Source organism: Macrosteles quadrilineatus, unplaced genomic scaffold (assembly GCF_028750875.1).
Source record: "Macrosteles quadrilineatus isolate MER2022 unplaced genomic scaffold, UCM_ALF_1.0 Scaffold_7__1_contigs__length_78375512, whole genome shotgun sequence".
Taxonomy (NCBI): domain Eukaryota; kingdom Metazoa; phylum Arthropoda; class Insecta; order Hemiptera; family Cicadellidae; genus Macrosteles; species Macrosteles quadrilineatus.
In genome coordinates this window covers 19,050,077-19,119,922 of record NW_026542600.1, presented here as the reverse complement: position 1 = coordinate 19,119,922, position 69,846 = coordinate 19,050,077, and the positions used below count along the sequence as shown (strand labels likewise).

The following is a 69,846-nucleotide window of genomic DNA, read 5'->3' as shown; positions in this document are numbered from 1 at the left end:
ATTTTAAGATCGACATCTCAAAACTGTACGATCAGATGAACGAACTTCAACAATACTCGAGATCAAATAATCTTATAATCATGGGAGTGCCGTATAGTAATGCGGAAAATGTGTACAACATCCTAGCGAGCATCGCCGGCGCCCTCGGCTTCAGGTACCATCCTGCAGAGAGTGACGTCGCGCACCGACTGGCTCCCCGCCGTGGTGACAGCCGACCTCCACCGATAGTTGTCAAGTTCGTTTCTCGTACAGTCAAGTGGGGCTGGATGGACGCCACGAGGAAGAGGAGGACTCTGTCAGCCCGAGATCTTCACGTCGGTTTTCCCGACCAACAGATTTACCTCAACGACCACCTGACACCGATAACCAGAGACATCTTCAACAAGGCTCGTGACATGGTGACGAAGAAGAACTTGGCCGCGGCATGGGTGACGGACGGCCGTGTACTTGTCAAGGGTAAGGAGAAGGACCGACCAGTCATGGTGAGGAGCCTCGCAGCTCTCAAGGGACAGTGGCAGCCGACGCCTCCGCAGACCGACACCGCCGACTCCGATCAGCAGCAGCAACAACAATCCCCACCACCAGAACATCAACGGGACTCAACATCACCGGTATCTGAATTAAATCATACCTAAGACTGTAGTAGTAAATCATTCCAGGTACATTATTATTGTTCGGTTAGTACACATTCTGAATCAGAGCTAAAGACAATTTTATTCTTAGGAGGTTATTTTTTTATCTTTTTTTTATTTTTTATCTTTTGTTTTTATTGAGCGAATATTTAATTTTACACATAGGTTCTATAACGCAGATACGAAGATAATTACATCATATTTAATATTTTAGACTGTGTTTTTTTTTTTTAGATATAACTTTTCTTCCTTTTTATCACTATTTTACATTGAGTCATTACATGAGATACCTTTTGCTTAGCTTAAGTAGCTTATTTAGTTAGCTTAACTTAATTATTTTAGCTGTATAGATTGCGATATCCCATTCTCTTTGTCCAAGTATAATCATCACTTTGTATCAATTCGTTTTATTCTAAGTACACACAGTTAATGCATTCATTCTTTCTACTTGATAGTTCAATACCACATAAGTATGTCGAGCTACATATAATTTTTTTCACATTCTAATCATCCATCAATGCATCGAGTAATTATAGAATTAACTATTGTTAGCCCACAATAGCTTTTCTTGTCGCATATAATAACATACATTCTACATTTTCTCTTTTTCAACCACTATTAGTATCATCATTCATCAAATTAAATATATTCTATAAACATACAAATATTGACTGAGCAATTGTTTATTTATCTTTGGTTTTATAATTTTTTTGATAATTTTACCTGTTGAAAATATAAATTCAAGGGGTAAAGTTGTTGTAATTCATTAATGTTTTAACTTTTTCCTAATTTTTTTTTTACAAATGGATGTTTTTAAGTTAATGTTATGTCTCCTTAATGGTTTCTACAGAATCATATGTACTAATTGAACATAATTTTACGCTACTTTAACCTCACTCAAAGCATATTTGTCACAAACGATATGAATTGTGTGATAGCTAGTTTATGTATCCACTCATAGCCATTAAAAAGTAATAAAACTGTCACATTACATAATGAAATTTTTATCTCTGAAATAGGTAGTGTCAGTAGTACAAAGTTGATTCTAGCTGAAGAAATTAAAAATCTTTTGTTTTATGCCTAATGTAAAACAGTTTATTAAGATATATAAAATATTGTGTAGGGACATATATTAAAATTATTACATATTAAAATTTGTTTTCCGGGTTGTGTTCTCAGACTAACATTTCAGTTTCTTATCTCTTAGTTAGGCCGTTTCTATGTTAGTATGGATAACGATATAGATAACAATGCTAATGAATTTACCGTTGAATGTAACTTAGTTAACGATTATGATGATATATAAAGGACATTTGCAAAGTATCAAATAATTATTTCAATTTCAATGTAATGCATCAAAACATCCGAAGTTATTCGAAAAATATTGACCAATTGGTAGTAGTGTTAAATAGTATTCCTGTAAAAGTCCATTGTATAGTATTGAGTGAGGCATGGCTGAATGACGATTCCCAGTTGGTACACATAGATGGTTATGATGTACATAAATCAGAAAATCCCTTGAACAGAAACGATGGGTTAGTGGTGTACATGGACAGTGCGTTCTCGGTGACTTGCTGTCAGCTGTGTCTGGGAGGCGTGGCCAGCTGTTTGTCGCTCTCGTTTCAGTGGGCCGGTCACCCGTGCGAGCTGCTCTGCGTATACCGCAGCCCAAGTTCAAATCTAATATCTTTTGTAAATGGCCTTAAAAACTACATTAACGGTAATCAATGCAATCGTATGACAAGAATTTTAGTAGGGGATATAAACATTAATATAATAAATGTAAATCATAATTCAGTTGAAGATCAATATTTAGATGTTCTCCATGACGCAGGATATGTATCCTGCATCGATAAGGTAACCCGACCTGAGAGTCAATCATGTATAGACCAATTTTTTGTACGATTGTTAAAGTCATTCAATGCCCATTCAGCAGTTTTAAATTCTTCAATTACAGATCACAGACTAATTTTTTTGTTTTTAAATTCAAAATTTAGCTTAACTAGTGAACATACATCAATTGTTAAGGAAAAAATTGATTGGGTAAAAGTTCAAAATTTATTATCATGTGTTAATTGGCAATCTGTGCAAGATGATTCTATGGACCTAGACACCTGAGCTACAAAAATGGTAGATATTGTCACACGTGCTATGACTAGCTCAACGTCCCCAGCCAAATTAAACTGTAAGACTAAGAAAATTAAGCCATGGATAACAGTAGGTTTAATTAATTCAATTAGGGAACGTGACAAATTATTCAGGAAGATAAAAAAAAAACAACCATTTAATTTACGATTACGTCATCGTTATATAACTTACAGGAATACCGTTCATTCACTTATAAAGCGCGCCAAGTATGACTATTACAGGGACCAAATTGAACAGGCTAATGGTGACGCAAAGCGTTTTTGGGGAATTGTGAATGAGGCTGCCGGCCGCCCACTTAGAAAACAACCTTTCCCTGTGCAGGAGTTTGCAGATTCAAACGACGCTGTCAAGATTCAAGATTCAAGATTCAAGATTCAAAGAGTCTTTATTCACACAGTACAAATTTTCGTACATGAATAGTGTCTATTGTCTATTGTTACTTACTACCTAAATTAGCAATAAGAAACATTTAAACAAAATACTATAGGCTACATTATTTTAAATTGAAATTACTAAAATCTTCTATTTTGTAAGGTGCAAGGTCAAGTAAGAATGCCTTCAGATTTTTCATAAATTTAGATTTGTCTTTTTCTTTTTTTAAAAAGCTAGGAAGTTTTCTAAAAAAATAGTTTCCAATATAAGAAGGTTTATTTTTAAAAAGTTCAAGTCTTGGTTTTTCTTTAGCTAAAAATAATTTTTACCCCTTGTATTATAATTATGCACAGGCAATTCTTGAGTCTCAGCAATATTTAAAAAATATTTAATTGTTTCAAAAATATATAAGGCGTGAACTGTAAAAATGCCCATCCCTTTAAAATAAGATTTGACGGACTGGTTGTATTTTAATTTATGTATTATCCTGATAGCTTTTTTTTGTATTTTCAAAATCTTTTTTAAATTCTTTTTCTTTGTCCCACCATAAATACTAATTCCATAGTTAATATGTGATTCAATATGAGCATGATATATCATTTTAAGTACTGATCCTTCACAGAGATATGACATTGTTCTTAGGACGAATATACCAGAATTTAGTTTTTTTATTAAATACTCGACATGTTTATTCCAGCTTAAATCCTCATCTATTATCAAACCCAATAGTTTTGAGGTTTTAACTTGAGCAATGGAATTTGTATCTATATCTAACTTAATACTTTGATCATTTTTGTCTCTTTTTGTTTTGAAAAGAATGAAATTAGTTTTACTAGTATTAAGTACTAAATTATGGTCTTTTAAAAACTGATTCAGACTTTTTAATTCTGATTTAGCAGACATTTCTAAATCAGTTAGGGATTTCCCAGTTGTGTTAAGATTAATATCATCTGCATATATACTTATCTTACTACCTGGGTCTTTTAGAGAATTTGGAAGATTTTTAAGGTAACATATGAATAAAAGAGGACCAAGAATCGATCCCTGTGGGACACCAGATGATATCTTTGATAAATTAGATCTTGTTTTTTGGATGATGTTATTTTTGACAAAGTTGATATTTCCACAAATTGGTAACGTTCCTCTAAGTATGATTTAAACCATTTGAGAGTGACTCCTTTAATTCCCAAATTATCAAGTTTAGCTATTAATTGATGGTGGTCTACATTATCAAATGTCTGGGACATGTCCATGAAGATGCCAGCTGAATTTAAACCCTTATCTAGTGAATTTATCACGGCTTCAACAAAATTAACCGCTGATGTAACTGTCGATCTACCAGCACGGAAACCATGTTGTTCATTATCAACTAGATCATATTGGTTCAAGAAACTGTTCAACCTGTTGTACACTGCCTTCTCATATACCTTTGATATTGCCGGGAGAATTGACACTGGCCTGTAGTTTGAAATATCTTTCTTAGAGTTTTTTTTATAAACAGGTACCACTCTAGCAATTTTAAGCTCATTTGGAAAAATTCCTGTTACAAATGATGAGTTAATTAGGTGCATTAAAATTAATTTAATCTCATCTTTCACCTCTTTTAACATTTTTACTGATAAATTGTCATAGCCAGATGTTGTTTTATTTTTTAAAGATTGTATAATAGTTATTATTTCGGTATCAGTTACTGGTTCGAAATACAATTTTGTATGCCATATATTTTTTGAAGAGGTGTCTGATGTAGTATTACAAAATTTTGTATGTAACGTAGAGGATTTTGTAAAAAATGAGTTAAAATTATTTGTTATTTCTTTTGGATTGTTAACTATCTTATTGTTAACTTTTAATGACATATTTTCCTGTTCTTTTTGTTTTTTGCCGTTAAAGACTTCCTTGTTAATAATTGACCATGTTGTTTTTGAAATGTTTGATGAATGTTTAATTTTTTTGTTATAATATTCTTTTTTTGTTTTGAAAAGATCGAATTTAAATTTTCTTTGACGAATTTTAAGCTCTTTGCACTCTTTGTCTTGATTTCTTGCACACTTACTTAGCCTAACAATAGTTTCCCTCTCTTCTCTTAACCTAGTATTCATCCAGCAATTCTTTTTGGAGCCTGTTCTAACAGTAATTTGTGGAAAACACTCATTAAAATAATAAAAAAATTTCTGATGGAACTTAGAGTACTTATATTCAATAGGAGACATGTAAATTTCCATCCAATTCTCATCTTTCAGTTTTGATTTAAACAAATTGATGTTTTCTTGGCCAAGATTTCTACAAGTTTTTACTATGGATTTTTTTTGTTGTTATGATCAAGGGTAATAGTACAGATGTATGTAATTAAACCATATACATACATCTGTACATCAGTAATGTTAGTTAAAAAATTATCAATAGAGGATTTGGAATTTTTAACAACTCTTGTGGGAAAGTCCACCAAATATCTCATGCTGTGGCTTTTTAGCATGTTTGAAAACTGTTTATATGTGTGATTTTTATCCAGTACATTTATATTAATGTCCCCAGCTACAATTATATTTTTACAAATTCCTAAGAGCCTGTCAATCACAAAACTAAGTTTATCTAAAAATAGTTTACTGCTTGCGCTTGGGGAACGATAAACTCCTAATAGTACAAACTGATAATTGTTGGTACAGCACTTCACCGCACAACACTCAAAAACCTTCTCCTCACATGTTTCCTGTATTATAGAGGTTGAAATTTTCTTAATTTTTAGATTATTTAAATTATTTTTAGCCATCAATGCCACACTATTGTCACTATTGTCATCTATTGTCACTCCCGACCATGTCAAATCTATTTCTAATTCTTTCAACAACTACTTTGCATCGGTTGGAGTAGAGCTCGCTACAGCTTTACACCCTGATGGCCCTCCTCCAGTGTTGGTGGAGGCCGATCCCAGCCAGGAGTCTGCCTTCTGATTCCAGCCGGTCATCAGGGAGCAGATCACTGAGGTCGTCAGGAGTATTAGAGGAGGTTCTGCACCAGGCCTTGACAATATTTCAGCAAAATTTGTAAAGGAATCTATTACCTGTATTATTGAAACACTTTACTATATCAATCATAGTTTAAAAACTGGGGAGTTTCCGAATATATTCAAAATAGCTAAAGTCATTCCCCTATATAAATCTGGACCAAAGTCTGATAAATCTAACTATAGACCTATTCCCCTTCTAACAGTGTTTTCCAAAATACTTGAGAAATGTGTGAAAATCCAATTGTCAAATTACTTAAATCAAGAAAATTTAGTTTCCAGTTCACAGTATGGTTTTCGAAACGACAGAAATACTTCAGACGCTCTATTCGATCTTACAAAATTTATCTTTGAAAAATTCAGTGAAAATAAGAAAATTCTTATAACTTTTTTGGATCTTACCAAAGCCTTTGATTCAATTGACAGAAACATGCTAATAAGTAAATTAGAATGTATAGGTATCGAAGGGCCAACTCTAAGATGGTTTGCGAACTATTTTAAGTCTCGGGAACAAGTAGTTTTCATAAATGGAGTTGTGAGTGATGTAACACCGGTAGAATATGGTGTGGTTCAAGGCAGTACTCTCGGACCTCTATTATTCTCTATTTACATAAATGACATATCTAAAGTTAAATTAAATAGCAAGGTGATACTGTTCGCTGATGACACGGCGGTTGTGACCACCGGCAGTACGTGGGACGAGGTGTACGGTTCTGCATCGACAGATCTCCACAATTTAAAATCTTGGTTTGATTATAATACACTTACAGTCAATGTTGGAAAAACTAAATGTCTTCCTATTTTTCTTAGAAATAACTTTGGACTAGGTGAGAGATCTTTGAAGCTGCACTGCTGTGGGGATGCACTCGCGATTGGCTGTGCATGTGGAGTGATTGAGCGTGTGGAGCAGTATAAGTATTTAGGGGTTGTGATCGATAGTAAATTGACTTGGGCTCCGCATGTTCAATACGCCAAAAACAAAGTACCTAAGCTCATTTACGCATTCACGCAGCTTCGGGAGGTGCTTTCGGGGCAGCAGTTGCGGACCGTGTACTTTGCCTACGTGCAGTCGGTGTTGCAGTATGGTATCCTGGCTTGGGGTGGTGCCCTTCCTACTGTTCTGGAACCACTTTCTGTCGTTCAACGATCTGTTATCAAAACTATTTAAAATAAAAACTCTAGATTTTCTTCCTTGCAACTGTTTTGCGACTTTCCAGTTTTAAACCTTCGACAATTGTTCATAAAAAATCTTCTTATTTTCATAAAACTTAATAAATGTTCGGTTTTTTCTCCTGTTCAACATCGTTATTTGACTAGAAGTAACATTAACTACGGCTTTTCTTTTCCCAGACTCTCCCATTCAACCCTTAAAACTATACCTTATTACGTTTGTCATAGATTGTATAGAAACTTGCCTTCACATATTCGAGAGGCGGAGAGTGACAGCGTCGCTGTGTTTAAGCGTAGAGTCATGAGCTGGCTTTTAAATATCGGCAGGGAGCAATCAGAAGGATTACTCAAATCGTTGTACTCATAAATTTCTACAGTTTCATGCGTCACCAAATCACTTTTTTTCCTTCATTGCTAAACACCACTTACAATCACAAAATTTGAGTTTTGGATGTTTCGATGCAATTAGGTTATTTTCTCTCTTATTTTTTTTGATATTTACTATCATCATTAAGTGTCTAAGTACTCCTGAATGTTTATGGACCTGTGTATAGCTGTATTAGCAACTCATTCCCAAACACAGACGGATAGTCTACTTGGGAATTATTTTTTTCCTGTACACACACAATTTTTAACAAACATGTAACATTAATTCAGGAATAAAGAGATTTGATTTGATTTGATTTGCTAGTCGACAATATTTGTTCTTGCATGTTTTAGTCCATACAGAGAACGCTAGTTAACTAAAGGTGTTATTTTTACTTATTTAAAATTTCCTGTGTTAAGTTCATTTTGCAGAATGGAACGCCTATGGTGACAAGAAGTTTAAATTAAAATATATAAATAGTTGATAATTTTAACATTTAACCAATATTGGGATAGGATATGTTCAAGGTAGACATGAATACGTTGAAACACCCCTTTACAAACAATCAGAAACTCTTAATAATCTCAAACATGATACGCTATCATGTCAAGAAGGTAGGTGTATAGTTTATTACTATGCTTGAAGGTTGAATTAAATCGTCAAATTAGAAAAAAAAGATGGAGTAAGATAATTAATCCAGGTCGTGGATAATTAAGGCTCTTCAAAAATGATTATTGCATTAGCCACTGGCACAGTAAGTCTTAACGAATAAGAAACTCTCCAAAAAGATAGCTTCCTGATAAAAAAAATGTAGTAATGCTCAAATATTTACACGATTTGAGAAATTCTTCGTGTTTTCATTATAAAAAATATCCCTGCTGCAGCAAACCTGCAGACTAAGTGAATGTTCATTTATCTCATTGGATTTTTACAAAATATTTCCTTAGACTTGTCAGATTCATTCATCATTTGAATTTTAAATTTAATCTATTTAGGCTATGTTTCCAAGTTTGCTGCTACATGGAAATTGGGTAATTGTTGTTTTTAGTAAAATATTACCTAATAGCTTAGTATAAAATAAAAAAAAATACCAGGTTTGGTCGAAATATAATGAACAAGCAAACTGCAACAGTCTACTTATTCTCAATAAGAATAAAAATGGAAATTAAAAATGTATAACTTAATTGTTTGAACTTTCTCTGTATGGTAAACATTAATCGTAAAAATCACTTCAATATACTAAATTAATGTTTTTAAGCTCTTTAAAATGGTTTTTGAAGAAAAATTGGGAAATTTTAAGTTATTAGGGTCAAAAATTCTTAAACATAAGTTAGATTTGCGGCAAAAGCTGAACAAAATTATTCTATTCAGAAATGTTTATGTGTAATATGTTTTCGTTTAATGATGAGTTCGACATTACAACTATTGTATTTTCTACCCTTTTTGTACCATTACACTCATTATTTTGCCATGTATAATTTGGAACCGAACTACATTAGCAATATCAGTTGTCTAAAAACATTTAAACTAAAATGTAGTGAATGTGTAGTTTAAAGAGTTCATACAACTTATGTGTTATTTTCTGCAAGAAACCAAACAGACATAAAGTTTGGAATAAGTTAGTAAAAAGAGTTTGACATGCTTTAAGTTTAGCAATATTTTATCTCTCTCTATATATTTTACTAGAGCAGTGATATGGGCGTCCTTCTGAAATTTCAATAGGAGTGAGCAGGGGGTTTGGGGGCACCATTAAAAATTTTGTCTTAAGAGTTACTCTTACTTTGCTCTTATGTACGGTACATGAGAAAAATGATGTTCTAAGTTAAAATGTACCGGTAACTTATGCTTTTACACTTTTTAAACCTGAAATTGCTTTGTCAATTTATATTATGTCGTTGTATTATGTTGTTATGTCGTTAAAAATATCAATACCTACTAATGTGGCCCAAGAAGCTCCCCGTGATCATAGGTGATGGAAATATTCTGTAATATTTGAATATAGGCCTATAAACAAAAGCCTACAATAATACACGTTTGTCTAAGAAAAGAACGGAATTTCAAAGATGAATTTCAATACACTCAAACATAGGCCTACATAACTAATTTCTTTATTTAAACTTGTTTTCAAGGCTGCTTTGTATTAACCTTAAAATTTCAGCTAATGATAATGGTATGTAGGTATGTAATGAAAGTATTACAAACAAAATGATAATTTTCAATAAAATAAGGACTAGAACCCCAAATAAGCTAGCCATACACTTGGGAACATTGGCTGTACCGATACTTAACCTAAAAACCTATAGTACTTAATGAGCTTAATATTAATTAACCAGATATGTAGGGCATACCTTTAATGGAACAGGATGTGAAATGTAATTAAAGTAAACAGTGTTAGTATTACTCATACCACGAACGGTATGCCAACATCACTTTTCACTAAATCAAACAGAACAACAAAACATTAAACAAAGCAAACGAAACATTGTTATCGAGGTTAGTTTAGTTCAGTCACTAGTCATAGTCAATTGTTTTTGTTTTCAGGTTTTGAAAATCAGATGGTTTTATTTACGATTTATGAAAATCAGGTGCACCAATAGAACTGATAGGAGCATCATAACAGGAGCGTGTCATGCAGATTGCAGAATATCCAGATTGTGGTGGTTGTCCTGATAAATATGCGCGCGCAACTAGGCATTGGAATGACCCAAATGACGTCATGGCACTCTCAGCACTGTTCGGGTGTTCTGGTGTTCTGTCATACATGAGACTACATGTATTGGAAATTTGGAATTGGAACGGGGGATGGTCTGGCCGCCGTCCTTCCTTACTTGCAAGCACCCAACGATAAAAATAAGTCATTAACGAAATAAATTATCTGATTTTTTTAAAATTTTGTACTGTTTTAAGTAGTTACTCGTTAGAGTAATATTAATGAAATTTAACCACAGAATAATAAAATTAAATGTATATGCCCTAAGTATTGTTGGGAGGGTGGCATCCGCGAGTCCTTATAGGCTAGCCGCCACTACTGTGGCCCCTGGCATGCGAATCGTTTAACTGTTAAGTTTTACTACACAATCAGGAAAAGATCGGTTGTTTGGGGCAGAACACTTAATTAAAATTCACAACTTTTTCCAGATTTTCCAACAGAAACCCCTGGTTTTACCGGCCTTGATTCCTAGTTACCAGATGTACCTTAAACTAGGGGTCCGGGAACGCCATATTTTCGGGTCTAGTTGGAGCAACGGCTGGCACGACAGTTCCGTGGGGACAGATAATAGCGGGGACGAAGATGCGTGCTCGAAAATTGTCGATTTTACCGTGATCGTGGGAGACATTGATGTCACGCAACCACGGAAGATGGCCAAAAATTTTTTAAGCCTCGGAGGATACTCATGGTTTCGCCGAGAACTTTTTGTCCTAGGATGCTAGGCAGGAGCCCGGAATTGTTTTTCACGTTACTTCAGGCTAGACCTAGAGGGTTGGAGCATTATCATATAGATAAAATCCATTGGCGATTTAGCGGGATTTGAACCCGGGACCTCTGGAACCGAAGTCTCGCAATCTAACCACTGGACCAGCCGCTCCCCATTTTCGCCGTGAATACTGAAGATGTTCTCAATTATGCCATGACTACGGAATATGTTCTCGATCTTGCCGTGACTACTGAAGGTATTCTCAATTTTTCCGTACCGCGGAAGACGTTACGGGATTTCACCGTGTCACCGGAAGATGCCATCTACTTTTTCGTGGCCGCATAAGTTCTCAATACGGCCGTAACCGCGGAAGACGTTTTAGATCTTTCCGTGACCGCGGAAGATGTTCTCGATCTTGCCATGACCGTGGAAGACTTTCTTGATTTTGCCACGACCTCGGAATGTTTTTTTTCGATTTTCCGTGTCCACTGATGACGATCACAATTTCACAGTGGCTGCAGATTAAAGCAGGTTTCCCAGTGCAAGTTAAAAAATCCTTCATAGTTCCTCGTTTAATAAATTTACGCAAACTTCCCGGAAAATTCTCAGTCTCTATGATCACCCTGGCAGGGTCTCAAAGGGAGGGGGGGGCTTAAGTACCCTCTTGCCCGTTAGGATGAACTCCCATGAAAGCACCAACTAAAAAGGTGCGTTTTATAATTAGTGAGCGTATGGGCTGCGACGGCTTCTTCCAGTCGGGAGCGGGGGAGCTAGACCGAAAACAGCACCCGCACTGCTAGTGAGTGGCAATCCAGTAGTTCTGTACATCGTTGTGCCAGACTACCACTAGGCTGCGACTTTAGGGCCACAAAAGAAAGGGAGCCAAAGTGTTTTGTAGAAAAACTACTTTTTGGAAACAACAAAATGTTTTCTAAAACTAATTATTTCGTTACGCTAGCAAGTAATGTGAGAGGTTTAGGATTTTCCGCGTTCGCAGATGACGATAACGATTTTACCGCGATAGTGAGTGTGAGTGACGTCAATCATGTCAACATGATAGCGGGAGATGTTTTCAGTTTTGCCACGATTGCAGACAATTATATTTTGCCAAAAAGGGGCATCCACGCGACCCCTGGCGGCTGGAATCGCCCCTGGTCATTAGATAAGACGATCAAAGCCTGAACATTTATTAGCAAGTAGCATCTCAATTAAACATGAAAAAAGTGTAAAAAGTTTAATTTTCTGGCATAGTTGTGAGTTTTTTTTTTAATCAAGAAAATACAATTGTAACAACTTTTAAACTCATGAGGGACTTTATGTATGGATATATGGTTGTTGTATGTCCTGCAATTAAATAAAAAAATATTAAAGAATTAGACTTATTTGTTTTTTTTTAATTGTACTTAGGTTTAAGGGTTTCATAACAATAAACCAATTTTAATAATAATTCATTTTCAATAACTTTATACAAAAATATCGTCTAATGTTTGGGCCATTTCCTTTTAAAAGCTGGCGTGCTTCGTGTTTAGATTGACTGGAAAATGCCATTGGCACTTATAAAAATTCCACAGTTGAGTGGTGAAGGGGCGGCAAATTTAGGACTTGCCCCTCCTAGAAAATTGTATAGCTGCGGCTCTGTGTGTAACGATCGAATAAAATTTTGACTTGGGGCTAGGCCGCGGCCAACGATGTACTGTATATAGTGTAACACGACCACCTTTAACTCTAAACTTTTATGTTAAAGGTGGCCGTGGCCGTGGACTAAACACTAAACAGTCCAATTCCCAAGGAATAGGAAAGTGTTAATCCGCCGGTGCGGTGTAATATAATTTTAATATACCGATGAAGCAATTGCAATAACTTTTTTATATTTGTGTTTCGCTGTTTGGGAGCTAGAACTATACCGTTTATAAATTATTTTAATTATTGGAATAAAACATTGTACCAAAAATCCCTATTAAATTCGATAGGAACGCTGAAAAAACGCAGGAACTACTTTTCATGAGCCCAAAATAAATTCCTAAAAGGCTCATCGGCGCCACTTTCCTGTTTGAATTTGGTTTGGAGTAGTGTAAACTGTTCGGTTCACCTGACGACACCTATAAGTGTCTTGACAAATCTAAATCTTCTTGATAAGGTAAAATACTACGCTTAATATTTCATTCATCAGTAATTAAATTCAATCATATTCTTTACTGTAGCATAATTAGTTAACTTAAAATGTGTATACCTAGAATACTTTGTTCTAGTAGTGCATACAGTAGGCCTAGGTTTAGCCAATGCAGCCTTTACCATTAGGCTGGCTAAGGAAAAGAGACATATTTATTTGCACGGAAGAAACTCGATAGTAATAATTATTTGTAGGCCTATTATTACTGACAAGTTTATCAACAATATAGCATAGCCTAATCTCATAGGCCTATGGTAGGCTATCATTAAGTTAGCTTTTCCATGACTTTTTAAGGCCAAAGATTTATGGCTTAGGCCTAGGCCTAAGTTTCAACTAGGCCTGTCTCCAACAGCCAATTGATCTAAGATCTAAGTACCAACCAATGGTTAGTGGTGGCTCCAGGGGGGTGATCTACAACCAACTTTAGAATAGTGATCATTCGAACATCCACACCGGCAACGTAGTTTTCATTTCCTGCAATAGTGGTTTTCTCCTCTCGGTAAGGAATGGACACTAGGCAACTTAGTCATAAGCTATTGCCAGTGATTCTTTCAAAATTAAAATTTCCCGACAGGGCCGTCCCTAGGGTTAGCGGCGCCCAGAGCAAATGTGGTCGTGGCGCCCCCTCCCCCCCAATAAAAGTCGCATTCGCATATTTTAACACTATATGTTACTACAAAGCTTGCCCCGGTTGCCCCCTCCCCCCTTCGGACGGCCCTGTTTCCAGGTCCTACACAACATTTTGGGCCTATGTTGTCTAAGTTACTAAAAGTTACTTGATTTTTAGTTGTTCGGTCTTTAAAATTTCTCGTAGGTTTTAGCGAATTTCTCTCTAGGGAAGTAGCTATTATTGTAGGTGGCACAGTAAAACCTAGGCCCTGGACCAATTTATTTTTCTCATTTTTGTGTCCCCAAAGGCTAAAAACACTATTCGTTTGAATTTATTAGATGTAGGCCTACCATATATAGACCTAAGTTTATATATACAGTCTGCAATAATTCGAGTAATTTTGGTGCGATTTCATGAAATTTAGGTTGAAGGTGCAGGGCGGGATAAACATGAAGGAGTTCGCGAACCAGCATGATCGGACCATGGGAATAGGGTTTAAACTTAATGGGGTGGAAATTGGTTTTTCCCATTTTTGACCCTCAAAACATAAAATTTCCACAATTCTCTCTAAACCATTTTAAAGATCATAAAAAAACAAATAATTTTGTAGGCCTACATTGAAGTGTTTTTGTGCTTTTGTTGATTAGACCCACAGAGACAATTCTAAAAATTATAAACTTAAGTTATAATTCCCATGTTATTCTCAACCCTTTCAGTGCTATGCAACGATATATCGTTGTTCGCGTTTCATCCAAAAAGAACTAAGCAACGGTATATTGTGCCGGCGTGACTTTCGATCATGTGAGTTAAAATGAGCATATCGGTTGACTCGGTTGTAGTTTCAAAACATCAATGGTTTCTTTCGATTCCTCATACGATCGAGGCCTAATACATCGTTCCTTAGCACTTTTGAGATGAAAAATTGTATTTTTACCGATTTTTTTCTCGCGCACTAGACCCCCGTGGCAAGCCTAGCACTTTTTGGACGAAATAAGTAAAATCTCTAGCACTTTTTGGAAAATTACAAAAACATAACTTATTCTAGCATCGAAAAGGTTAAGGAAATTAAGTAAACTGTGGTAGTTTGCTTGTTTATGGATACATGTTGATTAAATTTGGCAAATCTATTCATTTCACCTTATTCTTTAAAATTTAGTTGAAAAACATTTTATATACCTTCCCCGTAGCAGCAAACCTAACTTAACTTAAGTTAAGTACTCGTTAAATCTTATGTTATTTAAATGTGAGATAAATATGTGTTGTTTATGGTAATATTTTAGTATGAATCTAATTAGAGAAATTGAAATTCGCTTAGTCTGCAGGTTTGCTGTGGCGGGGGTATTTTCAGTTTGATATTGTGATTGGCTGGACATACTAGTAATAATAAGTTTATTTAATAATAATTGACAACTCAGTACAGCAGGGTAGGTAGCGGGTTGCTTACTCTTTTGTTGTTGTGTACGTTGGTACGGGTACGTACACAGTACAGTGGTACCTTGCAGGTAGTCGGTGTGGTAGCAGTAAGCTATGACTCTGCTACAGTAGCGGCCAAGTTGATTGTTTGTTAGCTGTAAGCGGGGAGAACTCGATTGGGGCATGCCCAATAGCACATTTAGTTATTGGTTTGCGTACATGAAATGTTACTATGGATGTGGAAAAATTAACTTAAGAAATAATAGATGAGCTTTCCATTAATTAGCCTTTCTGTTTCCAAGCCCATCCGGACCACCACAACCGTCACATTCTCAATCATTTGTTAGGATTCAAACATATGCTTTGATTCATATTTTATGCTCATCAAATTTGATCACAGATTTTTACAAAACGGTTAATTACTATTTAGAGTGGAGGGTGTTCTGTAGAACATAAGCTAGCAGAAGCAGAGATTGCTTTTGTATCACTTTGTGCTCTGACTACTATCTACAAAAGTTTCTTGTTTTGTAGATGATTAATGTTTAATGACATAGTAGTCATCAACAATATAGGTATTACTAATTTTATTCAGTAGACTCAAGGCCGAACTTAACTAGGGGTGGACAGGGCGAGTGCCCAGGGCCCTGAGAGTGACACAGTAGTTTTTCTCAATAATTTAAAAAATTAATTAGACTCTTACCGAATGGAATGGCCTAAGTTTATCTCGTTTTGCGTGGTTGAAAATTGCGATCGTGGGAAACTATAACATTTACCGGACGTTGCTGGGATCGCAAGATCATAACGAATTTTACCTCAGTTGAAACCTGACCGTGATCAGAGATGGCCGCAATCGCAAAAAATAGTCGCAGATTTTGAGATAACCGCAGGAGATTATAGTCGATGTTGCTGCAATTCTGGCATTTCCATGATCGCAAGTAATGATTATGGCTATTACCGTGATCACAGGAAATCATTATGAATCTCGCCAATATCGGAAAAAATAGTCACAAGAGTTGAAAAAATCACTGAAGACGATCGCGGATGATCTATCACAGGTATTGTAATGGTTGCAATATTCTATAACAGTTATTGCCGCAGTTATATGAAATAATCAAAGGGGTTCACATGATTGCTTGGAAGAAAACTGGATATTGCCGCTATCAGAAGACATCATATCTGTGATCGCGGGAAATCAACATGGATGTGGCTGCGATCCCGGGAAATCAATAATCAATAAATAATGATAATGGATATTGACACAATCAAGGGAAATCCTCAAATGTGTTGCCACAATTGTGGGAAATCCTCACAGATTTTGCGGAAATGTTAATATATGAGGATGTATGTAAAGATTTCATGCTTTACCTTCGACATCGCGAGAAATCCTAACAGTTGTTGCTGCGATCATGAGAAATCGTTAGGGATGTTGCCACACTTGTGGAATATTATCAAAAATGTTGCCGCGATTGAAAGATATGATAACCGATGTGGCTGCGATCGCAAGAAATCGACATAGAATTCGCCGAAGGGTTTTTAATGTACTAGCAGATGTAAAGAAGTATGTTAGTCTTATTTTGAGCGGCAACTTTTGTCCTGGAAGATTTGAATTTTGAGCCTGGAATTGCTTTGAATTTTATTTTGGTTGGACGCTGGACGCCCTGAAAAAGATCTTTTAATTGCTAGAAAAACATATCACGGTGGCAAGTGATGTTTATAGAGAAAAAAATAACTATGTTATAGACATTAATATAAAAAGTAGACTTGTTTTAACTCATATCATTGACTAGGGTCAAAGCTTATATGTTATAAACATGAATTCAGTCAGGTTTGTTCGTAAAATTATAGTAGATAGTTATAGAATAAAGTTAAGCTTTTACAGTGTATTCTGCTCTTATTTACCCCTACTGGACCTTAATGTTTTTTCACGTGTGTTTTCATTCAAGCCCAAAATCAAGTATGGATTATGGTGAAAAATAAATTTAAAATAATACATTATGATGCTATTATTTTATTTAAATTTTCACTTTAGTATTGCAAAAGAATTTGTAAGATACCTACTTATGTGGTATATCTAATTTTTATAAACACATTTACTACAAATTATAAAATCTTACATTGTAATTAATATTTTGACACTTAGAATATTTTATGTATAAAATTACTTCACAAAATGCAGCATATACTGATACTCTAAAATAGGTTTAAATATTATTTCACACTTAAATTGCTTAATTAAAATCAGTGTACATGTAAGACACATTTTATTGTGTAAACATATGTTCATAGTGGGGGCCCCATTAACCATTTTGCCCGGGGCCCCTGAAGTCTTAAGTCCGAGCCTGAGTAGGCTACCATTAGTTTTGTTTATGACCAGGCCAAGGATTTATGGCATACGTTTAAACTAAACTTCGACAACAGCCAATTGATCTAACATCTATGTACCAATCAATAGTCAGTGGCGGCTCCAAAAAAACATATCACAACCCTTTATATAACATATCTCTCACTGCGAACAATGAATAAACCTATACGAAAAAGAGATCAAATTATTTCAATTATTAACAACTCATTAACTGATTTAAGTTGTAACTTGTGATTTCCATTAGATTTACATAAGAGATCAGCTGATTTACTAATAATATTAGTTTGTAGTTTGTTATGAAGCAGGCCCCCAGGTAATAATAAGTTTATTTAATTTACAAAATTATAAAGTAGAATACGTGAAAACAAGGTGAAAAAAGTCCCGGGACAGTTAAATAATTCAAAAAGTATTAAAGATTGTGCTTAAAAACTTGGTACACAGTTACTGGGCATTAAAATCATTTTAAGACATTCAATCAACGATACACTACCTATTGGGATGGCCCCTAGGAGTCAGAAGAAAAGATAAGGGATAAGAATGTATTTATTTCCAAAATTACAAATCAGAGATTACAATCGTGGCTTAAAACAAATGTACAAAGGGGAAAACCCCCACAATGACTGTACATCTGCCTGTGGGAAGAGTCTTCTTTGTCGCTCACCACTTCACGGACAAAGTAACAAGATAAAAAAATAATTAAAATAAAAAGACGTTAAATTTTTTTGCCATATCGTTGGTAAGAAAAGACTAAATTGAACATGAACAATTACTGTAGAATGAGTTGAACAAGTCTATAATACAGGGTGTTTTTAAAAGAATGCCGGGATTTCAAACGGTCGTTGCTCGGGGACTATTCAAGATATTTAAACGTCAAATTGAAGGGAAAAGAGTAAAGTTTTTTCATTCTTTCATACAATTCAGAATGATTTAATAAAGTTCAGATTTTCATCAATCTTATATGAGCGTAAAACTGGCAAAGTCTGTCCTCTTAGGGCGATCGGCGGGTTTATCTGATGTCTTAACTGAATCTTTTTCGGCACAAAGACTCTACTTTTATAGATAACATCATAAAGTGGCCAATTTAGGTTTGTTCAACTGAAGACTTTGTCGTACAATCAATTTTTTCGGGCTTCTGGCGCAGAATTGTCGGAATTCTCCGACTATGTCATTGCTTGTTTTTAGCCGGCCAGGTGAATGTCTTTTCAAAACACTTCGGTGCCACGAAATGCATTAAACCAGCTTAAAGTTTCTTCATCATCAAGTAGATTTCAATATAGTTTGTTTAATTTAGCAATGGATATAAGCTCTGCAAACTACAGATTACAATCTGTGCCTTCTGTTGCGCCGTAAACGTTGTACTAGCGACTGGCGGCCACAATAGCGGCCTATCGCCCCGCACCTGTTTTACGCTTACCAAGGTTTAAAGTTTCCTCCCTTGCTATACAGAAAACAAAACTTAATTACTTTAGCTTCAATATGACATATAAAACGTTTAGTTACCTTGAATAGTATCCATGCAATTAACATTTACAATCCCGGCATTCTTTTAAAAATACCCTGTATAATAAACTAAGAATACTTGAATGAGGGTGCCAGTACCGGTACTGAAATGGTTTTGGAATTGTTATCGACTTTCATTGAGTCATGTACTGGGATCTGATGAGCTCTACGGCGTCATCATCGCTCAGTCCGAGAAGCATAGGTTGGTATGCACATAAAATAAAAATAAAAGTTAAATACAGTGCCCCAAACCCAAACGCCAACAGACAGCTGAGTCAAAAATGACAGATGTTCAAAGATTGATTTAATTTGCAATGCAATGCCATTATACGCTACCTCCTCATAGTGGCACCTGCCAGAAGTTGGAAGAAAATTATAAACGTAAGCATAAGTCAATATGCACATCAGTGTTTCCACACGACCAAAAAAATAATCCCGCTTACTGGGTCGAAAAATCCCGTTTTATCCCGCTTTTAAATCGTTGAAAAATCCCGTTTTATCCCGCATGATTTTTTTTGTACAATTCCTAGCATTAAACTTTACGTATCATTTTTATAAGTTGTTTAAACATCACTATTATATTTTGCTACAGTATTTAAACAATTTGAGTTAGTTTTTCTCTAAAATTGAGTAGAAAAAAAATTAAAATAGTCGTCACAGCCGAAAATCCCGTTTTATCCCGCATCCCGTTTTAATCCGGCTCAAGGTCTAAAAATCCCGTTTTCGGGATAATAATCCCGCGAATGGAAACACTGATGCACATCAAATTAAAGGTCTATATTAGTAGAATACAATGCCGCATTTGGGGAAATAAGATATATCTCCTCTCTATTTAGCCACTTTTAAAATGTACAACCTTTGAGTTATTACCAACTTATTATGTTAACACAACTGAATCCTTCGCCACTACCCAAGGAGCACAAATTGTTTAACCAAAGTTGGGAAATGGTGGTCGGAAATTTCTAACGCCTTGCCAACGTTGGCCCAACAGGAACTTGTATTCGTTAGCCCTACAAAGGAAAGAATCGTTGGGCCTTTGTTGGATTTAAGTATAAAACATTCTAAAAAACATTTTAATAATAATTGACTTATTTAATAAGAAAATAAATGATATAGCAGTAGAACATAAGACGATTTTGGAGAAAATTGGATCCATAACAAATGTAGTCAGATGATGTTGTGATAGTCGTGATACTAGATACAGTGGCAGAACACCTGTTTAACATATAATAATGCAAATAATTTTTTAATTAAAATTCATTTACTTATTTGAGCAAATTTTTAATAGTTGAACAATTTAAAGGGAAATATTAATTAATTACAATAACATTACTAATGGTAATTAATTCATCTATATTCAAATATACTGGTATCCTCTCCAACTCATAGAAAAACAATTCAACTTGATGCATAACAGAGAATCATAGTACGGTATAAAAAAATATTTTAAGTATTGCGACCTTTGCAACTGTCGGCACCTCTTTGACCACTTGAAATCTTAAAATATCAACAATCACAGCAAGCTCAGAGGTAATGTAAGAATTTCATAAATGAAGGTAACAGGTTTGAGACCCATCTCAGGAAGATATTTTTTCAAGTTTTTTTCCTTCAACATTTATTTGTTTTACTTATCTGCATCTGTCCAAGTATTGAGTGAAGCTCATCCTGAACAAAATTAAAGCCTGCTCGTCCTTCCAAAATAGGAAATACAATCCTCGGCCTCGATCACTTTACCTAAAGCACTGGAACTCCTCTTACTTAAAGATTTAAAATAATCTTAATCTTTGTGGGAAGTGTTTGAACGTCTTAACTTCCTTGTGCTAACAGTATATTTGGCTAGAGGACTTTAAAAGTGAAGAAAATAAATGTGCAAGGGAATCTTAAAAACCAATTTTGCATTATGGAATAGTCTGATTGAAACTTTTGCTTTTGTTTCAAGTTAATTGTTAGTGATGGTGAATTGACGTTTGTCAGTCAAATGAGTGCAGATGTTTGGAATCATTTTAGTAAAAACTTAAAAGTAATTTTCATTCCAAGAATCTGAATTCAAGTGAAAACAGATTCCTGCGGTAACATGTTGAACAATGTCTGTAATGTTGATGCTGTTACCTGCAGGTTAGCAGTGCAGCTGTATTCATGGATGAGCAAGAGCCGCCAGTGGTAATCCTCACGGAGAAGATTATAGAAGGCAGGATCATCAAACGGTCAGAGCTTGAGGCGTTCGAAGCTTCACTTAATCTACAAGGGAATCCAGCTGGTGATGGTTAGTATCGTCTGTCGTCAAACTTGAATTTGGAGGGAAAGTAAGCTGTTACAATAATTATAGCGTCTAGTTTTTACTCTATAGCTGGGTTTCTCTGAAGCCCTGCTACAGACAGGTTAATCCTTATGAATTGCACACAAGACCTGAACGATATTGATTTGAACCACCCATTATGCATTGTGCTCTCTTCTTGCCAAAACGAACGCCTTGGCCACAAATTTGATCCAGTCTACTGCAAAGTTCTGGTTAATCAAAAGCTCTTACATAATCAAATAATTCATTCAGCCATTAAACACATTAAGACAATGGGTCAAGTCAAGACAAAAGTATTAACAAGTTACTGTAAACTTATTATAAGTTTTTACAATGCTAAAAATATTTTGCACAGGATAGCAGGAGTTGTCTAATAAGAACGATTTGATTCTCTGCTGGAACGGCTTTTTTGGTAGTGTTTTCAGGCTTATGATACGATAGGTTACGTACCTTTTTTATTCCGTCTCCAGTCCTAATACTGTATAGTCAAAGGGTGACTAGTTTCGGGTCAGAAATGACCCATTTTCAAACCCATTTTCATCAAATTGATTGGTCCAAAAATCCGACAGAAGTCTTCGTTATGAGGTACAAACACATGTCGATACATAAAGTTCACATATTTTCGACACTAAGCACATTTAATGAAAGTAGCCGGCTACATTTTTATAAGAGACACACTGACGCAGGTAGCACGGCGGACACGACGGAACTAACTGGAGTCAAAAGGATATGAGAGATCGCACAATTTGACTGCAGTGATGCCCTGGCTTCAAAACTACTCATGACAACAGATATTAAGTGCTAAATGGCATCAAAAGTGCTTAATTTTTCCCTAAAGCTAATTTGGTCAGCTGTAAGGAGACCAATTCTCTCCGAGTAACCATAGAGCTGCATATTAATTACGTTTTAAACAGTAGTGTTAAGCTTACTTTCAGGTTGCAGCACATTTTTAGGTAGGCCTACTGCTAACAGTAATAGTATTTTTGTTATTGTTGAGTTACACTTGCTTAGATATATGGTTATTTGAAATATAGATAGAGATATGGATTATTTGAAAATTAATAGAGTTCAGCTAGCTTACCTGAGAAAATTGAACTTCTTTCGAGAGTAGATTGAAGTAAAAATACATCTCTTCTTATTAAAATCCATCAATTGAATACATTTGACAATTATGTAAAAGACTTTGTCCCAGAGTCAAGTTTACCCAGCTGCCACTGATTACACACAGAACTGTATTTCTGTTAACATTAAGGGCGATATCCAACTCTAATCTGGGGCCCTATTTTTGAAATGGTTGACTGTTGAGTCACTCACTTTCCTATCGTTTTGTATTTTTCAAACGATTACTTATCCAACCAAAACTACTCACCACCAATCGAGCTACCATCGAGCTGTCTAGTGGACGGTTGACTGCACTTTCTTCTTCCTCTTTTGGAAAAAAATGCTCTTTTTGAGTCAACGCCATTGTTATTGATTTAATTTACTAATTGCGATTTGCAACTAGAGGTTATGTATTTGTTGTCAATGTCGTAGCAACCAATACTTTATGCAATTGTTTTCTGTAATTGCATTTTTATTTTATTTAGGTACTGTGTCAATACTAGACTATCAAATCAAGGGGTTTTATCCTTATATGTTTGCAATACTTTGAAATAGACTAGGCCTACAAATTAATTGAACTTATTATAAGATAAAGATAAAGAGCTGACATCAGTTTACCTCGGTTTCTCGAAATATTGCAGATTGAGATTAGCTGAGAAATGCATTCACAATTTAGATTGAGAGGTTAAATCGAAGATTGCAAGTCGCTCTGCACTGTGATTGGTTCAAAATGATGTCATCTGTATTTCGTGCGATGTTGCCGCTTACATTTCCAAACGAGTCACTCAACTAGTGATTACCAACTCACTTCTCAACTGTTGGATTTCAAAAATACCAAATCCTGTTGTTGGTTGAGTTATTGACGATTGACTCAACAATCGTCCATTTCAAAACTAGGGCCACAGGTGTGAATGTGATAAAGGTTTCCTATATTTTTTATTAATGTAAATCATTTTATGAGGAAAGGAAAAATCTTGCTAATATTTCTTATTAGCATATCTTATTAGGGGGTATGCCTATAGGCCTAACCACCCTGAGGGTTCATGAAGATTGACTCTCCAACTCCCTTCTATCTTTGCTTATTTCTGATCACCTTCTGGTATTAGCCACCTTATCTTACACCACCTTGTGGAATCTGTGTACCATGTTCAAGTTGTTCCTTCTCTATCATGACTCTGTTCAGGTTCTCAGAGCCGTCACTTTGATGTAGATTTTTCGTCACTCACTTTCCAACTTCTAGAAATCATTAGGAAATAGTTTCATTTCCAAGTCATCTTGGTATTGAGCATCAGCACATTAACTATTCAGTACGGTAATAAAGGCATTATTTGTGTAAAGCTCTAAATGTATTGCTCAAGTTTTTAAGGCCCTGATTGTTTCTAGGACCCTCAATTGAGAACAAAGGGGTGGTAGAACACAACCTGCAGTGTGTCAGTAAGCTCTACAAAAGCATTAAGTTTGAGGAGCTTGGTGAATTGTTAGAGGTACCCCCGGCCAGAGCAGTGAATGTTGCATCCCAGATGATCTCAGAGGGCAAAATGAAAGGCTCTATCGACCAGGTTGGCGGGGTTCTTCACTTTGAAGGTAGGTTTACAATTGTTGTCAATTCCATATCGTAAAAATTTATAAACCTCAACATTGACTACCCTCCCCAACTCATGTTACCACTTAAAATAGCTATTGAAGGAGTGAAATAATTTAAATAATTATATTTATGTAAAATGGGACATAATTGTGTGAATCCATTAAAGAGGTCCTTAAGAGTGCTTGGAGCCTAGACATTACACAGCTTATAAAACAATTAAAAAAGTAGGAAGACAATCTCTAATCTCACAGTACACTATATATTTAAATTACAATCACTGGTATTTGAACAAATATTTTGAGATGGTAAATAACTCTTCAGCGGCTGTTTGAAATTAACAAAATTAACATTGCTCTAATGGTGGGCAAATCCAAGGTGGCCACTAGCCTCCACAGACTCTTTAAGCTAAACATATCCTCCAGGTGATTACTAAAATGACAAATTCGGTGGTTACCTGTGATCGCACAGCTGCGTCAGCTGTCACACACAAATCAAGCAACCCTTTGGAAGTCATATTTAGGTCACTGATAACAACGTCAAAGTAAGTGTCAGTGCCTTTTTAAATACTGCTTGAGAATAAAGTCTTTGCCCTTCAAGAAACTGTATATGAGACTTTGAGCGTAATGCAAGGGGTGAAATTCCTATAGACATGTTAAACACAACAATAATAATAACAATCTTTTATTGTCGTAAAACAATTAGCGTTGACAAAGTCGAATACAATACAGTCAGGGACTGACATAGTCAACATGAAATGAAATATGGGGTTTACAAAGAATATAATGGATGAGAATACTATTTATAACTACAGAGTAACTAAATATAACAGTATCTTTTTTTTAATTTGTTCGCTTTACTTAAATTTATACAATGCATACCAAAAAATTCTTTAAGAGAACAAAAGGGATTGTCCAAAAGCCAATTTGTAGAATTTAGTTTTAAAAGTATTTTCATGATATTTTGGTATTAGCTTGTTGTATATTTTTAATGAAATTAAAATAGCCTATGGCTTTTATGAGTTTTAGACAAGCTAAACAATGGTAACAACTGTTTTCTAGTATTATGAATATGAGAATTTTGTTTGAGTTGGGATTTTTTAGGATATATAATACAGCAGGGCCGGTTCTAGGAATTTTTCAGAAATAAGCGAACACCCGAATCACCGCCACTTAGAATCCCCCCCCACCACCCCACCATCAACATTACTTAACTCTATTTGTGAATTGTTTCCCAAAGATTTTGGGAAGAACTTTTTTATAAGTTTAGGTTAGAAGAATACTTGCAATAAAAGACTGTTTATTATTCCCAGGAATTTAACATTTTTACACTTTTACTCATCGTATAAACTTTAGCAAAACCAAGGCTACACTAAAAAAACAGGCCGTAATGCTCGTCAAGGATGACGTCACGATAGAAGACGGCAATGACGTAATGTTTGCCGTTTGTGATCAGCTGCTTGTTTTAATCTTTCCTTGGAAAATAAATAAATAAATACCTACGTCATTGCCGTCTTCTATCGTGACGTCCTGCTTGACTAGCATCACGGCCTAAGTTAACAATTTATTTCTAAATGTGAAAACAATTTTTACGCCACACTACACTATTTTGACGAACTTCCCACACAAGGATTTAGTCCAGAAAACAGCTGTTTGCCGCCAGCTTAATCAAATGGGGTTTCATTGCGTACCCACTGTACTGTAATGAGTTTTACCGGACACCAATCAGCTGATTACACTGTATTTGGGTGACAATGAGTGGTTATAAACAAAAACACAACCTCTCTTAAAGGTTATGACTAGTGATTTTTAGTCCTTTAGTTGGTGGTAATATGTAAGGATTTGTACAGATTTAGTAGTATGGCGTAAACTATCGTACGTAACTTGTCCAAAATGTGTTAACCGGACTCGTATGGTAATCCCGTACTCCATCGTCTCGCACGGGAACGACCACACTCGTCCGCTAAACACTTATTTTCAGGACTAGTAACGTAATATACTATTACAGGATAACTTGGATACGATATAAGTTAAAGCCTATTACAATGAAAAACAGGTGTAGATAGATGACAAGAGAAGAAATTTTAATTGAACACATTAAACATGAAGAAAACATGAAAAACCAAATTTATTACCTTGACAAAAAGAATACCTACAAAATTATTAATTTGAACAGTTCAAAAGCTCTTAGCAGTTAAAAATTAATTTTCCTAGCTTTGATCTTGGCAAATTCTTTAATTGCAGAGTTGGTATCAATCTGGTTCAGAACCTCAGAATGTGGTTCGGAACATGAGTCATGAAATGAAACCCACAGGCGCCGCGCTGTAGTACGCTGCCGACTGCCGAGCGTCAGCTCACTACAAATCGAAACTACAAATGGCATCAAGTCCTTAAGTTGTAGTGCTGTACAAATATACGCATTTTTCATATGCTGTTGGTACAAACAGAATAAATGCCTTTTTTGTGGTGCTTTGAATACTTGAACTCTGAGCGAAAATAAACAAAATTACGTTGTTCACTAAAAAAAATTGTTCAGTTGGCGCCACGGCGCCAATTTTTCGTGGCACCATATGCGGCCGCTTAGTTCGCGTATGGGTTAAACCGGCCCTGTAATACAGAGTCAAATACATAAATGTTAATTACTGATGGAATTTGTAGCTGAATGAATGGGAGGGACTTAAAGTGTTTCGGTAGGGGTGCACAAGACATTATTCTAACTAACTTATTTTGTAAGATTAAAATTTCCTCTATCCTACTGCAATTGCCGTAAAATATAATATTGTATCTGAAAATAGATTGAAATACCCCCACCGCAGTAAACCTGCAGACTAAGTGAATGTCAACTTGTCTTATTATATATTTACTAAAATATTTCCATAAATAAGACACATTTATTCCCAGTTTAAAGAACATTAGATTTAACGAGTGCTTAGGTTTGCTGCTATGGGGAAGGTAATCAGTGTTTTTTGACCAAACGTCAATAGTATAGAAAGAAATAAATAAATTTGCCAAATTTTATCAAAATATATCCAAAAACAACTACAACAGTTTTCATTTTCTCCATAAGAATAACATGGAAATTTTAAATTTGCACTTCTTTGAATTTTCACCGTAACTATTAGGCATACAACAATGCTTCAATATACTAAATTATTTCTTTTTTAAGCTCAACAAAATGGTTAGAAAAGAAATTCAAAAGTTTAATTTTTTGAGGGGCAAAAATGGGGAAAACCCATTTTTACCCCATAAAATCCCCCATAATCCCCCGTTCTCGTGGTCTGATCATGCTGGTTCGCAAACTCGTTCAAATAAATGTAGGTTTATGCGTCTATACCAAATTTCATCAAAATCGGATAATTTTTGTTTGAGTTATCGTGCTAACGGACATACAGGGTGTCCCGGAACTCTCTACCAATATTTTAGGGCATTGCTCCTGGGTAAGAAACATAACAAAATATCATATTTAAACTGTCCGGAAGTCCTTAGTTACTCACACAGCCGCCATTTTATTTTTTTCAGTTATAAATTTTTTTCTAAAGAATGGTTAAACATACGAAATGGAAACTTTGCACACATTTATGACAACTAAACAAAGCTACCAAAAAATTATCACGATTATTCAAATTCATAAAACAAAATGGCGGCCATTTAAAATTTTTGTAAAATCAATGGTTTTTGAGTTATTTAAGAAAGAAAATTTTAAATGGCCGCCATTTTGTTTTATGAATTTGAAAAATCGTCATAATTCGTTTGTAGCTTTGTCTAGTTGTCATAAATGTTTGTACAAAGTTTCCATTTCGTATGTTTAACCATTCTTTAGAAAAAAATGTATAACTGAAAAAAACAAAATGGCGGCTGTGTGAGTAACTAAGGACTTCCGGACAATTTAAATATGATATTTAGGTACGTTTCTTACCCAGGATCAATGCCCAAAAATATTGGTAGAGAGTTCCGGGACACCCTGTATATATTTGAATTTGAACGGATGGTGTTTTCGGCCTCTGGGGACCTCAAAACAAAAAGTAAATCGGTCCCGGGTCCAGGTCTTACCATGAGACCTACAGTAATAGCTTATACCCTATATGGGAAATTCACTAAAAAGAAAAATAGGCTGTTTTAATATAATTTTAGTCCGTACAATGTGAGAAATATTTTATTTTAAAGCTTAGAATTTATGCAGTTGATAAGAAATTTAACATTTTCTACATACCCATACAACATATTTAATTCTCACAGTCTAAGGCTAAAAAACAATTCTTTGAGTTTTATCTTCATTTAAGAGGAAGCCATAAGATTCATACCAAATAGAGGCTTCATTAATTGAGTTTTGAGCTAAATCTTGAAGTGGTTTAAGATCAGGATTAATATTTTAAAATGTTGTATCATCTGCATATAAGAAAGTTTTTATAGTTATACATTCTGGGAGGTCGTTAATACAGATTAAAAACGACAGAGGACCTAGAACAGACACCTGAGGAATGCCATATTTCATTTTTAATTCCTGGGACCATTCTCTATCAATACAGACTGTTTGTGTTCTATTGTTGAGGTACGATTTGAAAAAAGAGAGTGGAGTTCCATTGAAACAGTAAAAACTTAATTTCATTTTCATCATTAGGTCATCATGGTCCTCACAATCGAAAGCCTTATTTAGGTCGCAGAAATTGGCCTGAGCAAGTGACTTCCTCTCAAAGACAATTAGGACCTTAATCAATTTGTCTATGGTGTCAAATCTACACTTGCACTTAGTAAACAAATTGTCAAACACTTAAAAAGTTGTTTCTTTCAAAAAAAGAATTCAGCTGATCAAAAACCATGACTTCAAACTACTTTGATATTACAGGAATTATTGATATTGGGCAATAACTTTCCGGAATGTCTTTTTTACCTTTAAAAAAAAGGAGAGACTCTGGTGACCTTTAATTCATCTGGAATGACACCTTCAAGGGGACAGAGATTAAAGCAGTTAGAGGTTCAACAGATTACTAATAATATGTTTAACGAAACTGTTAGACATACGATAAAAATCATTACTGCTAGAGGAGTTTAGTTGTGTCAAAAAGAGATGTGTCAAAATCATTCTTTCTTGACTAATTCCGTTTGTGTGGGTGATTTCAGCTGGGGAGACAATGCAAGCAGGGGACCACGGCATGGAGAAGGTCGAGGAGAATATCTCCAACGCTGAGCCTGAGCGGACTGCCGAAGCTATGGAAGTAGAAGAAGAAGACCAGGAGTAGTTCAGTAACCTGACCTCAACCGACTCACAGTTTCCTTGCTGTGTTATAACAAATAAATTGACTTAATTTTTGTTTATTAATTTTTTTTTTTATCTTAATGGGGTGTTGGCAAGTTGTAGAAGTGATCATAAGATCGAATACACAACTATCTTCATTCCGATTTGTTGAAACGTCTGTTCAAAAAGAACACGTTGAGTGTTATGGAATGTTAACATTTTTGCTAAATTGGAAAATTGGTTGTATCACAAGGTACAGAGGAAACACGCTTATAAGAGGACTGTTTGCTTTCAGCTGTAGTATTTTGTGCTAAAAAAAAAAACTTGTGACAGGCAAGGAAGAGCTCAAGCAGTGATCATTGGGCATGGGGTCTTCCTCTACCGTGAGCGTTGTAGTACATGATGGCGAGGGCTTTTGGAGTTTACCCTAGACACCAACGACACCACTTAGTCCCAGACACCACTTAGGTGTAACATTGAATGTTTCCTCTATACCTTACATCTCTGTGGTTGTATTTAAAATTGGCAATATTGGTAAAATATAATACCATGAATATTTTTCCAAGGCATAACTTTGAATGTAAATATTACTTGACTTTGAGTTTAGAACCATAATGACAGTATTTTTATTTATAAAAGAGGTTGAGTTAAACAGGGCAATCAAACACATTTTTGAAAAGGTTTACGAATGTACTAAGGTGCTTCATCTGACTGGATGGATTGTTGTACACTCCAGGGTTTTGAGATCATCACTTAGTTAAAAGTCATCGTGATCTCAGGTACATCCAGGGTGCACACCGACTCAGATTTTCGTCACGTGGTTAATCTGAGTCAGATATTTTGTTGGTGGCCACAATGGAAGCAGGAAATACGCCTCCGGTACTACTCGGTTAGCAAAGAAGCAAGTCAGTCGTAGTTATGGAATTGACAGATGAGGAATTAACATGTAAAATTATTGAGCGTCTGAAACTGTTGTGAAGCCAGTGAAAAATGGGGTTCATATTATATATCTCTTTTCCCATAGCTAGAAATGATAGAGCAATGTTCTTTCTATATTGTTAAACGGAGCCCGAAACTCACTATTAAAATTGAATATTGTATTGTAAGAAACTGGTGTAACCTACATAAACAAAGAATTTTTCCTGAAGAGCGTTTAGTGTTAACCCTAAAAGTAAGGATACAAAATTTAATATTCTACTATAAAAACAAAATTTATGTAATTAAATAGCATTCATACGAATATTATCTGAATCGGAATCTGAAACCAGAACGAAGAATGAAGAAGCAGGTGCCTGCACACGGGCTCGGCAACCGGCAGCCACTATGGCCACTTCCATTTGAATGCAAGTGCCATTCCTGCCGCCGAGAATCGGAATCAGAATCTGAATCGGCGTGCACTCTGGAAGTACCATTAGGGACCGATTCCTCATGCTCCCTCCACCTTCAATATTCCTCAGCAAATATTTGGCTTATTATGTGTGACATTTCCTTTGCCCAATAAGTGGTTTAAAATAAGGAAATTTGAGAATAGGTTGCCAAAAAGTTTTATGGAAACACACATAAAATGTGTTACATGTTTTTATGTAACACTGTTTGTGAGCCACAACTATGCCAAAATGTTAGATACCATACAGAGTACAGATAACCCCTCATTATATGATTCATTCTAGGATTGCATGAACATAAGAATGTGTCGAGTCCAAAAGTCAAACCAGTGTTGAGATATGAATTGACCTAACAATTTTCATATAGCCTACTTAAAGTAAGTGAATCATGACAACAATACAAAATCCAACTAGAATATGTCTTTATGGTTTTAAAAATGTTTACTCACGTTTACTGTGCTAAGCTGGAGGTACAGGCATCTGGTAATATATTACTGAGATTATTATATTTTGTTTATAACATCATCTGAACTGCTTAAAGCGCAATGAAAAGGGTGAATGAAATAACTAACTAACTATACCACTGATCGCGTCTTCCTATTAACAGCGAGCATCAGATATAAAATAATAGTATCTTGGTAATAGATTACTGAGAATAGCAAATTATTTTTGCAATGTTCGTCTGAACTGTTAGAAAAAGTAGTGAAATAACGCCGATAACGTAAGTAAGTGATACCCCCTTAAGGAGGAAGTAATAGGTGACAAAATTAATTGTATTATTTCACCTATTACCAAAAAGGTAAGTAATGTTCCTGACTATTTATTGCTGTCTCTTTTGCCATAAGGATAAAAGTAATTTGGCTTTTATATACATATATCTTAGACGATTCAACCAAAAATTTAAACTACCTACAGATATCTGATAATGATTTTAAAACAAAAATAAATACATTTCTGTATAACATAAGCTACCAACCAGTCAACCAGTTTTACTGACATTACTAAGCTAGACCTAAATGTTCAATATTTCCTTTGTTCTATGAATAGGAAACACAATATATTCAATTTTGTCCTGTTAGACACACACACTTAGACATTACAGCTAGATTTTAAAGTGTATGTCTATTTGTTGTTTTAATGATTTTATAATTTAATTAAATGCAGCTAAATCTCAATCTGTGATATTAGTTATAGATACTGTGATATTAATTATAGCTACTGTAATATCATTCTGTGTTATTAGCTTAAGAAGTCTGGAAAACTGAATAAAGATACAGTTTTCTCTTGAGTAGAGATCCTGCAGAACTCTAAATTATAAAATTATAAGCATGCCATTTTGTCTCTTGTCCAACTACAATGCAAGCCAAAAATGAGGGTGTATTTGTTTTTCGACGAAATCAATCACAATATTGTATTGTTTAGAGATGGAATAAATGACTATTCTTTCAAGATAGTCAATCATAAGCACACCATGCCTAACATGAATCACAGTTACCATAATCTCACTGTTTGTCAAGGTTTTCAAGCCTAACTCAGGTGTATTGAGAGAGAGATGTGTGAGCTCCCACTTTATTGATTGCAATTTCATCTCACAATTGATGTTTCACCCAAGTTATTTTACCAGTAATGACGATCCAATTGAATAAATAATCACCATCTTGATGGTAGGCTTCCAAAAGTAAATGGGATTGTTAATTTCTCACTTTCTAAGTCTGAACTGTTATCATAAATTGCAAATGATTTCCACTGTGTATTTCAGCATAAGGTTTAAACTTATAAATTATGATGGTTAATTGATTAGCAGGTTAAACTTTTATTTTATCACATTGAACAATATAAAACCAGGGGTTTTTGCATGAATGCTATATTTTCTGGCCAGCAGTGTTTCTATGTTGATGTTAGTTCAAAATTAATTTCATTACATAGGCCAATGTTTTAAGCTAACTACCTAATTAGATTTAAGATATTTTTTGTGGACCATAGATTAAGGAGAAGGAGTAGGTAGACAATCTAAAATAATAAATAGACAACCTGTCTACTCCTTTAATCAATGGGCGAGACTCACAAAAATGTGCTCTGTAAAGATTTTCTTATTTTGAGTATGCTTACTTAAAATAGGTATGAATTGATGATAATGAGAATTGATTAGCCTAAAATGACTTTAAGTTATCTAGATACTTTTTTTTTATAGGCAAATTTTGATAGTTAGTATCTTCTTGACCTAAGCAGATTTTTTTTACCTTAGCATAATATGGTGAAAAAACCAAATTATTTTGTACAAAAACTGTTTTTTATCAAGTTAAGTAAAACTTTTACTAAAATTGTGGTGGTTTTTATCCAAGCCTACCTGTTTCTCTTACACTTAGCGAGTAATATAATCGTGATATTTTCCTTCATGGAATGCATATTTGACATTCTAATAAACTAATGTTTTACAGAACAATAAAAATTTTGATTTTGAAAACACACACTCCTCAAGATTGTTAAGAAGATGTACAGTTAACTTACTATGATGTTAAGTGGTTCTGTATGTTAACTTCTAATGTTATGTAGTGTTTCTTGGTTACAAGATCTTAGATTTGTAAAATAGTAAATGGCTGCTGTTGTAAAACACCGTTTTAGGAATGTTTCCCTATTAGTTAACACCAAACACTTTGCCGCCAAATCCAACCAGGTAATTTTCCAGTTTTTTCATACAAATCACAAATAAACAGATGTCAAACAAAGCAAGTTATAGTAAGACTCATGAAATGGAAAAAAGATGTTTTGAATCAATAGAAATTTACTAAAGTTTCTTTGCGATTACTGGAATTGATTACATTAGTCTTGATGACATTTTGATAATGCATATGCTCAATTCATAATGAGTTAAGCTAAAATTATATATATACATTGTGGAACCTTATAAAATACTAAGGTGAACGGCTATAAAATTTAATTTATCAAGTGACTTGAACTATCAAGGTTCGAATTATTAAGGGTTTTCAAGGAAAATTGCATCTTTCAGAGGCAAAGTTTTAGGGTATAATCGTTTTTCATGTCAATACATAGGTACAATTATGGATAAAAAACATACAAATTTAAGATGACATTATTATCCACCAGTTGCAGTTTAATATTGTTATTTGTGTTCTTCCCCCATGAAGGGGCCAGCTACAGACTCTCCTGAAGGTCCTTCCAAATGTTTTATGAATATGTTTGCCCATAGTATATTCACTTGCTAATGCTAATGCAGATAGTGTGCAGGATTGTAGGTTAAGAAAATCAACAGACTTCGTTATTCTCATTTCTATTTCTGGTTTTTCACCAAACATAACAAAGAAATCATAAAAATATCTAGGTCATACATTTATATTTCATTAATATCAAAAACCAAAACAAAATATCTTCAAGTTACTTGGGCTCAAAAGCAATTCCCATGTTAAATCAAACATTAAATGTTGAAATTTGTACAACAAAATTACGCAAAACATATTTTAAATCTTTAGCGATTTTTACAATAGGAAACAACAAACCTTCTTACACTGATCATGACATAAAAAATGTATTATGTATAGAATTAAGTGGAATAATTCACTTTTTTATAGCCATTTGGAAACAAATCATTTAAAATTTAGAGGCAAAAATTATAGTGGGTATGTAAGACTATATAAATTGAATAAACCAGTCAACTTTACATTGTTACACATTTCTTAGTCCAAAATTATGTTACCAGTCCGGCAAGAACCTTGAACTTTGTATTTCAAGATCACTTTCGATGCTCAAATATATTGTATTTACCACAGTAAAAACACCATAGACCCTAACAGTGGAATATTCATTGCTTGTGTAGATATATAAAAATGAAAAATACAGACGAGAAATTCTATACATCTTAATTATACCACAATAACTTCTAAAACATTATAAATTTTTAACTTTTTTCATTTTACATTAGTGCTTGTGATGAATATTGTTAAAGCTATACTTTGTTCACAAGCTTTACCGTATTTATATATCAACTGAACATAACACATGTAAATTAATTACATAAAAAACACATAAACTGTACTTAGGTTCAAAAAAACAAAATATACAAATACACAAATCATTATGTATAATAGTGTAGAAAATTAAATATAATTCCATAAACATGGAATTAGCAAAAATCTTTCTTATAGTTTTCTATATAAAAAACTATATAGAATTTACGTTGAAAAAGATTTATCAACCTAGGCGCTCTAGCCAAGGTGGTACATGTGTACAAACATGAATTACATCCCTGTGAATAACTAACAAAAAAATTGTAAAACGCCAATTCATGAAACTTGGTTCATGAGGAGATATATTCAAATCGTTATGAGCTTTTCAATTTCTAAAGAATTGTTGGTGATAAATTTCACACCTTATTAATTTATCAATACAGTAAAACCTCCTTTAAACCCAAAATAGTAGGTTTAGTAGGGGTTTATCAATAGTAGGAAACTAGAACTGAAGTTTTTTGGAATTTTAATCGTTATCACTTAAAGATCTACAACTACACAATAACTATTTCTGAAAATAATTGATATTGGTTTCCTGAACTTTATCTATATCATGGATACCAGATCCATGTTGTTTGCTAAATTATTCGATTGGCAAAGCCAACCGACTACTTGCGCCATGGCGGACAGTTTGTTTTGCCTAGCTCATTTTCCAAATAATTTTAATTTTCTAGGACAGTATCGGATTAACGGGGTGGGGTTAAAAGAGGTTTCACTGAATAGCTTATTTTTGGATGATTGGAGACATTCTACTAGGAAGTCATATTGCTTCGCTGCTTAGTTAAAATTAGTGATGTAAAAGAAATGATCAATTCTCTATACCGATACCTGAAAAATCTATTCTCGATACCGATACCATTTTTTTAATAGTTTTACCAAAGTTTCTGAATGGATTGGTTATAAATACACCAATCCCTGTCTTTATGTCCTTCCATCAAGTATTTTTGAGAAAATGTTTTTCTCCTCGGTAACATAAACATAATTGTCGTCTTGCGCAATCACAGCAAAATCATGAACATCTCCCATGGCTGTGTAGTCATTATCATCGACTCCCGTGGTCACAAAAAATGTCATCATCGTCTTCCGTGATTGCGGCAAAATCATGAATATCTCCTGGAGGGGTGAGAACATTGTCCTCATCTGCCGCAATCACGGAAGCGTGATTGTCATCTTGCACAATCGTGGCAATAGCGGTAATTTTTCGATCACGCAATCTTCGCAGACGAGTTGGGCATCGGTATCGGAATCAACTTTTGACGATCGATTCTCGATACCGATGTCCAAGTATCTGCGGCATCGAGTATGCACCTGTCCCTAGTTAAAAAAAAAACAAAAAAAAAAAAACACTGTAATCTTATCTACTTCTCATCACAATAAAATTACAGTGTTTTAACGAACCATTATAATCCGGGAGATAAATAACAACAGTGCTAATTTTAAGATTGGAAAAGTAAACATACCCATACAGACTTCCAATACGTATAGAAACTTATGCAAGCCAAACCAGAAGTTATTCCTGATATTTCATTAGATAGAACAACAAAATTCTTATACTTTGATGAGATCAATTACGGCTAAAGTAATTCTACCAATGCTACTGCCTAAAATGATAACACACTACTGAGCAACATACAATAACACGGTGAATATTTTGTTACTAAATAGTAAAATGCCCAAAATAGTCCACAATCAATAAATCAAAATTGACAACAATAGAAATAGAATTAAAAAGGGATTGTAAGGAAAATGTAAGACAAGTATTCTTCAAATACACAATCTGTAGTATTGTGCTTTGCACAAACTCTCAAAACATTTTTGAACAGATGATTTAATCAACTACAACAAAACTCTTTTTTGAAGTGTTGCATTTATAGTATTACAAGATCATAGTAAAAAAGATATGTACGTTATTCCAGTATGAATACTTGAAAAGCACAATGGCACAACATTGGCACATTACACATAGAAAATGCCTACAATAAATGTTACAAATTTTGGTAAAGGGAATATTAAAATATTTTGGTCTATGTTCATAAGATTTAGCATAAAATATCAGGATTTGTTGGTTGCACTTGGATATTTATCCTTGGTTTTTAATGTGTCAAGCGTTATATTCTAGTATAAATTTGTGTATGTTTATTGCTAAAATATGGTGCATTTCTGAAACCACTCACAAATTCATTTTGAAAAAGGTGTAAAACGGTTTGTACTTACGATGATTGATTACAGATTATAGAGTATATATGATCTCTATATATTCTCTGGTACAGAGAGTGTTCTCTGGACAGAAAGTAACAAGTCACTTGTTAGCTTGAGCGATAGAAATAAAATGTCAAGAATAAATGCATAACGACTAACGAGTGTATAGTACAAATTTGAAAACTTTATTGAAATATTTAGATTTAGATTTATGTGTAATTTTACATCATGTATGTACATTTAATCTAGTTGTCTCTTATATTAAAATATTAACTATCACACAACACAAAAAATACTCCTGTACTTAAACCTCAGAATTCAAACATTTCTTTAAGTTCAAGCAAAAGTTTACTCAATTTTAAAGCAAATATATTCATGAACAGTGAAAGATATATAATTTATCCTCCAGTAGAAAATGGTTTTGAATACTCAGGTTTATATACAGGAGTATAGTAACCAGCAACTTCTCAAAATTAACAGAACACAGCCATATACAGTTATAAAGCAAGTTCAGATAATATTAGTAATTAGTACATAAAATAAGAATGCTCAGATTTGCTTTCTCAGTCATCACTAAAATACGCATAAATTACCAAAATTGTAGGAATAAAATATAATTTAAGAAAGAATTTAGGGAAAATATTATTGTAAACTTTGATGAAAAATTCAAAACATTAAACAAAGTGAAGTAAGCAAATTTTTATTACAAGTCGGCAAATTCTTGAACTAAAACGATTCTCAATAAAACAACATGGAAGAAAATGACATTGTAGATAACACTTTTATCACATCATAAACCAGATGATTGATTTAAACCAATACACAAGAAATCTCTTATGCATTTGGTTGGACAAGATAGGAAATAGTCCATTGATTGACTCAGTGTAGTAGATAACAACACAAAATATAAATAACAACCGAAATGTTTTTAAAACAATTTGTAAAAATAAACTTGCAATAACATTTATTAGTATATGGTGTTAATCCTTGACATAACAAAGAACTTTCTAAATATTTTACTAAAAAAGAAGTGAGAAAAAACATGTATACAAATGTAAATGGAATAGTATTAATTTTCAGAGGAGAATTTTCAAAATATTTAGCATTAAAACATCAAACAACCGATACATAAAAAAAAGAAATAATCTACAACAAAACTTGCCTAAGCATTACAGAGACTTACCCTCAAGATTATGTAGTGAAAATACAAAATAGTCATTATGTAAAAAAGAAACAAAAAACTTCTATCAGAGGTTAAATTATAAAATAACTGATCTGTGTAAAGAATATAACGTAAAAACAACAAATACAAGCCATTATTAACTGGGATACTAAAAAATTGACCGCAGTTAATACCAATAATCGCAATTGTATAAAGAAAAGATTATATCAAACAAAATACAAATACTAGCTATTATTTAACAGAAGTAACAGGTAGTATTTAAACACTGATGCCAAAAATACATACAAAAGAAATTAACCAATAATCGTGATCATAAAGAAATGATTGTGTCTTAAAAATAGTCATTATTTAAAAGGGATACCCTTTGAAGAACAACATGGGAACACAAATAATATAAAATATTATGTAAATAATCAGATAATCATGAAATATTTCAAGGAAGGAACATGAAATCCTTGAGTGTATCACATAAAAATACCATGAAGAATGTGGTATCCTTGGGTTGGTGTAGGGGCAAGAACTGCTTACTTAGCCTTCCCATCTCCCCCAGAGCCTATGGGAAACACAAAGTTAGACAGAAACAAGTTTATACAATCACTTAGAGCATTGGGAAAGTGTCAGATTACCAAAAGTAATACTGGAAATAATTAACCTATCTGCTAGGTACTAAGAAATGTCAACTTTTGATGGTTTATTATATACTCTTCTTTATTTGTACGCAATGCACAAGCACAGATAGAAAGTGTGGGGGCTCACACCCACTACAACCCCTGAAGGCTTAGTGGAACCAACACGGATCACAGAAAACCTGAGGTCATCTAGGCGACCTTCAACTTACTTTAAACAAAGAACTATAGTTCGGCCACATAGAAAACGACCTGCGCGCTAATGCTAAACCAATGCTGGAGGAGGTCGCTTTCTAAGCGGCCGAACTATAGTAATGTAGAATGAAACTGCTTTCTACTCATTACTCATTCTCACTTCAAAGCATTGCCTTAACCTACAAGGCTGTCAAAATGACCAGGCTGATACTTTTTTACGTACAAAAAATTAGATTTAATCTTTAGTCGGTAGGCTAAACAGCCTTTTGTCTTGCACTGGTCAATTCAACCCTGTGCGTCTCATCTTGGTTTGTAAATTAATGTTTCTTTTTCTTTTTAGTGCTGACTAGCTACTGTCTATATTCATTGTTTTGTTATCGGCATTAAACTATGTGTTCGATCACAAGTATGTAAAATCTGTTGCTAAACATAGAATTTAACAAGAGAAGGAGGATTGATAGTCGATCGTTGAGTGATTAGAGTCGGGAGGATGTTGAATGTTTAGTGAGGCCTGCAGTATATTTTCCAAGCCAACTTTTCAGTGAACCATTTACTGAGAGAGGCCAGTCTACATAAGTTCAACTGACAAATAATAAAACAGCATACAGAAAATACTCGTTCTAAGCATTAATTACTGTAAGTAAATACTGTACTGGGAATTACAAATAAAATTAAAAGGGAAATAGATATAAGGTTATCAGAAGGTGAACCCATCGTACTTAACAAACAAATATTGTTTTTATAGATTGTCACACTAGTTTCTGGCAAAAAAATAATAACATCAGAAACTTCTGTCATAAAATAATTGACTGTTATACAAGTACAAAAAAAACCTGCTAATCCAGCATTCGTAATAATCTGACACATTCAATAATTTATCAAGCTAAGGGTTTTCTTACATTATCTTCTAAGGTCATTCGATAGAGTAAATTGCCAAACATTGTAGATTTAACTACTTCAGAGATAAACATATGAAATAATAAAATATTTAACTTACTTAGCTAGAAAAGTCGTTTCTCATATGAAAAGAGGCTGTGAACGTTGCCCTCAGATTGCGCGGATTGTGTTCTGCGCTCGAACTTGAGCTCACCACAGTACATCATCGATCTGAAACAGAGGAGGCAAATCTCTTATTGCAAAGTACATCATTCAATTAATTATACAGGGTGTTTATTCAAACTAATATTAGGCTTATAAGACTTTTTCATGGGCTGTTAATACAAATTTACACAAAATGAAAACAGAAACTCAAATAGTTTTGTCTGAATGCCTACACATGTTCTATGTAAGCACAATTTATAAGAGGACATAAGATTGTTAAGATTTACTCAACATTGATTATTGTTTATTGAATAATTGTATGAAAATGAAATAGATCAAAATAAGCAAACAACGATGCTATATCAGGTGATTGTGGAGGCCATGCTAAGCACGATTTGGGGAACTAGAACTCCTAGTTCCACATCTTTTTCACTAGTTTATATCTTAAACACACTAACATGTTTGTAACATAAAAATTGTGCCAATGATTCAAACATAGTTTCCCCAGAAAAACGTTTGGAGTGTAGCATGAAACGCATACATAAAAGAAACTTGAAAAGAGTTTGGTAAGGATGGACAGGTCCGAAATAAAGGGAGATTTTCTGGTAAAACTTATTTCTGATCTTCGGGAGGGATTACATATGATTTAGAATTTTATCAGTACAGGATTTGTTCCAACTGTCAGCAATATAACACCATCTTGAGTGACAATAATGTCTTTGAGATCGTGAGAGATTTTCATTATTTTGCCACTATGGCAGGTGAAGATGACGATGACCCTGGAATAGTGGGATATTGATAGCGATTATTCTTGGATTAAGAATAAGACTAAGAAGACATAGTAATAAAGATTATGAATTGATTTTATTTATAATTATTGTCATTTGCAAGAACCTTTACTCAAGACTTTGAAACAAATTTGAGCTTTCCTTGTTGCACGGGAAGAAAATCCTGCCTGAAACTCTCTGGGAATTTAGGTGAAACTAGAAATTGTAAACAATAGTTATTTGTGTAACTAGTGGGCGAAGTGGCACTTTGCTGCGCACGAGAGAAATGTTTACGCACAAACCGTAGGCGAGTGCAGCAAAGGTAGTTTGCACTCGTATTACATATTATATTTTTCCTACAGTTATTTACTATAATCGTATAAATAATTAGTCTTTCAAACACTGCATAACACGTTTTTAGGTTAGGTTAAATCCAAACATTGAACGAAATGGGAATCGCTGCACCAACTGATTGTAGTCATAATATCTTTAAGAGTTGCCAACTTACTTTCAAGCGTACACAGATTACGTGCATAATAAAAGCACGCTGTTTTGTGTTATTATGTTGGAATACTGGGGTGTGCCAAAGTAAAAACTGTGTGCCAAAGTAAGGTTTTCTGTACTATAATCTGTGCAAGGAAGCCCACTTTGTAGGTTGATTGTAGGAAAAAAGAAAAGTTTATTTAATTTCAATGAGATTCTGTTTATACAAAATAATTTCAGCTAAACAAGTACTGATGACATGGTGATCATTTTCCACTAATATTGATGTTTCTTATTCTTGCTGCATGCAGTGATGATAAAAGCAGCCGCTCAGACAGGTTTTTGGCAACTATTGCAAATTTCTAGGTCCCATGCGAAATGCATCTACGGTTCAAAGAATTTTCCTGGTCATAAAAACCCACGTACAATTCATGAACTCGTCTGGTTACCTGAGGAGTGAGAGACTGCGAGCTCCGATATCCTGACAACCATGTCTCAGACCACACTGCAGGTACGGCAGGAACCTCAGAACAGAGCCTTTGTCTACGATGGAGCCACTGACTCCCTGCGCCACCTTCAGCTTGTCCATCTCACTGTAACACCACTATATTATAGCAAACTATACAACATAGCTAGGCTAGAATACTAACCTCCGTCATTGACTTTAGATACTGAAGTAGGCATCGTTACAGGGTGTCTACTACATTCTGGATAAAAAATTCACGGACGATTCCCGTACATTTAAGGACACTTTGTCGCAACCTTTGTCAGTGCGATTACCAAATATATTTTCCTGATTTGTCAAACTGTATTAATCTTGTTCTTCACTGTAGTTGTACTAGAGAGAAAAGTAAGTAATAATAGACAAGAGTTAAATTTAAAAATAGAAATATATTGAAATGAGACAAATATTTACTTTGGGTAAGGCTTTATAGTGTAACCACAAATACTAGAAAAATACCGGTATGGATCATCAACATAAACAAATGACGTTTTTGGCCCGTATCCTATACTAATAGCAATAGCATTAACATATGGTTTAGACAGTTCCATTTAAACAATGATAAATCACAACTTATAATAATTAATAATATTTCATACAACATATTTAAACAGTATAACTGGTAGGTAAGGTGACACCAGTTATCATCATCTCCCCCGATCGCAACAACACCGGTATGCATATTTTGCGATTTCGGTGACACCGATAATCGTCTCCCACAATCGCGGCAACAACCATGAGCATATTTTGCGGTTACGGCAACAAAATGGTCTTCTGCAATAGCGGCAATACTGTGAGCATATCTTGTGGTTTCGGCGACACCGATAATAGTTTTCTGCGATGGTAGCAACACACATTTCCATATTTTGCGGTTTTGGCGACACCGTCAATCTTTTCCCATGATCACGGCAACATCAGCGGTAGTGTTTTCGGTTAACCGACGTTTCCGATGACCGGGCTCCAAATTCCCGGAGGTTTGGGTTAATTCCTGGAGTTTTCCAGGATATTTCAAGGAAAGACAAAACTCCCGGAGGTTTCCCGGTTTTCCCGAATTTCCTGGAATGTAGACACCATGAAAATGTTCGTAGTTGATGTGAGCAAACAGACTATGCTGATCTAAATTGGAACCAATTTCTGTCAAATACAAGAACTTTTTTACCAAGTCGAACTAATGTAATGACTTATTATGAGTTATAGCAACTGTTATGATCCATCTACTTGGTAAGCAACAAAAAATGAGATAGAAAATAAGAGTTGTAGACACTATCACATTCTGAGACTGGCTCACAGAACCATGTTTAAATAAAACATTGGCGACAGTTGGTCCATATAGATGGGATGTCTTATTTAGTATCCAAAGTGAATATTTATATTTTAACACTGGTCATTCTAGGGACCCATCTTTCAATCTATAGGCACTGGAAATAACAGGTATGATATACAGAATATGACACCTACTAACCCTATATGGAAATATACAACTGTGCTAAATGTCAGCTAAAAATTACAGTAAGTTTCAAGGATAATAGGGGTACTTATGATAAAGGTTTTGAAATGAGTTTTATGTATTTTACAAAATATATAGATTGAATCATTTAATGTGGCGAGTGGGGCACACATTCACATTAGAACACTTCCCTCACCACCATTGTTTTTGTTATTTTGTATTTCCATCTCATGAAATTTCATTAGATATAATTTAATATAACTATTCAGCGTAGGGGAAAAGTGGTGGAGGAAGTTTTCTGTTCTCTTGCACTACCTAACCTATATGTCATCCTAATTCACACGACCTTTAACGCAATACAAAGCAGGGATACAATTAATTTTTAGATTTTTTTCTGATAAAAACATACCCCCCAAAAAATAAAAATTAGATTAGATAACATTTTATATTTATGCTATATAATTGTTATACAACTATATTATATATTTAAATTAAGAGTTTAATGATTAAATAATCTATACATTTTAACTTTGCAAAGTCAATAACCCTTGAATGTTTTAATAGTGTAGGCCCTATGTATTATTATTGTTAAATAATTATTTGATCAAATTAAACCACAGTTTTTCAGTTCAAAAACTTATAGGCTATTTGGATTTTATATCTCATTGATTTAGATTTTTGATACCATTTAAGTTTTTAAGTACTTTTTTAAGAAAAAAAAACTACTTGAAGGGTTGAACAAAAATAATTAAAAATATGTACACTCAATATTTTTTTGTTGCTAATTTGGGGGTTTTCAAACATTTTATTTATCTAGTGAGAGGGTTCCAAACTTGAGATGTATTTACAGTCACACACAAACTACTCGGTGTTGAGGTAAATGAAATTGACGAGTTCTGTTGCCAAGTAAGACAATAACGACTTACAAGAATTGTTTATTCTTTAATCCAGTATTTTTCTTTCCACCCCAAGGGCCCAGGAGTCTACAGAACAAGTTTATGTTATAATGTATTCTGCATAAATTTGTTAACAAAATCAACTAGTCCTAAATCAACCACTCGGGGAAAATAAGTCTGAGTAATCCACTTTACTATGCAAAAAATGAGAATTTCTAAAAGATGGTATTTGTTTATGTTGGCTGGATTTTTTTTTCAACAAAATATCTCAGAAATTTTACTACTTTACCACAGTATCTTTAATTAAGAGAGGTTATGAATACTATTAGCACTCACTGTGTTTTGGAAAGGCTTCTCAAACTAATAGAATTTGATTTAATCAGTATTAAAAATCTACAACACAAAAGGTAGAACCCCCCATTAAAAATATACAGTAAGAAATCCTTTTACGAAGTGCTGCTGCAAAGTTACAAGACTGTTTATACAATGCGAGCCTAAACATCAACCCAGTATGTGTTAATTTGCTGAAATTTTGGCTTTAAAAATCCAAGTCGGAAAACAAACTTAACTTGTTCTACTAACTCACTGCCTTCATTCTCGATAGTGATAGATTGTTTGAAACATGTTTGTGTTGGGAAAAATGTATTGAATTTTGTTGTGTTAGAAAAATTGTAGAACCAAGTGTTATTTGGTTGTGAATCCTAGAGGGTTCACTCATTTATTTCTAAATGAGTGAACTATACTCATTTACATTAGTATATCAAAACTAATGTATGAGAAAGATTTTGAGGATATGCGCACCAGAGGTACTGCACATGACTTGAACTTTACATCATATTGCTCTTACTTTTTCAAGGATAGACTTTATCTTTTTGAGATTTAAGTAGCCTAGCTATCAACTTTAATTTTATACATTCTTATCATTTGTAAGTTGATATTACAAACTCTCCTCTTAAAATGTTTAACTTTGCAACAAAGACTATTAGTTAATTCAAAAAGAATAGACTGTTTAGTCTAAGCATATTTAAAGTTATTGAAACAACTATATTTTATTACTTACAGTTTAATGGTACACTAATATTCATAAACCTTTCCATTTTGAAGAGTTTAGGTACTTTTCGAGTAATTATATTTGATAAAGTGTTTACAGTGTGTAGAAATTGAGTTTTGCAAAGGTGGTAATTATGTTTGGTTATCTTCTTTATACAGGGTGAGTTTTAATTGTCCCCCCCCCAACTTTTTTCTACATTTTTTCAAATATCAATCCCAGACCACTTCCAAACATTGTTGGGTAGTAAGTACTTCATTTTGACAAGGTGGTCATTTCCGGCCGCCATCTTGGATCCGCCATATTGGATGCAAAATTTTTTTTTCTAAAGTAAAGGTGGGGTTGTGACCCATTATTTCGAACTAGATTATTACCCTGATTACAATGCTGCAAATTGTTTTTAAAAATCTTGATTAATTCTAAAGTTATGAGGGCTTTTTAAAACTTTATTTTTAGCCCATTTTAACATTGTGCATTTACAAACTAAGACCATAATCTCAAAATAGTGCTAGATAAAGATAAGTATACACTACCAGTAATTGTCGACCTATTTTTACTTGGTTAAGACTGATGTAATTTTTTCGGCCGCCATCTTGGATCCGCCATTTTGAAATGTGATAAATTATTTTAAATATGAAGGGGGTGTTGTGACCCATCATTTCGAATTAATTTTTTAAGCTAAACTCAATGCCGCAATCCATTTTTTGTTATTATGTTTTGTTTACGAAATATTGCAATTTTTTTGGAAAAAATGTCAATATTTAAAAATAAAAAAATGAAAATGAAAAACGGATCATGGAATTAAGTTCAGCTTAAAAAAGTAGTTAGAAATGATGGGTCACAACACCCCCTTCATATTTAAAATAATTTATCACATTTCAAAATGGCGGATCCAAGATGGCGGCCAAAAAAAATACATCAGTCTTAACCAAGTGAAAATTGGTCGACAATTACTGGTAGTGTATACTTATATTTATCTAGCACTATTTTGAGATTATGGTCTTAGTTTGTAAATGCACAATGTTATAATGGGCTAAAAATAAAGTTTTAGAAAACCCTCATAACTTTAGAATGAATCAATATTTTTTAAAACAGTTTGCGGCATTGTAATTAAGGTAAAAATCTAGTTCGAAATAATGGGTCACAACCCCACCTTAACTTTAGAAAAAAAAATTTTGCATCCAATATGGCGGATCCAAGATGGCGGCCGGAAATTACCACCTTGTCAAAATGAAGTACTTACTACCCAACAATGTTTGGAAGTGGTCTGGGATTGATATTTGAAAAAATGTAGAAAAAAGTTGGGGGGGGACAATTAAAACTCACCCTGTATAGTATTACCAACTCAAAATTAGTATTTTGGGAACAAAGATACACAATTACCTGTGAAAGTATCTGTCCATGGCACCACCCTGGGCATCTTTTCTGTTCATGGCCTCCAGACTGCCCATTCCTCGGTACTTCTTGAGCCTCACTCCGTCTGAGAAGTAGTACTCCCCTGGAGCTTCAGATGTTCCAGCCAGCAGTGAACCCATCATCACTGGAATGGTCAAATACAATGTTTACACTCCACCAGCACAGTTATGTTTAATTATTGACAAACCAACATTGCTTGAGGAAAAACACTTTTGGAACATGGGCAGACATTTGAATCAGGCAGAGATCAAATGCTCAGTTTAGTCAATTTATAAAATTTCTGAAGTCTGAGGGTCTAAAGCACAACTCAGGATGCATAAATAGCACAATGTGGTTGATATGCCTAGGCACACAGCAATAAATCAACCACTTCTCCAGCCTCTACAACTCTTTGATAAGCACTGACTGTCTTGGATCAGCTTTAAACAAAAGTAATTTTAGCTCAAGTAGCACAATATACTTCTACTTATGACATGACACAATATAGGTAAACTATTATCTGAGGTGAAAATTCTGAATCGCTAAAATAGAGATTTTTCTAAAGAGATAGAATTCAGGTAGTTTAGCTGTGAAAATATGAGTAGCTTATAGGTACATAAAAGTAACTGGAAACAGAAAGGTTCTCATTGGTATTACGTATGCAGCGGCCAGTTATAAAAAAATAATAATTAACTAATAATCAACAAACTCTTTTATCATGTTTTGTTAGGTAGAAACAAGTTAATTTAAAAATAGGGATAGACGAGTTTCAAAATTTTGAGAAATTTTCGGGAATTTTTATATTTTGTTCTATGAGACGAGATTTTATTTTGATTGAGATTTTTTCGAGACAAGATATAAAAAAACTTTAAAAACGCCTGCAGAAAGTCAATGCAATACCTGCAATGCAGGAGCGCATTGTAGTTGCGTTTCCTTTGGGAAGGCATTCTTATTTAATTAGTTCTTTGCATGTAAATATTACTTAATTTGTTTTATAATTTTTGGTTTTGACATGGCAAATGATAAGATGTTTTGTTAAGTGTAAGCAGTGTGAGACATGTTTAACATAGCCAAAACAAGTCACTCTAAAATCATTCTAAAAATAATACAAAAAAATTGTTACTTAATATTTAACTAGTAAGGCTGATGTTTCAGACTGATAAATTTTGTATATTCCAAATTTGAACTATATCCTAACTGATATCACTATATTTCCTATGCAGAAGAGTTATTTTTAATAAGGTAGGCCTATTTAATATTTGTTTTGTTTTTTTTATACTGACATTTTGTATTAATGTTTTTAATAAACTATATTAAATACTCTAGTCTATTATTATTATTTTTGTATGTAACTAGTCATTATCATAAATCAGTAGGTAGGCTATTTTAAAATTTTACAAAATCAGGTTAAAATGGCGAATGTGCATTTCCCATTATGTATGAGAAGGGAAATCCCGTCTCGATCTCGTTTTGAAATTTTATGAGAAATTAAAAATCCTGTCTCGGCTTGAACTAAAAATCCAATCTCGTCCATCCCTATTACAAAGTAACTTAATCATACGACTATGACCTTTAAATTAAGTCTTGTCTTGTCACTATTATAATTTATATAGGGAAGTGTAAGTAAGGAAGTGCTGATATTTATTGCAATTTCAACTGGGAAAAGAAAAAAAATTCTCTTACATAGATCAGAATCTTGGAAAATTAATAAAAAGAAACAAATAGAATTTGAAAAATATACTGCAAAAAGTCTAAAGAGTAGAAGACACAATGAGAAAATGAAACTTTACAACAGCATAGAAGTAATGGAGGAAATTAAGTGTCGAAGAATCAGATGGGACATGTACTAAAAAGAGACGAGAATTGTCAATTGAAAAAAGTATCAAAGGGGAACCCTGATGAAAGGCCCCCAGGAAGATTTAAGCGGAAATGTTGGGAGCAAGTGAAGGTAGATATGGAGAGGATCACAAGAGCTTTCGCCATCACAGAGGATGATTATTATTTTCCGTGATTGCAGGAGACAGGGATTATGTCTACAAGTCCAAGGAAGATCTGCAAGATTTTGCCACAACTGCGGAAAAAGATTACGTTGTTTATGTGACTGCGGAAGACGATGATGATGTGGCTTCATGACTGTGGGATATATTTCAAATTTTGCTGTGACTACAGAAGACGATGATGTTTCCGTCAATAAAAAGATACAACAATGATTTCTGCAAAACCGCGGAGGGTGTGCAAGCTTTTGCCAAGATTGTGAAAAACAATGACAATGTTTTTGCGACTAGGGGAGACGGTAAAAAAACGACCGCGAGAGTTTTGGAATAATGTAAAACATAAAATACCTGTAGATGCTCCTAGAGATAGAGCCTTGATAATGTGGCCGATGTTCTGTATTCCTCCGTCAGCAATGACTGGGACGCCAAACCTCCTAGCGTACTCTGACACCTTATACACTGCTGTACCCTGGGGTCTGCCCACAGCCATAACTTCTTGTGTGATACAGATGCTGCCTACAAAAACAAGCATCCATCAGTAAAAGGTTACGACAAGTCAAGATTTTGACTGATTTGTTGGCATGGTTTCAACATCATTTCCCGTTTCCAACTAACTTCTTAGATCTAAACACCTTAATAAGTCAATAAGTCATTTATTGGGCCAAATTGACAATACTTGCATTAGCCAAGTCAGTACAAGAAAAATAAATTTATTACATCTTAATAACAAAAATTCCTTACTGTAAAAAATTCTATAACTAAATAACTAAACATGCGCACATGACTTTGTGAATGACCACTAAAGTAGAAATTCACGGACGCTGTAAAATGATCTATCTAACAACATGGACTTTAGACCTGTTCTAAACTTTTTTGGATCTTGTTCGGCCTTCAATTGAGGTGGAAGTCTATTAAATAGTTTTACAGAATTGTAATGGAAGTTTCTTTGAAAGAAAGAAGTGGAATGCCGGGGAATCGGTAGATTTAACGTATTGCACAATGGATACCTGGAATTTTTTGCAGATGAGAAAAAGGAAGTATTTTTGCTATGGAAAGATAGAGTTTCGAGGATGTAAATAGATGGGAAAGTTAAAATTTTAAATTCTCTGAAATAATCTCTGCATGATTGTTATTTGGAAATAGAAAACACAATTCGAATTGACCTTCTCTGAAGCCTAAACAAGAACCTAGTCCTCTCACTTTCGCACCCCCAAACAGGAACCGCATAAGTCAGATGAGGGTAGACAAGCCCATAATAGGCTGATAATAGGACATCAGTGGTGGCTGATTGGCTGAGAACTCTCAGCATAAATATACCCACCGATAATTTCTTGCTGACGTGCTCGATGTGGCTGTGGAATTTGAGGTTTTCATCAAGGACAAGACCGAGGAATTTTACTGCTGAAGAAGGGGAGATAGTGTTATCGTCGAGGAGAATGTTCAAGTCACAGTGGGACCGTTTTGACCGGTTAGAAATGGAAAATTCGACTATTTGGGTTTTTTGAGCGTTCAAGATTAGGTCATTTTCTTCACACCACTGAAGAAGGGAGTTTGATTCCAGAAAGGTGACAAGTTCCAGTTCCTCCATACTCGGTCTGGACACAGTTAGGGAAGTGACGTCCGCGAATAGGCATACATTTGCCTCCTTTACGCTAGATGGCAGGTCATTAATGAACAGAAGGAAAAGGATCGGCCCCAGGACGGACCCCTGTGGCACACCCCTCTTTACTACAGCCTCAGAAGATACATGGTTCCGTAGATAGCCCGTGTTATCAACTGCAGGTATGATTACAGTCTGCCATCTGTAAGGTTATTTTAAATTCTGATCAAATAGCATTACCCACACTGTTGAACATGTACAAATTCCAGACATCTGAGTATAGGGTTGTTGCTAAATGAATGACTAGGGCTTTATGCATAAGGTCATGCATGCCCAAGTGTCGTTTATTGAATATAATAAGCCTAATGAATGAGTTGTGAAAACCCCAGTTTGAGTTTTAAAATTCACAAATAAGCATTGTTTTACCTGATTAAAACTCACATGACTATCATCATGGTTCTCAAATACATGGTCCCTACCAATAAATTATACAACAAATTTAAAATCTGTTACTTCATAATTAAAACTAATTATGGTTTACCTGAGCCCATTCCTACTCTTAATCCGTCAGCGCCCGCATCTATCAGGTTCTTGGCTTGAGCAGCAGTCACCACTAAAACAAAACTGTGCTTAGTCTACAGAAGAAAATGCTCATGTAAATCTAGTTCAACATAAATATCTAGTATAAGATTGAGAAAACTAATGCTAAGTTAAGTAGTTTATGTATGAATTCAATAACTATATCATTGAGGAAAAACAATGGCGATAAGGTTTGACATGTATTGTAAAGAGAATGACATGTATGTTGCATCATAAATGGAAGCCGTGTGGTTGACTAAGGAATTATGATGAAAACGAATACTAGCTACCTAAGAAAATTAGAGTTAAGTGGCAATAGATACACAGTAAAAGGTCACACACAAAACATAACACTGATATTTCACTAAATAACTTCTTGATCAGCATTGTACGTGTTATTAAATTTATGGAAAGTAAATAAAAGAAACGTCTTATAACACTTAAAACAAATAATTACGCTTATACTGTTACTCACAAGACGGTAAATATACAAAAAAGATGGTAAGTGGTGATCGATTTCGATTGGACACTCCAATCATCATCAGATGCAATAAGCGAATGTCGTGTGAACAGAATGACACAAATTGCAGCACGGTAGCTATCATATACGCTCCGCTGTGCGTTTCCAAGATATGTTTAAACCATCGAATATACCACCGCATCCGAGGTAAGAACAGTGATACGTTTTTTGATTATAAGATACATATCCGATGCAGACATCCATCTCCAGATGACTGGAGTTTATGACCATGATGCAATGATAGCGTAAAAAGTGCAGAAATAGGCTGGGGAGTTTAAAAATGGCCATTAAGATGTTTATTTAAGATGGAATTGTGTTTTTGATGGTTACCCAGACTTCTCACAGAAGAAGACGAAAGAGGAGAAAGGATTTCACAACCATTTTTACACTCCATAACTCATTTCCGCACTTCCTACCCTCACTCATTGCATTAGGGCTATAGCCTTCAGTCATCTGGCGATGAATGTCAGCATTAGATATTTTTCTTGTGGTAAAATAACTTATCACTGACCTTACCTCGGACATGGCGGGAGTTTCGATGGTTTACATTTTTTTTAACACACAACAAAGCATATATGACAGCTACAGAGATGCAATCTGTGTAATTCTGTTCAGAAATTATGCCAGTAAGTGGTGAGGAACCTCGTTGCGGCGTACAAGCAAACTACGGATTTATACACAAAATTGGCCCTTACTTAAAAAACCGCCCTCCTATGTATTGCTAAAAATGTTTGTTAACAAGTTATTGTAATAATGAAATGGTACAATATTTTTCAACCAAACAAATGTGCTTTTCAATATTAATCCAAGCAAAATATTAATACACTATGAATGTAATTGAAAGAACCAAATAAAGTAGCTTACCATTACCACCGATGACTTGAAGTTCAGGATATTCTTTTTTTATGTACCTTATCATATCTATTTGATAAACTGAATTTCCTTGAGAAGAATCCTGGAAAATATTAAGAAATTGATAAAGTATCTAAATTTTATAATATTTTACAAAATTGCAGTGGACAGAGTGTTATTTTATTAGTTCAGATGTAGGGTGTACGGAAAAAGAAACAAGAAAGGCATGATAATATCCTTTTAAGTGGCAGGTTTTTATGTTTTATTTACTATGAATTAACTGTGTTTTTTCAAGATCTGTTGGGTTTAATTGCATGCTTTATAAATTTACTGTTTATCTACCTAACCCTGTGAAGTGATGTTCAGTTAATCAAAAGTTGTTTTACTTAAATTGCAGATAGATACCTACACAAGTAAACCCAGGGTACATGTAGCTATTTACATTAGTATTGGCTAATACATCAAGTATTTTTCGCTACTACTTATACAAATTTAGCCAAAACACAAAAATACCCAAGCAAAGAAAATACTATCAGAGGTGATAAAAGTGTAAGCCAAGTAGTGGGCTAAGTAAATTTTGAGAAATCAGCTGTTGCAAAACTAATTCAAGTGAACAGAATTCCACTTAGTATGTCAACTGTAGACAAAATATATTTTTTTGGATAAACTTCTACGTTAAACCTTCTTACCAAAACAATAACATCGACTCCAGCGGCGGCTAGAAGTTTTAGTCTTTCCTTTTCCTCATTCCGTGTACTGATGGCTGCCCCGACGAGCAACTGTTTGTTTTCGTCTTTACTGGCGTGGGGGTAATCTCTGGACTTCTTCAGATCAGTACGAGCAATCAAGGCTACCAACTCTCCTTTGTCATTAACTATCGGAAGTTTTCCTTTCTTGGACTTCTCCAGAATGCTGTTAGCTTCTTCCAAGGTGACATCAGAAGTGGCGTATACTAACTGGTCCAATTTTGTCATGACCTAGGGATTCAAAATAATTAGATCTACTCTAGCACAGATTTAAAAGGTTGATTAGAAGTTTTGACCTCAGTGTATGTTTTGTTGAGCAGTTCTGCTCAAACTAGTAATATTGCTTGACTAGACAAAGTTAAATATCAGTTACAGTTGACCTGGTGTTTTTTTTGTTTTTTTTTTTACATGAAATTGCTAATTTTTAACACTTGTGGGTTTAAAGTTTAAAATAAACTTAGGTTAATTTAATTCAAGTTTTCAAATTGACCAAACTAAACTTTAAGTTTGTCCCTGATGTTATTACAGTTATAATTGGGATATTAAATTGGACATCATTCAATAAATTAGACATCCTGCACATGTTATATTAATATTTTCTATAACATGTAACAAAAATCCATTTAGTAAATATGTATACTTTATCTTTTGGAACTATAATGTTGCCAAAAACATCAAAATGATTTCTTACGAAAACAATTTTAAGCACAAATTGGAAACATATATTTAAAACGGTTTTAGATCTCTTCTACGCACTTTCAATTGTTTTAGTATGACTAGGCCTACTCCTTGATTATAAAAATATATAATTAGCTTAGTTTCTATAAACATAGGAACAATATAATGTTTTATTTACTTCTTAAATGTTGAATCATTCCAAAAATTTTAGGGATGGACGAGATTGGATTTTTAGTTTGAGACGAGACGAGACGAGATTTTTTATTTCTCATAAAATTTCGAGACGAGATCGAGACGGGATTTCCCTTCTCATACACAACGGGAAATGCACGTTCGGAATTTTTACCTGATTTTGTAACATTGTTAGATGACTGTCTAAATTAAAAAAAAATGATAATAGGCAAGAATATTTACAATCTATTATTAAAAAACATCAGCATAACATTTTTTTATTAATCACGCCTAACTTATTAAAAATGCCTACGATTAGGAAACATAGTGATATCAGTTAGGATAGAGTTCAACTTATCCTAAAATAAAATAAATCATAAAATAAAATATTAATTTTGTTAAAATAGTTACTTGTTTTGACTATTTTTATAGTAATAAAACATTCCTCACACTGCTAACACTTAACAAAACTTCTCAAATGTTATTAAAATAATATTTACATTTGAAGAATTAATTCAATAAGAACGTCTTCGCAATGGAAACGCAACTACAACACGCTCCTGTATCAGGCGTTTTTAATTTTTTTTTTTTTTTTTTTTTTTTTTTTTTAATTCTCGTCTCGATAAAAATCTCGGCCAAATCGAGATCTCGTCTTGTGTAACGAGATTTAAAATTTCCCGAAATTTCGAGACTTGACCATCCCTAAAAAAATTATTATGTTAAGTGGGGAAAAATACAGAACAATGACATATGGAAAACAGTTACCTATCCATTTAATTTGATGATTATATTAAGAACTAAGAAGGGATTGCATAGAAAAGACTGCCTTCATCAAAATAGTATTTATTTCTTTTATGTTTTTTTCACTACTTATATAGTTTAAACTATTTAAGTAAGTTTAACTAATATAGTTTAAATGATTTTTTTCAATACTAACGATAAATAAATATAAATAACATTCATCGATAATAATTTAAGGTTGATTTTAAATATGAAACTCGTTGGATATAGTTATCAAATTACAACAATAACAACACATTTTAGATATGTCTAGACAGATAACAGTTCTGTTGTTTACTTCCCTAACAGTTTAAAATAGATGATCTGATATCAAAAGTTAACACAATAACTGTACTGTATGTTTATGTACTACCGGATAGATTTCATAATCAAGGTTTAAATAAAATAATATCATTCTTTATTCATCAAACTCAAAGAACATGAGTTGAATTAAGTCATAAACAAACCTTACAAATTAATGCTTTGAAATATTAAAAGATCTAATGTCAAAAGGAGAATGTTAAAAATAATTAACTTTTAAATGAATGTGAAAAAAAGATGAAGAAGATACAATATCATAACTATTGCTAAAATAATATAGGCAGAAAATACATATATATTTTCTGGCTCAAATAAAAAGAAAATTTGTATTTCTAAACATGCTGTAAATTTAAAAAGTACCCCTAGCTTTATTATGGAATTTAAATTCAAGCTCAATTTAGAGATGAGGGTATTATTTTCTGCACAAGTAGTTTAGTTGTGATAAAAAGAAAGGTTTATTTCACCTCCTTATGTAAACATTTAAAGGCATTCCTAATGGGTCTCGGAGAATTTTTTTAAATTTAAATTTAATGAGCCAAATGCAATTGATCTCAACTAATATGTCATTGATTCAATACTTGGTTTTAGATACAGCAAAAAACAGAATATTGGATTGCAGCCAAGCTTGGAATGACTGAATTTTCTGAACCACAGAGAAGTAAGAAACAGAGGATACATTCAATGACTTGAGTGGTGTCTAGCACCATCCACTGGTGTCTAGAGCAAATGCTATTTGTCGTTCTGCTCTCCTTTCCCCCTCGCCATCACATACTACAGCACTCGCACTGTAGGAAGACTTTGTGGGCTACAACTGCTGTACAACATTGCTATGTGGCCATTGCCGTTTGGGCTCTTCCTTGCTCGGTACAAGTACATTTCCGCCCCAACAAAAACATACCAGAGCTAAAAGCACATAGGTAGTTATAAGCTTGTATCCTCTGTATCTTAATTCTTTGTGCTTGAACTGATACAGAAAAAAACACAAAACACACATGTATACTTGTTTAGTGTTGGAGAATATGCTACACTATGGAAGTTTCACATCTAATTACATTTAAAAAGCAGTTATTAAGTAATGCGTACTGTGCGTGCAGTGATCATTGGTTACTTTTATAGACATACCAAGAACAAAACAACCTGCGCAGAAACGAAAAGATCACGTGGTTCGCGCCGATAGGTTCAGTCTTAAGTATAAGATGTACCATACATTGAATGGTACATCTTATAAAATGTACCATTCAAACCTGCGCGGCTCGAAACGGCCCAGGGTTCTTTTGTTTCTGGTATTACTATAGCAAGTTGTATAAAATAAAAAACTTGTTCTTATATTAGTTTAAAAAATTACAAGCTGAGATAAAAAAAATCACGCTACTAAACTGTGTACAAAACTTTGAACACAGTTTCAGAGGATTGCTTGATATATTCATGCATAAAAAATATATCTATATATCTTCAAGAAAAGAATATTATGTGTAAAATACTTGAAAAATAAACTTACAGTCTCTAATTTTAGTCTTTGACTTTGGGCATCTTCACGGAAATCAATATCTCTGGATGTAATAATTCCGACCAGTTTTCCACCGATTTTACCGTTTTCTGTGACTGGAAAACCGCAGAAACCATGCTCTTTTTTTAGCCGAAATACATCTGCCACCTAAAAAGACAAGGAAAATGACTCAGGTTTTGTGTTTCCCAAATTCTTATGATGCTTGAAGGGCAACATTTAGTCTAGGTTGTAACAGTGCATTAATAATTTTAAATTTTGTACACAATGCAGTTACAAATTTTACTTCCTAGAATTAACTATACACTTACTATAGTAATCAAAGACAAGTGCACTTTTGTTACAACAAAAATATATTTCCAAAAATAACCAGAAGTATTAATACTCTTGTGAATATAAGATATTATCGGTTGATTATATAACTGAAAGTTATAGCTTAAAGGGACGTCAACAAAACTTTGTCATGGATAGGCCAACATCATCAAAGCTATTTAGAAACTAGCTAAGTGCTTTTCTGAGGCCAAGAATGCTGTACACTGTTTATCACAACACAACCCTCACCAACACTCTACTTACTGATACTGTAAACAGTAAAACCTACTTATAAACAAAACACTCCATGTATACTTTCCTGGTTGATAACTATTGGTTGAAATACACAAATAATTTTACCTTACGCTACTGGAATCACACAACACTCTTTCATCAAATCAATTTTTTTATCATTGTATTAATCATCAGAGGTGAGAAATTTATCCATAAACTGAGCTCAACATACTGTAAAAAAATGTGCGATGGTATACACAGCTTATTGATACATCACTAATTACTGTACCACGGCTAAATACCATTAATCAATATTTTGTTTATGTATCAAAACGATTACAGAGCAAATTTTTGCACAACTTAAATTACCATAAGCATACATAACTTACAAAATGTTCAGGTGACAAGACAATAGGGTTACGGATAAACCCGTGTTTGTATTTCTTAACTTTGGCGACTTCGTTGGCTTGGTATTCAGGCGTGCAGTTATGGTGAATGATTCCAATGCCTCCACACAGCTGGAACAATACAAACAGAATAGGCTAGATTTTATATCCGGTTTAATATTACGCTACTTTGGAAGTTAATGAAATCTGCTTAAAGATAGACCAAATAGGAGGTTGAATAGGTTTATAATTTGTATCTTCTCAAATAATTTAATTTCTTTATTTAATTTTTTTTCTTTTAAAACAAAACTAATAGTTTAATTAATAAATTGTTATCATTCCTAGATTTGATTAAGAATTAATTGTTTTTTTGTTTTTTTTTTTACTATAATTGGTGTTCATATGTGTTAATTTTTACTTATATTTGTTTTTGACTTCTGTAGTTAATTATTCCCAATTTCTTGTTGTCTCCAAAACCTTCCCTTCAATAACACTCTCCACTGAAAAATGGATTTAATTTGTGAGTAATGGGAGAGGGGGTAGCGAATAAAGACTAAAATTTTGCAAATTAATTTAGGTAAACCTGGAACATTTTTAATTTTTGGTCTCACAGTCAAATATACAGTAGACTCCCTCTTATCCGGACACCTTTTCACCGGACATCGGTTTAACCGGATTACACTCGACGGAAATGACATCTCTTTAACCGGACAATTTTTATCAGCACATTGGTTTAACCAAACTAGATCGGCAGGAAGTGGGCGGTACTGTAACGACTGTTCTCGTGGGAAAGATTTGAGACCAGTGAGCACATGTCTAAATACAATGCTCTCCTAAATTAGTGTCGAATATCACCGCAAACGGTCCGGACATTTTAATAATTTTTTGGGGACGTCTTCTTAACCGGAAAACCCGTTATCCGGACTGGCTTCAGTCCTGAGGAGCCCGGATAAGAGGGAGTCTACTGTAATCAAGAAATTTTCTGTAGTTTGGTTCATTAAAAGTTTACATATTCTGTTAGACCTGCTAACATAATTAATTGTATGTATACTATAATAGAGTAAGTGGTTGATAAAAATGTTTACATTACCATTACAATTTATTATACTATATCCTGTAAACTATTTTAAACTGTATAATGTTTAAGATACCTACCGCCATGGCGATTGCCATTTCTGACTCTGTCACAGTGTCCATGGGGGAAGAGACCAAAGGAGCCTGCAAAGTAATCTTCTTTGTCAGGGCTGATGTCAAGTCCTGAAATCAGTAGGCTAAATTAAAGATCTGAAGGAAATTCATTTTTTTTCAAGTAATATAGTTTGACAGTATAAGATGAATGAATTGATACTGGTTTTGTTTACATACTTAAATAACACTACGACAAAAAAACCATGATATGTAGGCCTATGGTTTGAATTAGTAGGTAAATAAGAAATAAGAGGTATGCAGAATGAGCTATATGAAGCTTTGTTACTGACCAAAGTCAAGCTGGTTTGAAATGAAATGAAATGAAATAATATTTTATTTCCCATAAATTATATACATATAATTACATTGTATTTTTTTACTTAAAATATAATACAGCAAACATTACAACTAGATAACAATTTTCAGTAAGGTCACTAATTGAAAGTCAAACAATCAATGATTGCTGGGTCAAGTTTCACCTTGAAAACTTACTTCAAACATTATAATGTTTTTATTCATATATCAATTTTGTTGTGATTCTGAGCAAATATAACCCATAATTATGGATTTTAAAAGAAGCCAAACCTCATGGCTTCCTTGCAGTTTACCCTCAGTTACTTTGGAAACTTAGCACAGGAATCAAACTGGAAACTCAACAAAAAATTTATTCACAGCCCAAAATATGGACAATATTAAAAAAATAGCTATCAAACCAATAATCAGATTACACTGTCAAGTTTTAAAAAATATTTGTATATAACCCTTTTTCGGAAGAGAACTTTAATCTCTAGTTTAGCACTTAAGCCTTGGCCAGTCCCAAAACTAAAGGGGGCCTGGAGTCTTAGCACAAACTTCTCCAAAATGCCCTCATCCCTCACACTAACCCCAGATCAAGTACACTGACCTACTTAAAACAAGAGTTTTCTGTAGGTCAGCATAACAAGTTATTGTTTACCAGAATGCATAGCTTACTCGCACAACATTGCCAAACACTTCATATTTACTGATAAAAAGAATTTAACTTATATCTTTAATAACTGTGTTTAATAGCTTTAAATCTTCAACCCTTAAAATGCATACAAAAATATAAATCAGTACTTACAACTTCATCTGCAGTAAAATCAATGAAACCTGGCAGTAGAATGAAGTCACTGTGAACATAAACGCAATTATATCATAAATAAAAGGATATAAATTAAGTATTGGAATACTGTTAAAATAAATATTTAATTATCAAGTATAACAATGTGAACTGTAAAATTTATTATGCAATCAAAATTTCTATTTCCAACCAAACCTCAAAATCTGTTAAGGAAACTAATGATTGTTTTTACTGCCCAATTTACAAAGATAAAAAAGTCATATCATATCAATTATTGGCCTGAAATCAGCTATTAAAAGATTTACATAACAAATCGTTCTTTAAACTAGATTAGACGACAAACTAAAACTCTTTAATCTTTGTGAAAAAATAAGTAAAAAATTATCAGTCTATTTTTAGCAGGATCAGGATGATCCTAGATTCATTGTAGGCAAATGACCTGATCCCAAGGTCAAGGCCAAGGATCAGAATGTGAAGGACACGATAGAACGGGATCCTTTGTTATATAAGGGCCAGCTTATATAAACCTGTTATGTAACCAATTCCAATCTTTAAACCCTTCTTACTGCTCTTATTTAATAAAAGCATGATAATTAAAATTTTCCCTTTAAGCATTGCTGTCTAGATTTCTCAAAAATATTTAGGCCCTAATTGCTTATAAAAAAGTAAACGGTGGTGAGAGGTCCCAGAAAATATTTAGTTTATTTGTTGTAGCCTACTTTATGTTTATCGGTACAATGATTAATAAGAATTTGTATTTGAACTTATACGCCAACTCTAATTATTAGAACTGGATCACATTCAAGGGAGCTTGGAATTATAATATTTATATTTTTGGCAGACGATGACAGAGATTTAGAATGGTTAGCAAACATACTTTGCAAATAAAAAAGCAAGTATCTATTTAATAACTTCAGGAAACTATATCCCTCAAACAAATTCGCTCAAACTTTATTTTGATGTTAAAACATTAGGTCAAAATATATTTTTGACACTGCAAGATTAGAAAACAGAAAAGATAACAAGCAGTTCATGGATAAATCAATTAATGATAGCTTTAGTAAATGAGAAAACAAATAACTGCTAAAGTAAAATAAATTAAACAATTTTTTTTATGTTCTTAGTGTCATTCAATTCCCATAAGTAAAAACAGCATAAAGGTAAGTGTACTTAAACTCTAATTTTAATTTTGTTATGGTAAAAATATATACAAACACGTTTATAATGACATTCTGAAAATCCACTGTTGGTTAATACTTATCAAAACCAAACATGGATTAAATGCTTCTAATTTTAAATCATGCCTACGTTTCACAGCTATTGATTATGAAACCCTAGAAAATAAGCACAATGTAGAGTCACAAGTGATAAAATAAGTGTTTGCCTGAATTGTGTTGCAAAATTGTTTGCTTTTGTAATAGTAACATCTTGAACTATTGAATTATTCGTCCATTACATTGTTATCCGATAATAGGCCTACATATGGAAGATTTTGTTCTTAAATTTCAAGTAAAGTTAAGTTTAGTACCTTGATACCTCAAACTATACAAATTAATAGATCTGACAAGATTCACTTTCTGCTCCTTATGTTAACCAATGTCTGAACTGTACAAAAATCTGGTGGTATTAAAAGTCCCACAGATATCTGACCAATTCTTTTGATGTAGCACCACGGCTCTACTGTCCACACAATCACGAGCGACAGACTATTTAGTGGTGCGCTGTTTTAAACCTATCAAGTATAGGCCTACTGTACGCCTATTAAGCAAATAATAGACAATTTCGACTGAAAATATAGCCTAAATTCCCCATCCCATGAGGATACGAACATGAACAGCTGATTTACCTGAGCTCGTTTGAAATTCGTTCAGATAATCACTGTACAATATTCACGATACCAGGTAAGAAGTTTCTTATGTTTGTGCTTAAGGCCTACGGTATTTAAAAACATTAATGTTTTATTTTCAACTAACTTTAAAACCAGGAATAAAAAAGAAAATTCATTTACGTTTTCCTCTATCTAAACAGCTTAACCATGAGCATTACATAATTCACCTACCGGTACTTCTAAACAAGCACACTTTCATATGACTACGTTGGTGATTACTTAAGTTACATGTAAGTAGGCACTACAAAATCAGTAAGGTAAACAATGCTGATTAACGTAGTTTTAATGAAAGTGCTATAGGTAGTTATAAAGTGACGATGTGGTTAATAATCGCAATGAATGACAGTGTTGCCTACCAAGATTTGTAATTCCAGCTAAAAGATTCATTCAGCATTCAGTTTTGAACAGCTAGGCTATTGATTATATTATATGATTTGATGTACCTGTAAGTTTAGTGATGGGATATTAACTGAAAATATTAAACAATCTGTACGCAGACTGAACAAAAATACAATTAGTAGTCTTACCAAACAAAAAGTATGTTGTAAATACAAGATTTTACATTCTAAGCTTATCTTATATAAACCTACAAACATAAAATTTGTTCATAGTTAATCCTCAACGACTGATGTTACATAACTAACCACGATACATTATATTTACCACGAACATCTTATTCATTTAAAATCAATTCATGCTAGGTAACATACAACTAACATCAAGCTGAAAGAGCTTTATTGTTATGTTGTGTTTGCAATAACTAAAGGAAAATATTTTACAGCCAAGGCAGCTCATAATAGTAAAACCCATTTTAGATTGAATAGCCACTATATGACATTTTATGTGGCTTCGATTTTGAAAAACACATAACTTACTATACAAGATAGTCAAAGAAAACAAACAAAATCACCTTGTGAAGTAGGCTTCATTCAATCCTAACCTCACTAACCTAAAAACACAATGACCCATCTAAGCCTTACTCAAAACTCGAAATTGATCATTTATAGTTTACTTATAATATTGTTAGTAAATAATACTTACTTGTATGTAAGTCCATCCCCATTGGAAAACAGCTGTGCCCCTGTAAGACCATCTTCAGGTACATAACCAGCTCCAGCACAAATTAAGTAATCGGCCATATCAATATACAATTTACAACAAAAATATATGTTTGGAAAGTTTTAAGATATTGAAAAATATATATATTATGTAAAAAAACTCTATGGTTGGTTTTCCGCAACGTAGGTTCCACGTGGTATGCCTAACAAGATTTATATGAGATATATTTATCGGCCCTTGTACAGCGTCTGCACTCTTCAGTTCAATGTACACCGGCCAGGCCGCTAACAGACAGAAGGTATTGAATCAGATGTCGATACTATTATACAGCCGGCTTTTCATCCCGCTCCAAACAGCTGACTCTACTCCGTTCTCTAATCATGATTGCCAACACACTTTATATTTAAAGTAAAATAATGAAGAGCAATTTTTGCTATACTATGAATATTATCTTTTATTGAATTATGCAAATTATCCATGTATTTCAGTAAATTTAACAAATGTCTTGTGGTTTAACAAAAATCAAACAAACATAATTCTTGGCTCTTAATTTACTATTGTACAGTTCTCAGCCACACATCCATTACCTACAATTTTTTACAGACTAAATGAATTACTTAAAAATAAATTAATAAATAATGAAACATTTATAGAGATTATTTTTATTCACTGGAGCATAGCTAGCTAGGGCATTAATGGATTTGATGGGAAAACAATTATATAATCTAAATAACCTATGACACATATACTGATCAAACTCTATAAAACTCAAAAAGCTCTACAATTCAAATATAAATTATTGTGTAATGTGTACAATAATTAACTCAATTTATAACCGAATAACATGATTAAATTAAGACGAATAATAAATTTTAATGTGAAAATAATTTAGAAAATAACATATACAGTAACGTATAAAATTCAACACATTACAATTATTATTGTTCATAATTTTTTGTTAGAATGGATCAAGTTGTTAGTATGGATGGATATGGTAAATAATGTAGGCTAGTCTGGGTAAATAGCCTGAGTGATTCCTAAAAAATGAGGTATGAGTATTGAGTAATTAAAATTAGATTTGTTTGCATATTGTGACGTAAGTATGGTTCTTAGATTGTTTTGAAAGTATAAATTTTTTGGATAAATCGAATTTATATTTTTAAATAATTATATTGAAGGCTGCTGTTATTTTAGTATTTTGATTATAATAATCTTATGTTCAGAGATATTGGTTAACACTATTCTCTAATATTTCCTGAAAATAATCTAAAAAAAAACATTGTCACAGAAAAAACCAGCAGATTTCCAGTTTTTACTTTCTCCCCCTATACCATAGTGTATGGAGAAAGTATTGTTTAATAAAGTGTTCATTCAAACAGATGATAATAGAAATTTATAATTTGATTCATATGTACCCAGAGGATTATCATATAATAAATAAACACAATTTATTCTATGGCAAGTATATTGTCTCAATACCTAGGGTTGCAGCTACGAGGCACATACATATTTTTTGTTTGATAAATTATCAGAAAATGTTATGAAAGAATAATAAAATAGGTAACAAAATTTACCATATTACATGAAACAATAATCCATAGTCAAGCAATCTCCACCAATTAATATATTTTCAGTATGAATAACAGTGGACACAACAAATTGCTTTACGTTTTTATATACTTTTTGCTATTCCAGTTTCAAGATCTTTAATTATATTAAGTTTTCTGTGTTTTTGAGTAAGATGTTTGTGTAAGAACACAGGCAACAACTAAAAAGGTAATTTATTTAATTTTAGCCCTTATAATGTCTTGGTAACCAATAAGTGTAGGACTAATAATATTCTAAATTGTTTGTCTTAAACTACTTTTAATGGTAAACAAATATTTTTTATGTTTAAAAGTTTTGTCTCCTATTTCGGGGCACGAAACAACTCAATGTATGTGGTGTAACCACACTTATTTGTGAAACTAGTGTGCAAAGTGTGTCGCACTTTGCACCCGCACACATTATATTTTTCCTACAGTTACCTACTATAAAGCATTTAAATAATTATTCTTTAAAACACTATACAACACGTTTTTAGGTTAGGTTAAATCCAAGCTCTAAATGAAATAAAAAGCGCTAGTATCTTTAAGTGTTGCCAATTTTTTTCTAGCGTACCTGTATTACGTGCCTAATAAAAGTACACTGTTTTGTGTAGTGTGGTTGGAATGCTGGAGTGCGGTAAAAAAATGAGTGCGGCAAAAGTAAGTAAATGCAGCAATTAGCTACTCATACATATTGAAAATGGCATTTTATTAAAACCCATAGAGCTTGAAAAACCAAATAATTTAGTATGTTGAAGTATTTTGTAGGCTTAACGATTACAGAGAAAACTCCAAACACTTGTAAATTTAAAATGTCAATGTCATTGTTATGGAGAATAAATAAACAGTTGTAGTTAATGTTGTTCAAAGGTTTATTGCGGACATTTTCCATCACGAAAGTAAAAAAAAAAAAAATACAACAAAAATATATCCATAAACAAGCTAACTACAACTCTTTGTTTGAAGTTCATTGTTGGTGATTAATGCCATTAATGCCCTAGCTAGCTATGCTCCAGTGAATAAAAATAATCTCTATAAATGTTTCATTATTTATTAATTTATTTTTAAGTAATTCATTTAGTCTGTAAAAAATTGTAGGTAATGGATGTGTGGCTGAGAACTGTACAATAGTAAATTAAGAGCCAAGAATTATGTTTGTTTGATTTGTGTTTTTTTTTTTTTTTTTACTTTCGTGATGGAAAATGTCCGCAATAAACCTTTGAACAACATTAACTCACCATCACCAACAATGAACTTCAAACAAAGAGTTGTAGTTAGCTTGTTTATGGATATATTTTGATAAAATTTGACGATTTTATTTATTTCATACCAATGCTATTAAAATTTCACTAAAAAAAGACAATATAAGTTGCCCAGTAGCAGCAATCCTAAGTGCTCATTAAATTTGAGTAGTGTATTCCCAGTTTCAAAAACAATAAATTATTGAGTAGGTTTACCTTATGTTTGCAAGGTTCTTGAGGAAAGTAGACTAATGACGCTCGATGCACATTTCACTCCAATGAGTGGCATCTTCAGGAGCACAGCTTATTTACAACATATTGTTTTATATTACATCCCCGGTCTGCACGCAGGGAACCTACGTGTGTACAATGTCCGACCAAATGTAAATAGTGCATAGTTTAGTGTAATACTGTATAAATAAATATGTTGTAAATAAACTGTACTTCTGAAGATTATACATTATTGGGTGCTACTGTTTGTGAGTAGCATTGGAGATTAGGTTAACATTGGAGCGAAATGTCTATCGAGTGTCATTATAATCTACTTTCTTCAAGAACTTGGAAAGGTAAACCTACTCAATAATGCTCACTAAACCTTGTTATTTAAATAGGGGTAAATCTGAGACTTTACAGATATATTTGAGTGAAACTTCAATCTGGTAAATGGAAACATTCCTACATGAGACAAATATATCAAACTGTCATCATAACCTTATTCAAACAAATCCTAGAGATTAACTGCCAATGAAAGTGCTCAATTTTAATGATAAAGATTTATTATGTGCAAAATGACTGACTTAAATTTCTATACTTATACTGATTAAACTTACCGGTTACACCCTCGTCAGGCAGTTTGGTATCAATAACCTTCTCTCCCATGATGTGCTGAGTGCTAAGTGCTGATAGAACTAGCTCTAGAAGCTGAAGCTGTAGCTGTTACGTAACTTCAGATAAGATACTGCACAATCAACAGAATGGACCATGCCATGAGACAGCTGTTGCTATGTCCAACTCTTTCAGCTGTTATGTATACAACTTTCAAGAAATAGTTTTATTTTTGTATTGTTTTAACTCATAAGGTGGTAAAAAACACAGAATGTCTATGAAAAAATATTTTAATTTTACATATTTATTTTCATCATACATTCTAAAATTATGATAAATATGTTGAGGTTTTAATTATCTACAGTTAGAAAGACATTATATCTGTCTCAAATGGAGAGGTTCATAGAAATTGTTTATTACCAATAAAAAAGTATAACTCGAGACTATAAGCATTTTTCAAAGCAACCATAAGCACTGTTTGTAAGCACTGTTGTGTTGTTGTTTGTTGTTGTTTGTGGGGATTTTACTATACTCAAATGTTAAATTAAATAAAATATCCATAGTATATATATTTTTTATTTTTTATGAAGTGCGTAAAATGGGATGTCTATGAAGCAGATGATGATGAAGATGATATCTTGCATATAGAGAATCACTCTTTTCAAACAGCAGTAAATAGCTTTCAGTTAAGGAGTACTATTAACAGAATGAAGCATTCGTAATAATAAGCAGGTTAAATTCAGCTAACAGAGTCCTTCATGCATTTAATAAAAATTGTTAAGCTCAAAATTACTACCGTAAAATGGGGTGAATAGAAACAACAGGGTGAATAGAAACAACAGGGTGAATAGAAACAAAACTTCAATGAATGATTCACATTTTTATAACTTTGTTATACATTGACTTTATATAAGGGAATTATTTTCCCCCATTATAACCATATCCTATCTACCTGGGAAAAATTATTTCAGCATATTGGTATCACTACTTTGGATGTTGGATAATGCGAAACGTCATTTGAAAATTTGTGCGAAAAACATTCTCTTCAAAACTTTCTCTCTAAGTATGAACCTATTACATGTATTTATGTTAATAACCATTTTTTATATTGTCTTAGGTATCTTAAAAACAAGTGTGTTAATAGATTAGCCTTAGAATAAACTATATTTTTGTACTTAATTTTTATTTTAGGTTATGTCATGATTTTGCAAAACCAGGGTAAATAGAAACATTTTTTTTAACCAGTGGTGCAAATAAAGGTGGCCCTGAAAACCCAAAAAAAAAAGAAAAAAAATACCAGAGATGAAGATGATCCACATCAGTCACTCTTCTCACTGGAAGAAAGTGACAAAGACAAAGAATTTGATGAAGAACCAGCATACCTAGCTCAAGACATCAGTGAGTCTTCAAAGTTGTCCCTTCATGATCATGTAATTGTCAAAGTAATGGGGAAAAACAAAACTTGCTATAGTTTAGATGTTGCAAAAGTTATTGAATTTGACGAGGAAGGATAAATAGGAAGATTCATCAAGAAAATTGCGCCAAACAACAAGTTCTGAGAGACAGAACTTCAAAGTCGATGACGTAGTACGTCGGCTTCCAACTCCCAAGCCGTGTACAACTTCTAGATTTAAGGGAGTGTTGTATTTTGAGGAAGATTTGTCTGATTTTATTCTTCATTAAGTTGGTTTCTATGTAAGATTTTGTAACTCTGACTTCACCCATTGTCATTCATGTTCTCCGATTTGTTTGGATAAGGGTTTACGAAAACGATGTTTTTATACTTTGTACTTATAAATAAATTTGTTAATTAACTTTAAATATTTTTATTTACAACAACCTAAGCTAACAAGCATAAATTTCATGTTTCTATTGCCCCTGGTAAGTGGGGAAAAGCAACAATCATCAATTTAACACAGTGTTTCTATTCACCCCAAAGTGCAGGGTGAATAGAAACAGCCATATTTTATTTTTTTTCTGCTTAATGATTAAAAAGAAAAAAAATTGATAACTGGTTTGAGTAGAGGAGTCCAAGACCGGAAATATGAGCTAATGTTGAAAATTTAAAAATTAAAAATATAGTTTTTACAGAAGCTTAAAAGTCAAAAAGTGTTTCTATTCACCCCATTCTACGGTACCCAACAACAATGAATTACTTATTTACAAAACAATAATGCGACCGGTTATACTATACAGGTCAGAAACATGTATAATGAGCAAAAAGACAGAACACGAAAATAACAAGATATAAAAACAAAGTTTTTAGGAATATATTTGGCCCAACGCTCAAGGATGGAGTATGGAGGAGAATGCATCAAGATTAAGCCGGGTTTACACGCTCCGATAAAACATAACGACTTGTCTGCAACGACTAATCGTTACGTTTTGTCGTAGGTTGAGCGGACCATTTACACGTTCCGTCTTTTTCTCTAACTTTGGCTCTCAAACCACTCCCAGATGTATCTTGTTGTGAAGTAGTTAATAGGCTCCCTGTATATTTGACGATGGATGAGTTATTGTTATTGTCTGTTTACATTATTTCTGTTGCAACAAGTTTTAAGAGGAAAAGAAAACCTAGAAGTAAGTGGAGTCGGCATTGGCTACTGAAAAAACAGTTATCTCATGTGGAGTTGCTAAAGGAGTTGAGGAACGAACCCTCTGACTGGAGGAACTACTTAAGAATAACTGAGGATACCTACAACGATTTATTGAACATGTTTTCTCCACATATAAAAAAACACCATAATTAGAAAGGCAGTATCTCCCCATGGAAGACTCATTTACGATTCCTTGCAACTGGTAGAAGTTTCAAAGACTTGGAATTCACAACACTCATTTCTAAAACATCCCTCCTGCAAAATAATACCTGAAACATGCAAGTTGATGACAATTGCCCTGTCTGCAGACGGGTTAATTTCTTTATGTTTGTTGATTAATTCTAAATTGGCCTCAACTCTACTAAAAAGTCACGAGAGGCTTGACTTATGTCTGACATAGTGACAAATGTGACACAAAACATTAAAAATAAACTACACTACTCTACACAGTCCAAATATACCACAGCGGTTAAAACAACAGTACTACACAGTACAATTACACAACAGTTAACTGGACCAACGTGACATCGGAGGGTCTACAGGTTGCAACGATGACCGAGTCACAGTTTACACGCAACGACTTGTCGCTACGATCTACAGAAAATCGCTACGATCTAAAGAAATTGGTGGAAATTTCCACCAACCTTCCAACCTCACTCCAACTCAGACAAAACGTAACGACTACCAGTTTACACGTTCCGTCTTGCATGAACCTTTTGTCGTTGCAGACAAATCGTTACGTTTTATCGTAGCGTGTAAACCCGGCTTTAGAGAGCGCTACAAAGACTCAGACATTGTAGTGGAAGTCAAAAGTAGACAGTTGAGATGGTTTGGGCATACTATGAGAAGAAAGAAGAGCTACACCAAGAAGAACATACTTGACAGAAACCCCAGGCGGAAGACCAGGACGGCCTAAGCTAAGATGGAGAAGTCCAAAAAGATATTAGAAGATTGGGAAGGAGTGAAAATTATGCTCAAGAAAGAGACACCTGGAGGCAGTGCGTGGGTGAGGCTAAGTACCTCCTAAGGTACCAGAGTGGCTACTCCAGTAAGTATGTAGTGTTTTTTATTTTGGTTATAGAATGAATTTATTAGAATAAATATTGAACATTGGGTACCTAT

At 33.7% G+C, this 69,846-nt stretch overlaps 2 protein-coding genes across 3 annotated transcripts; one reads left to right on the top strand and one right to left on the bottom strand.

The window, feature by feature from the left end:
- Nucleotides 1-13,120: 13,120 nt before the first annotated feature.
- Nucleotides 13,121-29,434, top strand: LOC128997725 (COP9 signalosome complex subunit 4-like). Its single transcript, XM_054423368.1, has 4 exons — nt 13,121-13,243; nt 21,277-21,424; nt 23,942-24,142; nt 29,258-29,434. Exons 2-4 carry the CDS (start codon nt 21,298-21,300, stop codon nt 29,374-29,376), a joined length of 447 nt encoding a protein of 148 aa, XP_054279343.1. The 5' UTR covers nt 13,121-13,243; nt 21,277-21,297; the 3' UTR covers nt 29,377-29,434.
- Nucleotides 29,435-34,037: 4,603 nt separating this feature from the next.
- Nucleotides 34,038-66,193, bottom strand: LOC128997884 (inosine-5'-monophosphate dehydrogenase 1-like). Of its 2 annotated transcripts, XM_054423664.1 has the most exons (14): nt 66,133-66,193; nt 62,458-62,497; nt 59,529-59,577; nt 58,394-58,495; nt 57,242-57,370; nt 56,301-56,456; nt 52,796-53,083; nt 52,119-52,209; nt 50,697-50,768; nt 48,904-49,071; nt 46,550-46,706; nt 41,723-41,866; nt 39,980-40,089; nt 34,038-38,714 (listed from the first exon to the last, which is right to left on the bottom strand). In XM_054423664.1, exons 1-13 carry the CDS (start codon nt 66,179-66,181, stop codon nt 39,984-39,986), a joined length of 1,551 nt encoding a protein of 516 aa, XP_054279639.1. In that variant the 5' UTR covers nt 66,182-66,193; the 3' UTR covers nt 34,038-38,714; nt 39,980-39,983. The 2 variants fall into 2 exon arrangements, with proteins under 2 accessions (XP_054279639.1, XP_054279638.1); XM_054423663.1 differs by lacking the exon at nt 66,133-66,193 and having other exon boundaries at nt 62,458-62,754.
- Between the last annotated feature and the right edge of the window lie 3,653 nt (nt 66,194-69,846).

Bases quoted from the DNA above. Each gene is read 5' to 3' on its own strand.
- LOC128997884 (XM_054423663.1), bottom strand. From the start codon at position 62,555: ATGGCCGATTACTTAATTTGTGCTGGAGCTGGTTATGTACCTGAAGAT. The intron at 57,371-58,393 runs GTAGGTATCTTA...GTATTGTTCCAG, and splicing joins AAATGGCAATCGCCATGGCG to CTGTGTGGAGGCATTGGAAT. The intron at 41,867-46,549 runs GTAATTGTGTAT...GTGGTGTTACAG, and splicing joins ATGGACAGATACTTTCACAG to TGAGATGGACAAGCTGAAGG.
- LOC128997725 (XM_054423368.1), top strand. From the start codon at position 21,298: ATGGATGAGCAAGAGCCGCCAGTGGTAATCCTCACGGAGAAGATTATA. The intron at 21,425-23,941 runs GTTAGTATCGTC...GATTGTTTCTAG, and splicing joins AGGGAATCCAGCTGGTGATG to GACCCTCAATTGAGAACAAA. The intron at 24,143-29,257 runs GTAGGTTTACAA...GGGTGATTTCAG, and splicing joins CGGGGTTCTTCACTTTGAAG to CTGGGGAGACAATGCAAGCA.